Below are 71,126 nucleotides of genomic sequence, written 5' to 3'. Positions count from 1 at the left end.
TTGTTTGCTTTGTGTTACCATCAGAGAGAGGAGGAGAAATGGCCCTCCCCAGTCAATCCCCTCCTAAAGTATGTTTAGCTTTGATTGGGAGGGGTGGGAAGAGGTTCTCCTGTCTCTGTCTGACTCTGTTTTACTTTGAAGCCATCAAACATCATTCCCCTGGCTTTGTCTGCCTCTCAAATTTGGGAGCCAGCAGAGGGAATATGATGAAACAGGTATTTAAGGCAATTAAGGAGCAGGCTGGAGTTATCAATCATTGCAAGATGTATCTGGGGACATGAAAGGATTGTGTAGGTGCTCAGCACATTCAGTACTGCAGGGAGAGAGGAGGGGCTCTTTTGGGGTTCCTTTGTATTTCTCTTTTAGCTAAATCTGCAATGAAGTGGATGAAGTTGTTCCTTTACCTGCTCAATGTCTTATGGTGTCAGATAAAGCTCCAAATCAATACTCTGGAAGAGATAAAAACAGGAAAAAACTTTTCCAGAGTTCTGGTCTAATAAAAGTTTAGGACTAAAGCAGAAGATGGACTGGGAATCCCAAAGTGCCACAAAGCACTTAGCTCTGGTTTTTTTTAATAAAACCTTCTCATGCAGCTGCAGTAATCCAAATTAGAAGTGCTCAGCTTAGAGACATCCAGAGGACAGAGGTATTTTGGCCCACCAAAAAAAAAAACCAACAAAATCTGTCAAGGATCAGGCTACATCCTGCAGTGTCTTCATGTTTTACTCCTGTTTATTAAAATAGAATTTGTAAATTCTGTAAAACCCCTGCTAACTGCATCGATAAAGTGATTAAAAAATTATTGAGGTTAAACTAAAAAGATTCGTGAGTCACCAATAAGATTTTAGACAAGTATTTGTTTTTCTGTTGACAGGATAATGCTCTAGTCATTACAAGGGGATAAAAATGAAAAGTTCTGCCTGTCTCCAGTTTAATTTATTGGTTGCAGTCCTGTAGTTTGGAGCTGTGCTGGCCACGGAGCTGTTCTAGCCAGTAATGCTGATGGGGTTGTTAGTGCCAATGGATTCTGGGTTTAGGGCATGAAACTCTTTCAAAATGTGGCAGTGATCTCTTGACTTCAAACCATGAGAAACACCAGGCAAAGATGGGAAGGGAAAGAAACCACAGCAGTGTGTGGTAGCGTGACCAAGCTTAGAAAAATTTTGGGAAAATAGACTGGTTGTAGGGGCTTTTTTGTTTTGTTTTTTGTTAGTTTTTTTGTTGTTTGCTTTTTGTTTTGGGGGGGGTTGGGCGGGGATTTGGGTTTTTTGGTGGTTTTGGGTTTTGTGGGGTTTTTTTTGTGGGGCTTTTTGTGGTTTTCTTTTTGTGGGTTTTTTTGTGTGGGTTTTTTTTTTTTTTGGTGGGTTTTTTGTGGTCTTTTGGGGAGGGTTGGGTTTTTTGGGGGGGGTGGGGGGGGGTTTTTGGGGTTTTCTTGTGGGGTTTTTTTGTTTGGTTTTTGGTGGTTTGTTTGTTTGATTTTGTTTTTGGTTTTTTGGGTTTGGTTTGGGTTTTTTCCCCTGCGGCATCTGCAACTGAATTTAAAAAAAAAAAAAAAAAAAAAAAAAAAAAAAAAAAAAAAAAAAAAAAAAAAAAGTTGATAATATTTATTTTAACGAATCATTTTGTGTTAGAAGTTTTGTGGTGTTGGCACTCGAGCAAAGCCCCACTAGGTGTCCCCAGTCTGTCAGAGTTACTCAGAGCAGAGCTGGAGGTGCGGGAAGCAAAGCCGGAGCAGCCTGGAGAGGTTTAGAAGGGTTCGGGCTTCCTCCTCCTCCTCATGCCCGCAAAACAGCGCTGAAAGTCGGAAAATACCTGTGTCACCAGAGAGGCATTGCCCAGGGTTTCCATGCTGCAAAGAGACTTTTCAGTGCGTGCTCCTCTGGATGTGACTTGGCACACAAAAGCTGCAGGCGGGCTGTGGACTTAGAGGAGGATGGGGCACCCAAATTTAACAATTTAGAACTCAAATATTTATCAGCATCAGCGTGGAAATACCCAAGTGTGTGTGCAGGCAACCAGATTTTACCTGAAACTGCAGACCTCTTGAGCCAGTGAAGGTCACCTGGCCATCAGAAGAGTTTTTCCTGAGTTTTTTGGTGCTTTTTTTGCTGTAGGGTTAGGAATACTCCAAGCACTGCTGCCTCATCTCTCCTTTTGCTTTGCTGGAGGTGGTGGGAAGGATGTAGAAGACTCCAAGTGCATCTTTGCTTCACTTCAGTGAACCCCATTTAATCTTAATCTCATTCATTGCCTTTTGGGTTGCCTTTTTGCACAGCAGAAGTTCAAAATCTCTGCAGAAAGCAGAGGTGTTTAAAGCCCTCCAGGCAGAAAATTAGCATGACAAGGACTGTGGTTCAGAGTATCTGAAATCCAAATGTAGCTGTACTAAACAAACAAACAAAAAAACCCCCTAAAAATCCCACTTTTTTTTTTTTTTCCCTGTGTAGTTCTGGATTTTTTGTGCTCGTATTCCTAATGAGTTTTGTAAATAATCTGTAAAAATAATCAAAATCTGGACTGAAGCTCTGTGAGGGGCACAATGACCTCACGACCAAGCTTGTAATCACAAACCTGTGCTCTGTGTTGTTCATGGTCTGCTACACATCACTGCCAAAGGAGGCTGGATTTTAGATTTTAAAGGGGATGAGAGGGAAGGCAAAACCATTAGAAGGCACAAACCCAGGCACCCTTAGGCATCCTATCCCAGTGCTCTATTTGAATTCTGTTTCTGAAGCATAATAGAAAACAATCTTTGAATGTTCCAGTGATCTTTTTAATAAGTGTGAACACCAGCTCTCCATGGGTCCTCACATGCTGCTGTTCCAAAATATTGAAACTATCCTATATTTCTACAAGAAAATTGTTTTTAATGAGCAGAGACTGCGAGCTCAAAACGCACATTAGCAAAAACCAGATTATTAAGCGAGTGTAAGCGCTCTGGGACTTGCAAATTGATAACTGGAGAGAAGAAAGTTCCCCAGTTAGCCCTGGGGCAAGTAAAGCAAGGGCAGAGCAAACACAGGCCCTGACAAAGTGCTGCAACACTGGCCCCAGGTCACCCCGTTTCCAGCCTGGCTGAATGCTCAGCCTCTCTTCCCAAGGGCTGCTGCTCTTTCTCCTTGTTTCAAGTCCTTCAGGGCACATCTGAGGCCCTGTAACCTCCTCTGGGTAATTCTTCTTTCTCCCTTTGCCCTAATGCTGATGTTCCTAGTACACTCTGGAATAGCCAGTGGGTGGCTCTGGCGCCTTTGTGCTTATCTTGCTCTGAAATGGGAGGTTGGACCTCCCCTGAGCAGTCCCACAAATTCCCTGGAGGAAAGCAGCTCCTTCTTGGGGACATCCAAGAGGGGAACTTGACCCTTTCAGCCAGGCAGACCTGGCTCCTAAAAGGCAGGAGTCAGGGCAGGAGCTGCTGTGACTCACCGTGGGTTTGAGTGGTGTGTTTCCTGATCCAACACTTCTCCCAGAGTATTTCTCATCTCATTCTGATCTTAGTCATAAAGTTTTATGACTGCTTTTCTTCCTGGCCTTTTTACCCGAGCTCAACGCTGCCGAGCAGCCCTTTGTTCCTTTTAGTCATCCACCCACGGCTTTCCCAGTTTTATTACTGCTGAGATGAATGCTCCTGCTTCTCTAGGCCATTCAGCACATATTGATTCACCCAGCTTCTAATCAGCCTCTTCTTACTCTCCAGTGAGGCACCGGGAATCACCTGAAATTTAAATAGAATCCTTTGGATTAGGATGTCTGCAGAAGCAGATCCTCTTTTGTATGGGGCACAAGATAAGCTTTTAGGTTTCTGAATGCTCCAGCAATCTCTCTGACATGATTAGCACTCCAGGGAGCTCTCCTGTTATCCAGAAGGGCTTTAATTGAGCCCGTGGGGTACTGTGAGGTGGGAGGGCAGCCGACCTGTGCTAGGCAAAGATAAACCATTTATCACATATCTGGGCGTTTTGAAAGCCTCAGCAAACATCAGGTAGGAGCAGGAAGCTCAGCCACCGTTCCTGCTGGGGGGAATTTACTCACGGATAATTCCCCTGGCAGGAGAGGCTGGCACATCACCCGCCTCCAGGACATCTGCAGTGTCTAAGGCACACTTTGGGAAGATTTTAGGGCACACCAGGTGTGCTGTGGCTGCTCCCCATCACTTCCAGTGCTGGCAGTTCAGGGTGGGAGGGGATCTCAGCCCCGGGACTCCTCTCTGGCCTCACAGGCAGCAGATTTTGTTTTTTTTTTTAATTTTTATTTGTAGCTCCTTTATAGGAATAGCCACCCCTAAGTTCAGGGCTTCATCTGGTAGAAGAAACCTTGTTATCAAGAAGCATAGAGAGAGCAAGGATGTAATTTTATCCTGGTCTTTAATTAGTGGGATTTTTGAATGGTTCCTTCACATGCTAGCCCTTAAGGTTGCTGCTGTTTCCGATTTGTCTGACTCCGCTGCCTCCTTCTCTCCCTGCAAGCTCCAACCCTCTCTTTTCCACTCTGGGGTCTTTCCTTCCCCTTTTGTTGCATTTCCCTGCCAGCAGGATTTATGATCCCTCACACCCACAGAAAGATAAAGAGTTGGAGAGTCAGCGCCGACACTGCTGTGCTCGGGCTGCTGCCAGGGGGCCAGGAGAGCTCTGCCTGCCCAGTCACTGCTGGGAGCCCTCTGCAAGCCTGGGCCTGTGGGGCTGTCTCTGCTTGGTTCTTTTTGTTTTGGCAGGGCTCCCCTATGCAAACAAGGGCTGGAGCCTTGTCCACCAAAAACCGTGAAAAGCAAAACAACCCTCAGCTCGCACTTGACGTCTGGGTTTCCACCCGGGGCAAAGCAGGCTTACAAACCACGTGCTCTGCTATCTTTCTGCACAGGCATGTCCTGATCTTTGTGGAGCTTTGCTTGTGCTGTAGGAGTAGCACTGAGGCCGATATTTAGTTGCCCCCCTAGGCCTTAATGTCCGTGGAAATAGATACAGAAAAATATCCATCTATGTTTTCATAAAGCTTGGGATTGCTTGCACGCCAGGTGGATTCTAGAACAAAAAAAATAAATCCAGTTACAGATGTGGTTGCACCAAGTGGGCAGCATGAACAATAAGCTGAAGAACACTTGGCTTGAAGATATTTTAGTATAGAATTAAACTGACTTATTTAAGTGAATGGCACACCTGAGTCGACTCCCACCCGAGTTAGCAGCAAGATCAGGTCCACCAAAATGAAGGTGATGCTTGAACAGGAGAAGCTCGATGTGACCATCAGGCTTCTGATGCAGAGAATAGCCCAGGTGTGCATTAGGCAAGCAGAGAAGAGGTGACTGCTCCAACCCTGGTTGCCCTCTCCCTGCACACCCCGATGTCCTCAGCCTGGCCCCGTGGTGTGGGCGGAGGGAGGAGGAGGAAGGAAGGAGAGCAGGAGCTTCCACCCGTGGAGCTGAGCCTTGCCATGAACTCCAGCCTGGGAGCAGGGCACAGAGCACAAGGGGCAGAGCAGGGCAGCAGTCGCCCTGCCAGGGCTGCTGAGGATGGAGCTGGGGCTGCACAGGGAGATCTGGGAGGAGATGCCAGTCTATGCTCAGGAAAAAGGATCTGTGCTTTCTTCCTGAGGCTGGCTTTGTTTTCATGGTCTTATTCAAAATAGCTGCACTAAAGAAATAATTCTCCAAACACCAGGTTTCTTGGGAGAACAGGACAATTATTTCAAAAACAATTTGGGGTTTTTTTTTGGAGGGGGGGAAGTGCACACACACAAAGTCTGTCCGGGAGAACCTTTGGTAACTTTCATGAAATGTGATGCTAAAATCTTTCAACATCTTTCAACACAGGAATCTAATTAATGGGCACAGATTTTTCTTCACAAATGAAGCAATCCTCTCCAAGGCTGTCGTGCCAGCTGTGTGCTGGGGCTGAGAATTCAGGTATTTGCAGACAGGTCACTCATGGGATGCTGAAAGAAACGATCCCTTGTTTCTCGTAACCAGGGGTGACTTGGTGATGAGTGTCTGTCCCAAAGCCACAAGGCAGAGCCCGGCACAGACAGATTTGCATTGTCATTGATGATACATTATTGATACAAGAAGTATTTCACCCAGTTACCCCGCAGACCTCTCCCACAATATCGTCTTGTGTAAGTGCACTGAAATCTCTGTTGACATTCAGTGTGTCCGGCTGTGTCATTATGTTTCCAAACAAGCCACTCCTCCTCCCCATTGTTTCCTAAACCTCTCTCCGAAGAAATTATTTACTTCAGCGCTGAGCCACAATGAGAAAATAACTATATACACAAAGCAAGCCCTCCAAAAAATCTGTAGGAGGGCACTTTTCAACTAGTAAAGGAAGGAAATGCTTTTTTCGGGTTTAGGGGCACATTCTACTGCTGAATTTTTTTCTTCATGCTGAATTTTTTTCAGGAGAGGGAGAAGACTTGCACTAAGCAGACCCATTGACTGACAAGTGTCTCATCTGAATTTCAAGAATTAATTGCCCTCAAAAGAATTATTATTGCTTCATCTGTTTTTCTGCCCTAAACTTGAACGCTTTGGGATGGCAACTTGTCTGTTGACACGTTGTCTTCCTACTTCCCCAAGCACTCATCCACACCTAAAATTAAGTTAAAGTTAAGATTTTTTGAGCAGAGGAGAGACCCTTGGGCTTTTTTGAGTTGGTTTTGGGGATTTTTTTGGGGGGAGAGGGGGGTTGAGGGGTTTTTTTGGTTTTTTTTTTTTATCATTGTGTTTGATTATCAACAGTGCTGGGTTGTATAAAAGTGTGGAACAAAGGGACCCTTCCATATAAGCACAAGTTTACTGTCAGCACAGGAATATCTTGAAAAATGTACAGAGGTCAGTGCTTAGGAGACATGATATTCTGTATCTCTACAGATATGAGTAGATAAAGAGATATTTACAGGCAAATGAAACCTGGGATTCCTGTCAGTTGAAAAATTTATATGTTTTTGTGCCAGCTATAAAACTGTCTTTAAAAAAAGTCTATAAATTATTCAGCTTAGAGCATGTTATTTGCTACCACTGGATTTTCAGGTGTCCAGTTAGAACTGTAATCAGGGCATATCACATCCTTTCTTCTTTTAAGATCAAGCTGCTATGTGGAAAAACATCTCCACTGAGGAAATATTATATATCTTGGATGAGTAGAAAATATACCATAAAAGTCTAAATGTTCTGAGAAATCCAGATCATTGGGAAACAATAAGGACAATTCTGTCTGGTGTGAGTGATTTTAGAAAGGTGCTGCACCAAAAAAAAATTAAATCCTGAGATCAGAGTAATTTTTTCATTCAAAAACATTTTTGTCATGAAACTCAAGCTTGTGTAAGAAAATGTATGAAAATGGCAGAGATTATTTTTGTGTAACTCTGCACGTACACTTTTTGCCTCCTGTTTGCAGTCTGCAAAGCAGTCACACAATGACAAAGTTCCAGTGAGTAATGGGGTTTTTTCTTCAGGGTTTATGTGTGCAGGGATTTATATATCCTGTTGCAATGAGTTATTCTGTGTGGTAACTTCAGAAATAGATTTGGCGTGAACTTCCTTGCCAGTTAAGGAAAGTTATATACGTCAACATACTTATTCAGGAAAATGCCAGGTTACAGAGCAAGCTTTGTAAGATCAATGGTGATGGCCAAAAACAAAAGTAAAATCTGGTGAGTCCGTAATCATCCTGTGCTAGAGCTGTATAGCACATGTGGCCACTGCTCAAAATGAGCAGGAGCCTTTTGTCAGCTCATTTGGTCAGTTTTTAAATCTGGATTTCTTCATGTTTTGGAAAGGAACCTGTCAGGTGCTGCTTGCCAGTCTGCTTTTGGGTTCTTATCAAATTTCCTTATTTGAGCACACTTCTAATAGTGCCAGTTAAACGAGGTTAAAAAACTCATTTGCCCCAGAAATACCCACGGTGGCTGAAGGTCAGGGTGACTTTTGGCAGCAGCAGTTTTGCCTTCAGTGGCAGAGACTGTGCACCTGTGCTTTGGCTGTCTGTGTGCCAAGGGATTGCCCGTAACAGGGTCTGAACCAGCCTGGGCTCAGCCCTGATTTGTTTTACAGCCTTGCTAGTGGCTGCCCTGCAGTGCCATGCCTGGGTTGCAAACATCTCAGCAGGCAGCAGCATCCTGAATTGCAGCTGTCAGCCTTGGCATTGCCTGCTCGACCCCTGCCCTGCAAAGCTTTGCTGGAACTGATCTCCTTTGAGCCAGTAAAGAGACCTTTGCAATCCCTGTGCTTGTTTTAGCAAACTGATCTTATCTGCAGATCAAAATAGATTTTAAAGGTGCCAAATGCTGGCAGCATATCTCCTATAACAGCGCATTTGTTGCAACAGGTGAAGGTTTATGGCTGAGCAGAACGTTGGGCTTGGCTGCTCTTTGAGCTCCCTTCAGTTCAGGGAGGCTGTGGGAGGGATGTGAACCCCTCCATGGGACAGAGATGTGACTTTTGGGGCTCTTTGCAGTGTGCATTGCACCCTGGTCTCTGATTTGGGCTGTTATCACCATGTTTCATAAGGACAATATTTACTCCGACACGCGTGGTGTTTTTCTTTCCCGTGCCTTACTATTAAATCCACAACTGAAAGCACGTTGCTGTGTGATTACACACACATGTCCTGCTTTGGGTTTAGAAATAAAATTGCAGGCGTCTGCAAGGGGCATCTCTCTCTATCAATTCAAACAAATAACAGCCCTCTTGTAAAACTTGCCTTGTTTCTCCCTTCAGCCTCAGTTGGAATGAATTCTGCAATTACCTTTGGTGGCAGAGGTCTGTGAAGGTGCTGGGGTTTTATTTTGTATCTAAAGAGGTGGTGTTGTGATGATGATGGAACAGTCTGCAGCACTTAGAGGTGTTATATAACAAGTTAAGTGTGTGCTCAGAGGAGCTGGAGCACTTTGGCCAGGAAATTGGGCTGGGGAGAAGAGTCATCGTGGGTCAGGCCTGTGTCAGGGTGTGTGGTGGGGAGGAGGTCAGGCAGCCTTGGAATTTTGGAACAGAGCCAGACTGGAGACACTGCTGCTTCAGGATTTCTTCCCAAACACTCTGTGGAGCAGCATTAAACCACAACGGGATGGGTCAGCCAGTCCATGGGCAGTGCTGAGTGCTGACAGAGAGGTGCTTCATGACCTGTGCCCCAGGTGGTGAATGTCTGCCTGTGGGCAGAGCTGAAATCAGGGTGTTCAAGGGCTTTCCTTGCCCCAGGAACCCCAGCTGCCCCACTGCCTTCAGCAAAGACAGCACAAGGTCACAACTTTGCACTTTGCTGTCACAGTGACAGCACCTCATGGGACAGGAGGTGGTGGATGAAGCCCAGACATGAACAGCACTGCCTGTGCCTGGTGGAAAAGTCCCTGTCCCTCCTGTAGTCCTGAGGTTGTTAGTTTTTTGTCAGGTCTGGACAGAAGATGCTGGACACGGCGCTATCTCATTTAAACTTGGGTGTTTATTATTCCTTATCTAAGTTACAGTCTCACGAGATGAGCTCTGCCTAAGAAGGCAAGAAAATGTCCCCTTCTACCTCATTTCAAGGACTTTTAAACAATAAGCAAAAACAATTAAAACCTGACACCTAAGTTATTTTTATTTATAACCCAATTAAAGATCACTCAGTGTCTGCAGTGTGGGCTTTCACTGACCAATTAGAAAAGATCACCAAAACCCCAGAAGAAAGAGGAAGAAGAAGTCAGGCAATGCCCAAATCCCTCCATATTGTCCCTTATATATATTACTATATTCCATATCCCAAACCCCAAACTTTAAGTGTTTCACTCTGTGACATTACACACTTCTATATAAACTACGCACACACACTCTCAGTGCTATCACTCAGTTTTGGAAGCCATTCCCACAGCCTCAGGTCAAAGGCAGTGCCCTCCTGAGGGTCACTACCTCTGTCCAAGCAGAAAGCCTGATATTTTCAGCATTCAGGGTTCCAACAGAGCAGCAGAGCTGGACTTTCCCTCCACCATCCCTGGAGCACACCCAGAGCCTGCAGTGAGTTTGCACTTGTGCACCTCAAAGCTGTGCTCTGGCTGTAGCAGGGAGCTGGACCCCCCCAGATATTTCCCAGGTGCCTCACAGGTGCTATTAAACACAGGAGGGGGAAGAAGAAAATAGACCTGTCTAGTGCTGTTTTGTCAAAATACAACCAGGACAAGTGCAAACTAATTAGAAATCTGGACAACTCCCATATAAAACGCAACGGTGTGTCATGTGTGTGCCAACAGGCAAAGTGATTACTCAGTTGTTGTTCAGGCAAAAATTCCCACTGAGTAAGGTCAGAGTAATCACCTCAGGATCTGTCCCTCCTCTGCTTGCCCCCAGCTGCCACCGTGCTTTCCGTGTGAGCAGCTCCAGGCACTCTCTGATCTCAGGGCTCTGCTGACTCAAGGCAAGGCTTGGCACGACACCTGGACATCACCCATCCTCTGGGAGAGGACACACAGCCTCGTGGGCTCCTGCCATTGTCCTTCTGCCATTGTCCTCCTGCCATTGTCCTCCTGCCCATTGTCCTCCTGCCATTGTCCTTCTATCATTGTCCTCCTGCCAGCCTCTCCATCCCTGTGCCTACCGAAATGAAATTGCCACAGGCGTTGGGCAGTGCTGCCTGTGGCAGGGCTCACAGCCCATTGATCCCCTTCCCCAGGCCCTGCTCCTCCCAAAAATGTGCTGCTCTTTTCCCCACTGCAGGGTGGTGAGGGAGGATTGTGTGCCTGGGCCCCTCCTGTATTCGTGTGCCCCCTGAGCCTCACAGTGTCCTGAGGCAGGAGCATGTTTTACTCCATTTGTACTTTTTTGGGGTTTGTACGCACTGGGGACTCTTCCTATCTTCTCTTGAGATCTGTAATGGTAGAGCCATGGTATTTTTGGTCAAAATCCTGGGTCTGTCAGACCCTTCATGCTTCTCCCTGAATCAGTGTTGCTCCTCAAAGCCTATCTCCAGTGCCTGGTTCCCTCATTTTGGGTCAGCTTTCAGGATCTGGACCAAAGGTTTTGATCTCCATGGGGCAGGAGAAGGTGGGTGTGCTTTTTTTGAGGGGTAGGAGGCAGCTTTTTCTGATGTGGCTGCAGTCCTTTTAGTAGCTTGGCTTAATGTCAGTGTAACAAGCCCTGCTAGACATTTATCAGTGTCACTGTGCCCCCATCCTTGTATTTCAGGGATTTTCAGTTCCCTGCATCCATTTCCCCCTCCTCTGCCATCTCCCTGCAGGAGTGGATTGCATTCCTCCCTTGAAGGGGCTCTCATCATCCTCCCAGTGCTCCCCATTCACCGTCCCTGGCAAGGAGTTGCCCCAGCCCCTCTGGATTTCCCTCCTGGGTCTTTCACCCCAGGCCAGCTCCCCTCTGCTCTCCTCTCCTCCCTGGGCCCCACCCAGCTTTATCTCAGACAGGGACAGAGATATGACACCCAGCTCTGCTCACTTGCCTGATGATCTGTCCCCAATTAGCCCAAACGCAAGCTGGCACAGCAAGAAGGAAAGGAAGTTGTAGGGAGGGCTTCAGAGAAAATGTCTTGCTCTGTGGCAACAGCAAAGGAAAAAGAAAAAGGATTTGATTTGCAGAAAAAAGGAGGCTGCAGGGTGGACTTCTGGGCCAGTTGGCAGAACTCATCCACAGACAGGACAGTTCCCACCTTGACTTCATTTCCTTGGGCTCAGTAGTGGCTTTCTCTTTATATTTCTCTTTATGTGCCCCTGGCTTGATGAACCATAAAATCACAGAATGGTTTGGCTTGGAGGGGACCTTAAAAATCAACTCCTTCCAACCCCTGGTCATGGGCAGGGAACCTCCCACCAGAAAAGATGGGGATGCAGCTTCTGACGTGGTGTAGCTCAAGGAGGAAATGTCTCCCTTTGTGCTTGTGTGGGCATTAAGTGTGGCTGCTGGGAAGGAAAAGGCCTGTCCTTTGGGAGAGTCTTATTAAGGGAAACCAGCTATTAACAGGTATATATGGAAAGGGTGGGGTTCCTCATTACTGCACTCATTTCAGCATCTCCTATCTGCCTCAGGAGTGCATCACGGTGATATCAGCCTTTATTAATATAAAACTCAGTATTACACACCCCTGATTGCCCCACAGGTGCAATTCAGTGGGTCTCTGGCACTGCAGCCTATCTGATTAAAGTGGCAGTGGAGTGATCAGCGACACCAAATTAGGCTGTCAGTGCCAAGGATCTTTTGGTGTAAAGTTAAATTATATCTGAGGATTAAAACCTGGGAGACTGTGATCTAATTAGCTGAAGTTTACCCTGTGAGTGGTTGGGATGTAATAACTTGGTGATGCAGAGATGAAAATGCCCAATGGCCAATTTTCTCTGTGGGAAAGTGAGGAGTTACTTGGGCTTGGTATGTGCTGCATGACTCTTCTGTGTGGTTTTTTAAAATTTTTTTTTCCAGTCTAAGGAATATATCACTGTGGAAAGATGTAGTCACTTTAATTCTTTTCCAAGCATGTATGGATTACAGAATTTTCCCATTTCTCTTTGAGGAAAAGTATCTTTATCTCGTTCCTGTCTTTATTACAGAGTTACCACAAAACTGTAATTAGGGGAAGCATATTTTTAATGGTGGGGCTGCTAAGAAATTAATATTTCTGCTCTGAAGTCCAGTGTTGACATTTAAATGCTGTGTAGGAATAAAAAAAGCCTGCATTTCTGGCAAAACAAAACTCAATTATTCCTAATGAAAATTTACCAGAAACCTTTCATTTTTATAGTACAGGTGTCTTATACTCTACTTTCATACAGATTTTAATAGAAAGATCATAGTTTTAAAAGCCCACACCCTATCAAAAATTTTTTTTCATTGATTTTGTTAATATGATAAATTGATTGGTTTCTTGCTTTCTCGATAACACTTATCAAACCAATTCTGAAAAACATTTAATTCTATTTCAAATTATTTTTGTGGTGGTTTTAGTAGAAAACTCTCCCCTCAGATGTTTTGATCACCTTTATTCAGCGCAGGAGCACCCAGTGTTTCACCTGGGAGCTGCAGGCTTCAGATGGATTTTATGGGGCTCAGCACAGCCCCACAATATTTACCCAGCCATGAGACAAGCAGGTGTAATTATATTGGCCTTTATCATTTTCTCATGGCTGCCTTGCTGATAAGCTGCCCTTGGTGAGGGACCTGAGTGTTTCCATGGCTGTGAGAGCACACAGAGACACCAGGGCTCCCCACTGGACCATTCCAGCCCCAAAGGGAGGGGAAAAGAATCTCTTTGTCAGAATTAAAGCTTTTCTGGTTCTGCTGTTGGTAGTGGGGTCTCTGATGTGGTTCAGTCATGGCTCAGGATGCCCCTTCCCCTTTTACCCTTCTCTCTCCTCCATACTTTGCTCTGTGAATTCAGGTCCCTCAGACTGACCCCTCTTCAGAGAGCTTGGTGCCCAAACTGGCCTCATTCTGCATGACTTGGAAATAAATAACCTTCTCCAAGTGCCACCATGCCGTGTCCTCGTAATAGTTCTGTCTCTCTTTTCTTTTTCCTCCTCTGAACTGGGACTGTCAGTGTGCAGAGGAGCCTGGCTGCTCTGCCTTGTCAGTGAGCAGAGGTGGGAAGAAGGTTTTTATCATCTGCCAGCCAGTGGATGCATGTGAACAGGCAGGAGAAGCCCAGCTGGCCTTTAAGGCCAAAGATGAGCTAAAAAAACCCAAAAAAGGTGTATTTCAATGACAGTGAGAAAATGGTCTAAGGGATGAGAATAATTGTGTGCAACTTAAGGAATGAAAAATGTCCCAGATTCAGCTTTTTTTCACTTGCTTCTTCTATATATCAATATTTAACTGTACAATTTTAAGGAGGGGATATCTGGGGATCAATACTTGTGCTTCACGTCGTGCCTTTGACCCACTCACATGACAAGCTTGTTACCTGGTGTCTAAATAAAAGCTCTGGTGATAAGAAACCAAGTGAGCTGTACAGGAAATGTGCTGGTTTTTTACTCACTCAGTTTCCAGCAGGGGAGACAGACACTGGAGTGAAGGCTGAGCCTCAGCTCATGACTGTAAATGTCAGGCATTGGAAATGGTCACCACTGCTCACAGCTTAGCTTCCCATTCCCCAGCACCCCTTTGTTGTTACTTTGTCAGGTTTCTCTCTTGAGGGATGTATTTTCCAGACTTCTCTCTCATTCCTCTTTCCCTCAGTACTGCAATTCCTGTGGAGCTTCCTCATATCTTTAAAACACTTCCCTCACCTCTTGTGGCCAGAAAATTCCCCATTCACCTCCACATCATTGAGGGTGAGAAAGAGCAGAAGTATTGAGGATGATGTGAGGAGCTGGAGTTACACTTCTACACTGGGTTTGGGATGGTTATTTTAAGGGTAAAACCTGTAATTTGCTCAAAATTTATATTCATTTAATGAAAACGAAGTTCTTCTTCCTGTTCAATTTTTAATTGGCACTTTTAATATATTCTACTGTGTGCTAGAAGAAAGAAACACATTCTCTTTATGCTTCCTCCCACTTTTTAGTTATTTTTTAGTTATTTTCCTTTCACTCGGTTCACTTCCAACATCTGATCAGCCAATTTGTCTACCTAAGGTTTCTCAAGGTAAATATATGATTTGCCATGTGCACCAAAACATGTTAAATGAATAAAAATAAGGAATGTTAAGGTTTAACTCCTCAAATCTCTATATATGATATTAATTTTCATAAGAAAAGATTCGTTAATTATTTTGGAGATGTTTCATATGCTGAGGACCCTTTCAGGGTTCTTCTCCTGATGGCTTTTTTTCCCTTAACCAGAAATACATGTTCTTTTGCCTAATTCCATTTTTATGCTCCTACCATTATCTCCCATGCATACCTTTAAGTATTTAATTGATGCTACAGACTGTGCCCTGTTCAAAAACAATCAAATAAATTCCTGCATTTTTCAAATAATGTGATGTGTGTCTGCTGCAGCCTACAAAGGCTTAAATAACAAGGCTAAATGCACTCTGTGGGTGCAGTGAAGATTAAGCTGGCCTGAGTATGGGAAGTACAGAAAGCAAAGTGGAGGGGAAAGGCTTTTGCTCAGCTGAAGAAGGGTGTTGTCTCGGTTTGGAAAGACAGGTATCTGTCAGGGTAAACTGGAGTTTCCCTTGGAATGGAGAATGTAAAACCCCCTCTCTCCAAATTATTACAATTTTGCAATTAGGAGCTTTCAGGGAAAAATATGGGAATAAGAGTAACCGTTGTTTACTAGGAATATTAAAAATGCAAATGCAGTAGTACAAAAAAACACAAGCAAACAAACAAACAAAAGTCCTAGAAAACCCTGATTGAGTGAGGAATACAACCTGACACCCTGTTGGGCAGGGTGTTGGAAGCGGTTCAAATAAATCCTCCTGGAGTGACAGATGTGGTTCTGTGGAGCAGAGATGATCCTGAAGTGGTAATGAGATGAGTCCAGTCTTCCTCTGGGAATACAGAGGAAAAGAGGATGGAAAAGAGGATGCTCTGCTGTTCTGAATCTCAGGTTTTATCCAGGTAGGAATGCTTGGCTCCTCTCACTGCATGGAGCATCTCACCATGGAATGATTTAATTTTGTCAGTCATGTGGTGAACCTTAATGGCTCATTAACAGCAGATATCCCCCTGGAGGGAGGATGGGTCCTGGGAGAGACAAGGAACATTGCTCCCCTGGTTTAACAGCTGCCCATTAACAGAAGGCATCCATGCCCCTCCCCTCTGGAGTTACAAGAGATAAAGGAAAAAAAAATCTCCCCAATTGGTTTCAACAGATGAAATGGAATACACTTTTTTTTGGTTACATAACCCAAGACAGGTGTGAGAAACCTTTTCCTCACCTGGGGCCACACAGGGTTCCCAGGCACAGACCAGTCTGTATTTGCTCATCAGCCAGACTGGGGTGGGAGCAGGGCTGCAGCCAGTGGGGTCTGTGCCCCTTCCTGCCCCACAGCACCAGGACCCTGCTCAGCCTGAAGCCCCCAGGGATGACACAGCCCCCACAGGGCTCCAGTGGGGAGCTCTGCACCCAGAACAAGGTGCTGAACTGTGGGAACCAGCCCAGAGCAGGCCACAAAGGTGATCACAGGACTGGAGCTCTTTTCCTGTGAAGACAGGCTGAGAGAGTTGGGATTGTTTAGCCTGGAGAAGAGAAGGCTCCAGGGAGACCTTAGAGCACCTTCCAGTACCTAAAGGGGTTATAAGAGAGCTGAAGGAGGACTTGTCACAAGGGAATGTAGTGATAGGACAAAGGAGACTGGCCTTAAGCTGAAGGAGGGCAGATTTAGGTTAGAAATTAGAAAGAAATTCTTCCCTGTGAGGATGGTGAGGCACTGGAATAGGTTGCCCATAGAGGTTGTGGACTCCCCATCCCTGGAAGTGCCCAAGGCCAGGTTGGATGGGGCTCTGAGCAGTCTGGGACAGTGGAAGGTGTCCCTGCCCATGGCAGGGGGGTGGGACAAAATGATCTTTTTCCAAACTATTCTATGAGTGGGGAAAGGGGAGAGCAGGAGCATCCTGTGGGACAAAAGAGTGGAAAAGGAGACTGGACAAAGATCAGTAGAGAGGATGAGGACCAGGGGTGGGACTTTGCCATCAGGGTGGAGTTTTCACACCTCTATGCTCAAGAGTCAGCTTTCAAACTCAACCAAGCAAGGAAACAGCTCAGAGCTGTGTGTGCACAGGGATATTCCCTGGTGAAAAACAGCACCTGTGGCTGCAGTAGAGGGAGAAGCTCATGATTTTGGGGAGGGTATATGGTAGGAGAGGAGGGAAGCCCACGCTGGTGTGTGTACAGGCAAGGTGTTACAAAATTATGATTGTGTCAGCAGCTGGCCAAGCCACGTGGATGTAGTGAGGCAGAACTTGTTGCCTTTAGCCTCATTCTAGGGAGCCAGATTGGGTAAAGCAAATTTATTAACCCAGGATTTAATTTATAATTTCTCCCGGAGGAGAAAATTCAGAACTTGTCTTGTCCTTTCCTCCTCTCCCACCTCTACTCTTGCCATGCCTGAAAGGAAAAGTAACCAGCTGAGGTTTAAGGTGTCAGACACTGATGCAATGGCAGTACAGGGTGAAATAACCAGTTGCAAACCCTGCCTGGGAGCGTGGAAGATTTGCTGGTGCCGTGCTGAGGGACAAAGCTGCCGCTGGTGCCTGAGCCGTGGCTTCCCAGGCACAGTCCCACCCTTTTAGCCTCTGGTGTGGGCACTGCCCTCGGAGTCACTGCCTCAGCAGGCAGAAGTGCTGAGCCAGGCGCTGCCTGCTCAGGTCGGGTTCCCATCCCCTCTCCCAGAGAAATGGGAGTTGCGTAAGGGCGCGGGTTGGAATTCCTGCTGGGGCACGGGGGAAAGGGAAGTTGTAGTGGGATAAAGTATGCAAGGCAAGATCCTGTGGGAGAAGAGAGGGTGACAGCCAGGTTTCTCTCTGCTGGTTGGGGAGCAGATCATTCACCTGCTGATTGCTTTTCATTCTCAACCTGCTCATCATTCATGGTGTTTGAGCTGATGTAAATTCCTGTTACCTGTTCATATATCCATGCTGTTTTTTCCAGTGTGTCCCTGTGATGCCTTAAGCTTTAAGCTTTCATATTTTCAGATTCTGTGCTGCCTAGGGATGTAGTTCTGAGCCTCATATTAAGTGCTAGCGAGCTCTCTTCTCAGAGTAGGGAGACAAAACAAATCCTTTTCCTGCTGAAGACCAAGGACAACTTTCAGGCCTAAAAGCACAAACAACAGTGGCTGAAGAGAGAAAACAAGAAGGATGAGACCTCACAACCTGAAGCTGTAATTGGACAATTAAACTCCAATATGCAAATGGACCAAAATTTATAAAAGTGTGAGACCTTGTGACCAGTCGTCCATTTTGTGACCATTTTGGATCCACCTTTGGTGTAGCCCTGGTCAGCCTCTTGTCCTGCCCAAGGTGTATCCTAAAGGCCTTTCAATAAATCCCTCCTTTATTCTCCAGCTCTGTCCAGTCTCTGTTTCAGGTCAGCCTTCCCAAGACATCACCTGTGCCATCACTAACAGCTGCTGGAAGTGTCAGTCTTGCTTTTCAAAACTAGATTCCTCCCACTGGGTTCAGTTTCCCCTGGACATGTGTACAAATGTGTCCTCCACACACACCTGGACTGGATGGCTGTGAAGAAACTCTCATAAAGTTCCTTACAAGTCAAGCATACAAAACCTTTAATTATAAAAGGGAAAACTGAGGTAATGTGATGTAAGGGTCTGTAACAGACCCTTGTGGTATGGAAAGGGATGAATGGTGATTAAAAAAAATAAAAATCCCTATCCTAACTGTCTGAGGGTAGGACCATGTGGTAAACAGACATCTCACTCTCCCAAAGGTCAAGAGAAAAAGGTCAACAGGAGAAGGAGTTGTGTGGCCAGCTTCCTCCAACGTGGGAGAGACAACTCATCTCAGAAATGGGAGGCAGCTAATAATGGACTGGCTATTTCAGTATCCTTCCTGGTTAACAGAAAAGGATTGAACAACCCAAAGGTGGGAGTGAACTAAGTGATCATAAAAGCTGGGTCACCACAATAACTCCCGTGGATTTCAGGAACGGTACGGAGCTGTTTGGCTGTTATCTGGGACAAAAGTCTAAAGGGTAAAGGATGACTGGCACTGAGATACTATATACAAAACATGCTGGTAGGCTTTCCTGATGCAGCAGCCAGCTGGAAAGCTTTGCCTGAAATGCCCTGCAGCCCCTGGAGAGGAGTTTGGTGCAGACAGGCGCAACCCCAAGTGGCACAAACTCAAATGTGGGGAGCAGCTCCTTGGCAGCAGCAGACCACAAGGACCCAGCTGTGAACAGGGTACAGAGGATGTCCAGTGGCAAATTTGGCCTTCAGCAAGAATGGCCAAACCCTAAACAGACTTGTGCTACCTTATGGACTCTCTGGATTTGTTGGAATTCCTGGCTCTTGCCTGCTCCAAGGTCAGGGCGAATAAAACTCAGGAAACGTTGTTTTTGAAGTCTCACTCTGAAATTTATTACCCTTATCTATTATAAACTCAAGAGACCTGAGCTCTCCTTAACAAGTTGAGAAAGTGAGCAAAAATGGTGTCTACTCAAGGTTATTTATGCACTCGTTGTCCAATAATGAACCGACATCTATATTATTTATGTTTCTGGCCCAATAATGATCACCCAAAACCTTCAGTGCAGACTTCTTTCACCCAATTACAGAAAACCACTCAGATTCGTGACAAAGAAAGAAGAAGAAGGTGTAAAAAGACAACTAATCCACACCCAAACGTCTCCATCTTGGCTCTCATATATCACCATGCACTAAAATCCCAAATCTAAGCTTTTCACCCTGTGGGATCACACAATACTATCCAAACTACATCCCCATGATCCCAGTACTATCCCTCATTTTTGGAAGCCTGTTTTAAGGTCTCAGGTCAAATGCAGTGCTTCCCTGAAGTTCTGTGCCTGTCAGCAGAGTCCAAAATTCTCAGCATCTGGAGTTCCCACACGGATTTGTTTGTGTTTTGGGATTCCAGCACGTTGTACCTCGAGTGTTTCGCATCCGCAGGAATGTGAACAGCATTAAAATCAAGATTAGGGTGATTGATAAGGTGCTGTTTGTTTGCTAACCTGGTTCCAAGAGGTTACTCCACTTCATAGCGTGCTCTGAGTTATAAATGAAAGTATCCTGGTGTCTGGGTCTGCTCTGAAGCGTGCACAGTGAAGCCAGAGGTTCACAGTGCCCTGAGCAGTGCTGACGTGTTGGCCTTCGTGCAGTCTGGGGAGACAAGGGATACAGCTCTTGCTACAGTAATATTAATAATAACACTGATGGAGAACAAGACATTTGAAAGAAATCTCATGTAATTACCAAAGCCCTGTGATTCAGCCAGCTTTGTTGTCTTGCAGCCCTCTTGCACACTAAATATGTTCTGTTAGCTGCTGCTAGAGGTTCCTTTTACTGTTACAAAGCTGGAGCAAGGAGACAAATATGTGCCATGTCCAGCTTTTCCTGTTCAGGGAGTAATTTTTTCCATGACGTCTAATCTTTTTCTTTTGCTGAACTGTCAGCAAAGCCAGACCACTTTGGCTTGGCATTTGGCCCACATCCACCTACATATTTTTCTTAACAGCAAACAAACTAATTAAATGCCTTTATCTTATGAGGCATTCCTTTCTCTCAGGTAGTTACTGATTAAAAAAAATAAATAAAACTTCTCACTATTTTGAGAAAACAAGAGATGAGTCAGTGTGTTCACAGCCTGGTTTATTATTAAATAAGGAGCCAGGATCAAAAAAAAAAAAAAAAAAAAGAAAAAAAGAGTAGGGTGGAAAAAAATGTTAGTGCTGTCATATTGTGTTTGTGGCCAGTGAAAAAAGACTGTTCTCACTCCAGTGAGCACTTCCAATATCCATTAAAATTTATGAGCAGTACATTTGCACATGAAGGTGGACAGGGGTACATAAAAGAGGCAGAGGTACCTCTCATGTGAAAGATTATTGTAATAAAATGTAAATTTTATTAACAGAAGTTCATATTGCTTCGTGTTCAATAGCCCTTTCAGTAATGCCAGCTGGAAGTAGAAAGGCAATTATTCAGAGTCAACAGAGGTTCTCCAGCTCTAATAGATAGCAATGACCTTAAAAAGAAGACAAATCTTCAATTAGTAACTTTAAAAAAAGATGTATGTTTTTAAAGTGAATTAATTGGGAATGGAAAATTTCAGACAGGTCATCTAAGCCAGTATCTGTTACGGGGGGAGGTGGGGCATGGGGGGATAGCAGGATGTGTTCTCTAGAGTCTGTGGCTCCCAAGCAATTCCCCTGATGATCTGGATAAATTCCCTGGATATGTCTTACCCAGTGGGTGTCAGGACACATCTGTGCTGCAGAACAGGATAACAAGGGAGCAGGAGCAAGGGACACAGAGCCTGGCTGGGTGGTGCCATGAGGGCAGCGGGGCTGGTGCTGAGATGGTTTCTCATGGCAGGACTGAGGAGCAAAGGTGGTGCTGGTGAGGGCAGGTGGCTCTGGTGTTAACCTGAACTGATCCCTGTGAACCTCCTGAGCCTGAGCAAAAAGGTGCCACTGTCTGAGCACTGGCTGCAGCACCCCGACCAACCCAAGGCACGGGCAGCGAGTGCTGAGCATGTTGATAATCCCTTGCCAGGACAGCAGCCACTGCAATGCTCTAAGCTAAAGTGAAAACAACAATAAAGAGGTCTTCAGTTGTCTCCTTCCCTAACATTAAGCCTGGTTCTAGGCTTGCCTGTGTTTGTCTGGAGAACAATTTGTGCCCCAAGACAAACCAGGAGACGCTTGCTGCTATTACCAGCAGCCCTCATTCTACCTTGGGAGGTGTTGCAAAATGTGTAAATCAGCTTAGCTTTTCATCCCTGGGTTTTCTTAATCAGGACTTCAATTCGAGCCTTTGATGCAGGCTTTACTCACAACAGAGCTATTAAGTTATTTGCTCCTGCCATTGTGTATCCAGGAGATCCACACATGCCCCACAGTTACACAGAAGCCATCCAGACTGACACCAGTGTTTATGCAAATCTCCAGGATTTATCGTTTGGCGTAGACTTTTGGGATGAAGTGCCAACCCTGTGTTTAACAACTACCATGCCATGGAGTAGCATCCCAGCCCCAGAAAAAAAAAAAAAAGAAAAGAAAAAAAAAGTCAGTAGGAGCTGTTGGCTTCCAGTGGCACCATCTCTAATCCCAGCCTCCCAGCCCTGAATGATTCAGAAGCAGGCTGAGGTCTTCCATGCATTGTTTTGATCCCTAATCCTGCCCTGTCCTCCTCCTTTGATATGCAACAGAGGGCTGCTCCTTGCCAAGGGGTGATTAGGAGACACCAGATCCTGGAGGTTTGGTGGCACTGGGCAAAGTGGAGTCAGTGTGACCTGAAAAAGGGGCTGGGGAGGCCCCACGGGTGGAGCTGGTGGTGAGTTTGGCCAGACAGTGATGGTAAGGAGGGCTGAATAACCCTGACACCAGCTCCCACCCTGCCTTCCCACTGGGCCAATTACAGCAGGAAAACAGGCTCTGCCAACCCAAGCGTTGAGTGTGTGCCTGCAGACACAAATGTGGGAGTCCCTGCCTCGTCCCAAAATAGCCCAGAAGTCATTGGCTTGTTTTAGTGCCAACCCTGCTCCTGTTTATGAGCTCTGTGGATCACTTGGGCTCCACCAATGCTGCTGTTCCTAATCTTGGCCCTTATCTTAGCACAGGACCTCTGGGAGCTCATCCTTATGAAAAACACTAATCCCTTCAGGACGCTGCTGAGGCTCTCCTCCCAGGCTCCTGGATTTACCTCGTGGTAGAACAGGAAACTCCTCAGCTCCTGCTGAATGAAGCCCTGAGCTTTCTGGGGCGTTTCCACTGCCTTTGGGCTTAGATTAGCACTGGTGCCACATGGGTGGGAGGCTGAGGCTCCTGTGTCTGAGGGAGCATGTGGAAAACTAAGGGACTAAAGAGTTGCACGGATCAATTGTCTGTGTGCCTTCAAGGCCAAACAAGCAAAAGTGGGGGTGTCATGATAAGGGAAAATAGGGATCTGTGATTTGTTCAGGTGTGTTTTGAAAAAAAAAACCACAGCAGAAAGCAGGATGGTCACGGGCTGAAGATCTCTTGGGCTTTACATCCTCTTCCTCTGTGTCCTGATGGACATTTAAAAATAGGATGGCCCTGTGGGTGAAGAAGCCTCCTGCATTTTGTGCCAACTCAGTAAGCAAGGATATCACCCCATCATTAGTGCTCAGGCTGCTCACAAAGCTGTAATTTCTGTTCGGGTCCTGTAGTCCCGTAAAACTGAAGAGTCAGCATCACCTGGGGCAAAAGGGTCATAATTCACTTAGGTTCAGCTCAGCATCACTGGGTTAGTGTTGAGAACAGAAGCTGAAGAGTTTGATATAACATGAGCATCTGCAGGGCCTGTCTGGCTAAGATAAGGGCTGATTTATGTGGAGGCAAATGCTCCTTGATTGGCTCAGAAGGCAGATGAGATTTCACTGTAAGGCTAAAACAGGCCAGTGTCTCCTGGTGTAATCCAACATTGATTATTCTGGGCCAGATTCAATTCATTGTGTATATATATATATATGTATAGTCTATATATTGTACTATATTTTTTCATAGTTTTGAAATAGTTTTTGCATGTTTGCACCCATGAACAGAAAACCACAGCATAAAAGCAGACAGAGTTTTGGTCTAGGCCTAAGACAAGGGGCAAGATGGGTGTTAGATCTCAGAAAAGTAATTTTCCTCATTGTGAGGAGAAGTGTGTGGCAAACTTGGCTGATCACTGATTCCAGAAATGCTGGATCAGACACCCTTGTTTAGGACAAAGGGATGTTAAGTGTTACTGGAATAAGTTACTTGTTCCCATGATGACCATTGGCTTGCAATCATCTTCTGGGTAACATTGCTCACCTTATTTCTTTTGATCACAAAGGAAGCTTCCAGCAGCTTCTCATAGAAGCCATCCCTATAGCCCACCCCCAACCCCCAAAATGCTGCCATGCAAACCCAATACACCCCAAAGATCCCCTGACATACACCTCCAGCTCTGAGCCTTCCAGGAATCCTCAGCCAGTATCTCCAACCTTTCAGAAACTTCCTCCATGCCTCAGTTTCACAGGTTATCTTCTGTGAAGGCAGAACCTTAACACAGAAGACTAAAGAAGCTCAGGATGGATCACCCCTAGAGACAGCAGCACTTACTGGAGGTCTTTAGTCCCTGCTAAAAGCAGAATGTTAGACTCAGCTCTTTGGTTCCTTCTGGACTTGTGTCCATAGGCATAACCCAACCCCAGTGTTAGCCCAGGAGCCTGGGCAGCTCAGCCCAAACTGTGGGGCAGTCAGCTTTGCCAGCAACCTCTCACAAGCAGCACCTGCCCCAGGAGGATCCATCAGAGGAGATACCTGGCTCTGCTACTCCTGCACTCCTCTGCCTGCTCTAAACTCAGGCATGAGCCCAGTGCTCCATCTCCTGCACCAAAACCCTCTTGTAGCTCCCTGAGGTGTGTCCCAGGAGCTTCCCACTGCTGGGCTTTCCTGTGGCTGTTGAACAGCAAAGTGGAGGCAGCCTGGGTGGGATTTGGCTTTCCCTCCTTCAGGCAGCCCAGTTCTCCTGGGCTCCCCTGGGCTGCCTGCTCTCCCTCCCAGGTCAGTGCAGGGCACTCAGCCCACCCAGAGGTACAGCCCCGTGAGTGAGAAAGGTAGGATGAACAAATACACTGAGCTTTCCTCATTTTCTCTCCACTGGCTGCTGGGGGAGCTTTGGCACACTTGCAGGGACACCCGAAGCTGGGTGTGCTGCATTCCATCCAGCTATGGAAATTTGTATTTAATGAACAACCTAAACAACTGTGATTAAGTCTTGCTGAGTAGCCCTATTGGCCCTGGTTTAATAGTTTCTGACTTGATCACCTATTTCTAGCCCTTGCCAATGTGTTCTTTTGGTCCTCTGTCGGTGCTCTCAATAATTAATTGGTGAGAATGCTACCTGCTGTGGTCTGAGTACAGCCCCTGACCTGGGATGTGTGGGAGGAGACCCTGCACTGCTGCCTGGTGCTGCTGGGGGAGGGCTCTGAGTCCTTGGTGGTGCTCAGACTATGGGTGTGTCCTGGTTTGGAAAGACAGGTATGTGTCAGGGAAAACTGGAGTTTCCCTTGGAATGGAGAGTGTAAAAACCCCCTCCCTTCAAATTATTACAATTTTGCAATTAGGAGCTTTCAGACAAAAATATGGGAATAGGAATAACAGTTCTTTACTAGGAATATAAAAAAAATACATATAGTAGTACAAAAAACAAACAAGCAAACAAACCAAAGTCCTAGAAAATCCTGACAGAGTCAGAGATACGACCTGACACCCTGTTGTCAGGGCTGGAAGCAGTCCAAATAAATCCTCCTGGAGTGACAGATGTTGCTCTGTGAAGTAGAGATGATTCTGTAGAGAAAACGGTCCAGTGCTGGCGAGATGGGTCCAATCTTCCCTCCAAGGATTCAGTGGAAAAACCAGCTGCTTTAGTGTTTGGGATTGCTGTTTTATCCCGGTGGAAAGGCTTTGGCTCCTCCCACTGGGTGGAGCATCTCCCAATGGGATGAGGTGATGTTATCAGTCATGTGAGAGGCCTTCAATGGCCCATTCACAGGGGATGTCTCTCAGAGGAGATGTGTGCTGGAAAAGGATGGATGGAGCAGGAGAGAAGAACAGTATCTCCCAGTGGGTTTCAACAGATGAAAGTAGAATACACTTTTTTGGTTACATTTTTCAATCCAAGACAGGGTGCCACGGATTTCAGCTCTGAGGAGCTGGCAAGCTCTGCTGAGGCAGGGGCTGGGCCCTTCCCTGGGATCCCTGTCACTTCTGGGACAGCCTCTGAGACCACACATCCCTGTTCATCCAGCATGCTCCCAGCTGGAGTGGATGGTAAGAGAAGACCAGGGAGAGATGCAGCAGTCAGAGGATAACAAAACCAACCTACAGCCTCCTTTTTGTCAGGAGCTGCCAGAAAAACACCTGGTGGAGAGCTGATTTCAGCTGTTAGCTAACACCAGATGATATCATGGTGCTGTCTTGGGTGGGGTCTGCAGAGAACAACTTTGGTACAGGAACATTAAAGTTGTAATGGCTGGTTCAAACAATAGGAGTAGAGAGAAATAAAAGAGGAGGATAAGAAAGTAATTGTCATAATTAAGCAGGAGGGGAAAACTGAATAGGCTGTGTTGGAGGCAGAAAAGTGCTGCTGGGTTAGCTGCTGCAGGGGTTGAGCTGTAATGGCAAAGTCTCAAAAGGAAAAATTAAGAGCTGTGTAATTAATACCCTATGAATAATGCAAATAGGTGCCCTCACAAGTAGTTGTATAACTGATTTTGTTACAGGGATGCTGCATAATTCCACAATGTGCTTTTCGTTTCCAGCTCTCCTCTTGATGTTCTTCCTCCACATTTCTTTCACAGGAGCTGGCTTTCTTCTCAATGAATTCCTGAGTTTGCCATGTCTGTCCCCATTTTGCTGCTGCTAGAGAGATTCTTAATAACTCGGCTCAGCTAAAATAGGAGGAAGTGAGAGAAGAAACCCTGGGGAGCTCCAGTGTAGGTGGCAGAGAGAGAGAAAAAACCTGTAGTGACTGCAGGATAACACAGCTATAGAGGATGCTGGCAGCTGTACTCCCACAAAAGACTGAAACAGCTTCTCCAGGGAAGCAGACACCTTCAGCCTCTGGAGATCCCAGTGCAGCCCTGCAGGACACAGAGGAGAAGATCTCCAGTGGAGAGGGCTGAAATACATGGGCTGTCCTTTGTGCTCATTTCCCTCCCTGCCCCCCTGCCCTGTGAGTCACTGAGGATTCACCTTTCAGCTCTGGATGTATGAATTCCCCACGACTCAAAGGGCAGGGCCCACAAGAGGCTCAGGAGATGGGGAGAGGCTGAAGCTCCCTTCCCGTGGCAGCTGGCACCGTGAGGAAAGGAAGAACAGGCTGCACCTTTGGCTGGACCCAGGCTGGGAGGTACAGCTGGGTCACCCTGCAGTGACAGCATCCCTGCAAATGCTGCTTCAAGGGACACCAAATGTGGGCCAAGTGAAGTTTGTGGCTAAGACTGAGCTGAAAGAACAACAAGACAGATCCATTTGCAGCTTAATGACCTTTTTCAGACAAGAGATCAGCACTTAATGTAGCTTAGGCACAAAGCAGGCACTAGATTGGAGCAGCCATTCCTTGGAGAGCCTCATAACTTTTTATTTGCATGTGTGCTAGAAAATACCTCACCCAGATGTGAGTATTTCTGGTGAGGAAATCTTCCTGTCCCGGGTTCTCTTAATGGCTTGGTTGAAAGATGGGATGTCAAATAGCACTGAATTTAATCCATGGTTAAAGGATTATTTCTTGGCTCCTCAACAACAACATATTCCATGGAAACCTGGTGATCTTACATGTGTCACAATATAATATTTATATCCTCATTAGGTGTTAATCGTGTCACAACTGGGATCTGCAGCCAAACTCTGCTGGCATCAGATGTGTTTGCACTGACATCTTAACTTCCCTGCTGTCGGCCAAATTCCTTTGGGGCAAAACTGGAGGACTGGATTGGTTGTTCAGGAAGAGCTTTAAGGAGTTAAAAACACTGGAGGGGCAGCCAAAGCCAAAATCTGAGGCTGCCTCTGGCCTTCTGGTGGGTTTCTCCAGCAGCACCAACAAGTTCCCTCTTCGGTTTCACTCAACTCTCATGGTCTATTGGGCAGCAGCAGAGCTGCCCCCAAATCCCCAGCATCTCCCAAAGCAGACTTCTCAAGAAATTAAACTCTGTGTGGATCTGGGGTGCTGGGCTGGCTCTCCCTACAGGACACCCAGTGCCTTGCTCAGCAGAGAATCTGCTCTGTGGCCGGGTCTGCTCCTCGCTGGCTGCTGGCACAGGAGCTTTGATATCTGATCAAGGAAGATAATTGAAGCCTCTCAGGAGGCCTTCGAGGAAGCCATAATCCTCTGGCACGACAACGTGGCTGGTGAGGAGTGGCCAGGGCTTGGCACAGAGCCCCTGGCACTCACCAGGCATAGCAAGGGGGCAGGGGGCATTTTTAGCTGAGATATAGAAATCTAACTTTGCTGGGAGCCTTCATCCACTTGGCTGGAAGTTTTTGCCCCTTGCAGCTGGTGAATTTTGTAAATCTGAGATACATTCAGGGCCTTAGAATAAACCTGGGGAAACGAACAGAGCTTAGGAAAACAGCAGAAGGGCTGGAAGAGGCTTGATAAAAAGCAATGTAGCTCTGCAACTGCCCACTGTGTGTGTGCACATGTATGTCTGCAGTGGATGCAAGAAACACGTGGTAAATCCCTTCTTTATGGGCCAAAGAATGACCCTTAGAGGAGCAACAGTTACTGAAACACAGTGAAGAAAGCAGCTGGGGGGCAAGGGGAGGAGTCATAGAAATTATTTGTGTTGGAAAGAACCTTAAAGATCATCCAGTTCCAACCCCACTGCCATGGCAGGGACACCTTCCACTGGACCAGGTTGCTCAGAGCCCCACGCAGCCTGGCACAAATAAACCACAATGAACCACTCCAAAGAGATGAGGCCAAAAGTCAGTAAGCTGCTTGCAGCTCCTGCAACTTTTGGTGATGCAGGAGGAGCAGCCTCATGTACCATTTTGGACCCAAGGCCTTGCACCTGGGTTTGGATTTGGGTTGTTGGGATGGGATAGGGTTGGAGCTGCTGTCAACAGGTAGCGTTGTAGGGGAATCAGTAGGAGTTTGTATCCTGTCTCGTGTGACTGCTGAAAAGAAGGCAAAGATGACTTATTCTGCCACAAGAGGAGGTAGAAGCAGAATCCAAGGGCAGGATGCCTTTAGACTGATCAAATAAATGCTTTCAAGTTGTTTTTTTTAATGTGTGTGAATATATATATATGCACACACATATATATTTATGTGTCTGAATATGTATAACAATACATATGTATCTACTAATATTTTTTAAAATGGTAACTGAAGAACAGTGTAGGATTCTGGAAATATTTAAATACTTACTAAAGATAAAGTGGACACTGTGATAAGTGACTGGGATATGGAAGGTGTTTTCCCTATGAGCACTGTACTTCTTAACTGCTTAGAGGGGAATCTTTTGATTTTTCCTTGGGCTTTTAACACAGCAAACTCCTGAGGCAAAACTGAATTTGAGGAATGCTGGTTTCACCCAGATTGTGCTTTCTGAGTTGGGAGAAACCACACCAGTGTTCATGGCTGAGGAAGTGGATGTTTTTTCCTCTTTCTTTGCAGATGGGATTTGCTTTCTGACAGCAGCAATGTCCCACGGGAGTGGATTATGGGGTTGTGGCAGAGCTGTGATGTGTCCAACTCCAAGCTTTGGCAGCCTCAAGGGACACACCCTGAGGCAGATTTTAGCCACGTGGATGCTCTGGGAGCTGGGATGGAGTAGCTAAAAGGGAGGAGCTGCAAACTGCTGTGGGCCCAACTCTGTGGGATCAGATCAGCAAAGCATTGCACAAGCAGAGATGAGTTACTGCCATCTCCATCCTCGTGCTTTACTCTGCAAAGAGTGATGGCCCTGTCTGTGAGCAGCTTGTGCTGGGGGAAGTTTGTTTGGTGGATGTGGTGACCTGAGAGCTCCCTGCCCTGAGGAGGGGCTGATTTTCAGTGTGAAAATCAGAGATGAGTGTTGGGTGAGGAGCACGGGTGTGTGGGAGGAGCGCGGGCACGTGTGTGCCTGCACGGGGAGCGGCACGGGCACCCGGCTGTCCCTGGCAGGGCAGGGAGGAAAGAGCCATGCTAAGGAGCTGGGATGGCTCAAGATCCCATCCCTATTGCCTCCTACCTCAGCCAGCCTCACCCTGTCCCGTGTCCCTGTGGATTCCTCGCAAAGAGCTCGAGTGGGGTTGAGCACTGGGCTGGGTCCTTCCCTGGGATGTCCCACTGCCTTGTTGTGACCCTTGTGCCAGCTTGTGACACTGGGGGAGCCCTGCCTGCCGGCTCACAGAGGGCACAAAGTAGTTGCACGCACTGGGGGCCTTTGTGGCACACCTCAGAGCAGTTCTGGGGGTTTTACATGGAAACAACCTGAATTTACACATTTTTTCTGGATTCTGTGGAGCACTGGCTGGAGCAGAGTGCTGCAGTGTGGGGCAGGAGGGAACAGAGGAGCTGGCACATGAAGGAGCAGTTCCAGATGTCTGCAGACATCAAGCACAATGCTGGCCAAGACCCATAGGTCGGTTCCTCTGGTTTTAATAGGAGTCAGATGCATAAAATGCCCTGAAAACAGGCTGCTGTTGTTAAAGGAATGACAGCCTCCCCTGGAGCACCTTTTCTTGGCTTGCTTCAGGTAGAGAGTCTGTCAGTCTTGAAAATACCATGGAGCAGAACAAGGGTGAGCCTGGCTAGCTGTGCCACGGGGGACTGCACCCTCTGCCTGACCCCAAGCCAGCCCTGCTTCCCCCCTGCCCTTCAGCTGCCAGCACCCACCCCAGTGGGGAAAAAAAGGAACCCCTTCTAGGCACAGGCCTCTGCCAGCAGGGAGAGGCCGATGGATTCCTCCACGTTTGTTGGCCTTTTAGTTTATTTTTTCTTTCAACTCCTCCAGGAAGGAGGAGTTACCTCTCAATTAGTTGAGAGGTAAGGGAAGCTCAGAGGGAGGAGGATCAGGTATGCCTCAGCTTCCCCAGTGGCCCAGGCTGGTTCTGAGCCACGATGACTCCCCAGCCCTTTCTCTCTGCTGGGTGTGCTTGCCAGCACAGCTCATCAAAAACAGCCTCCACCATCGGGCTTCACCCTGGCTCGAGTGGCTGTTTGGGTTGCTAATGAGGAGAAATGAATGGATAAAGTCCAGTGGCATCTGCAAGGCCGCCTCCCTGCCAAAAACTGGCTGGCACAGCCCAGCCAGCCCCGTGAGCCAGAGTCACCTGCACCATGGTGCTTGTTGGCACACGCCGAGCTGGCTGCTACCCTGGGCAAAGGGCTGCTGCAGGGCTGCTGCAAGGCTGCTGAAAGGCTGCTGCAGGGCTGCTGCAAGGCTGCTGCAAGGCTGCTGCAGGGCTGCTGCAAGGCTGCTGCAAGGCTGCTGCAGAGCTGTCTCATCCTGGCAGGCCTTTGGGAAGAAAACACAGCATGCTGTGCTGAAAATATCTGAGGCTGTGGCCTTGGCACGGCTGTGGGGATGCCAGGAGCAGTTCTGCAGCTCTCTCTTTCTTTTTGTCTTTACCAAAGCTGGTAGAGACAAGGATGGGGAGTGAGCCCCTTGGTTTCCAACTCTGCAAAGATTTTGGAAATGACCTAGAGCTGGGACCTTTTTGGCAGAGAAAGCACTGTCCTGGTGAAAGGGAGGGAGGTGCAGGCTGTGGATTTACCTGTGGCCAGAGAACTTGCCTGCATCTGCATTGGCTGCCCTGGTTTGCTGCACTAAAGCAAACTTCTTCCCTGGGAATTGGTGCAGTGAGCAATGTGTCAGGAGCCCAAAGGATAAGGGGAGAACACAGATGATCCTGAGAGCAGTTTGGCTTGGTGAGCAATGGATGGAGCAGTATCACCTTTCTTTAATAAATCACCATCAGAATCTGGATTTGTGTCAAGACCTGGAGAATAAAGGCTTTTCTGCTTTGGGAAGCCAGTCATGAGGCTAAAATAATCTCAGGGCATCAGCATCTTCTTCAAGCTGGGATGGCCTGGTCTGCTGAATAGATTTTAAATCTTACCCTTTTTTTAAAGGAAGATGTAGTCTTTTGTGAGCTGCAGAGACTGGCAGAGGTTAGGCTAAAGTCAGCCTTTACATTCACCACAAACGTCTAGACTTTGATTTTGCAAATGCCTAAACCCCACTGCACGTGTGCTTTTGGATGTAGCTCCTGTGATAGAAGTTTTCAATGTCAGTTGTAATTGAGGCCTGCTAAACCTCCTACAACGCCCCTAGCTAAGCATCTTTGCAAAAGCAAGGCAGTGCTGGGGCAAAGCCAGCCTCACTGGGGGTTTTAAAACACAGCAGACATCAGAAATTCAGCACAGGACTTGGCATGTTTTGCATGTTAGTGGACTAAGAAAAGCAGTGCTATTTAAATAGATAAAAGGGAAACGTATTGGACCCGGTCCCTGTTGAGGCAGGGTCAGGGCATGAACTCCTGTGAAAACTGGCTCTGCCAGGATTTATTTCCTCTGATCCGATCAAGCAGTGGAGACTGGGGTGGGGGAGACTTGTCAGGCAGATTTCTCTCCCTGTTCATGTTCTGAGTTGGCCCATGGCCCTTCTTCCTGTCACGGTCAAGGGTTACTCTGTGCCTCTGGGGCAGAGCAAACAGGCCCCTGCCTGCTCTTCCAGGGGAGAGTGCAGAACATCTTTCCCTTTCTCATTGCCACAGCTGTAGTGTTTGTCTCACACTTCTGCATGTTTCTACTCGAGTCTCTTAGACAACGTGTTTCTGTGTAGATCACAAGTTGCTCTTTATTGGCTTTTAAATGGTCTTACCTCTACATCACTGCAGAGCAAAGCCTGAAAGCCTCTCCCACAGCGTTTCAAAAACACTAGGTAAATAAGGTAGTGGCAGCACTGATTTTAAATCCCATTCTTCCTCAAGTGCCTGCTGAGTGTTTCTCTACAAGCTCAGGACTTCTCTGGTGCGGCAGTGAGGGTTTTCCAGCCCAGCTGGGTGTCATGCCAACCTCTCCAGGGTGTCCATGCTCCCCATCAGAGCTCACTGCCCTCCCGGTGTCGCGCTGCCCACAGCCCCTGACGCTCAGCCCGACGTGTTGGGATCTGCCTGTGCCACCTCCCCTGGAAAGGGCTTTCTGTGCTCCTACCCTGCCCTGCTTCATCAGGGCCTGCCTTGGGCTGTGAGTCTCTCCCTGGCTTGGGTTGGCAGTGGCAGTGGATGTGGCAGTGCTGGGTAAATGGCTGCACTCCATGATCTTGGAGGTCTTTTCCAACCTAGACCATTCTGTGATTCCGTAGGAGTGCCTGGGTTTGGCGTTTTACCACGGCCCTGGGTGAAAGAACAGAGAGGGAAGGCAGTGGAGCAGTGCTGTGAATGATCCATCCCTCTCCAGTACCAAACTGGTGTGGCCAAAGTTGTCACAGGATTCATTCAGAGACCTGGGCACACTTTCAGGTGGTTTTGGCCAAAGAACAGGACAGGCAAAATACACCTGGGCATCTCCTCTCAACCCCCTGGCCCCAGGACTGTGTCTGAAGAACTCACTGCTCTGTCTTCATTGCTTGTGTGGGTCTCCTCCAAAGAAACACATCCAAAGTCTAGGAAGGGGAAAGGCTGGATACTACCTTCCCAAGGCAAGGGACAACAGAATGTGAGCCCAGGGACAGCCAGGGAGGTAACACAGGTTTGCACCCCATGAGCACTTTGGCACCTGCAGGCTTTGCCAGGGATTTTTGGAGACACCCATGAGCTGGTCTGCACCTCATGCCAGCCAGGTGGGGTTAAAGCAGCGTGGAGGAGAGGAGATATCCCCTCCTCCAGGCCTCTCTGCTGAGGGAGGCCTTGCAGAGCAGCTCCCACACGCCTTGTTTTTCTTGCAAGCCTGATGTTGAGTGGAGCCGAGGTGGTGCAAGAGAGGAGAGGAGGCAGGAATGAAAGGGCTGAGGTTTGCCTCGGGGCCTCTTTGCAATCACCCAGCAATCCTCTCCCCTTTCCGCCACCTCCGAGCAGCAGCAGCGCGTTTGAAGCGCGGGCTTGTCGAGTCCTCCCGAGGCCTGTACAAACACAGCCGGTAAATAAAGCTGCTGCAGAGACAGGTAATGCAGCAGGGGCTGTGTCTGCCCCGGGGGAGGAGGCTGGGATGGAGGAGTCAGGAATGGGGATGGTGCGAGGCGCCTTCCCCGCTGCTGGGGCTCCTGGCAGGAGCCCAGGCTGTGCCACCGGAGCTGTGCAGGCTGAAAAACCACATCTAGAGATGAAAAGGTGAAGGCTACGGGCACGAGCATCATTTCACTGTATCTTTGTGTTCTTGTGTTTCTCCCTGGGCTGAAATAGCCACCTGAGGCCATGGTCAGAATCCCAGAGGAAGCAGATGAGCAGAGTGTCTGCAGAAACCCTGCAAGCAGCCTCTGCCTGGTCCTGGAGGTGAGCAGAAGAGTTGATGTTCATCTCTCAGCTCTCTCACCTGCAAGGGAGCAGCTGGGGACCTGGAGCAGGCTCGGCTCCATGGAGCCCTTCGTGTCACACACCACCTCAAACCCACCTCCCAAGCCTACGGGTTTTTTTTTTTAAAGAACACACCTGAGATTGGAAAGAGACAAAGCAATGCCTGTAAGCTTTAGGTCAACAGCCAGAGACTTCAGCTAAGTCACAGGAGTGCACATACGACTAGAAAAGCCACCCGTAGGAGACCTTTACAAAACAGTAATTCTTAATTGCTGCATTAGTGCCAATTTAGCACCCTCACTCACCCCTCCTGCCCCCAAGGAAGGCTGGTTCACAGGGGAAAAATACCCACTCCAATACTGGCAGCATGGCATTGCAATCCTTTGTTTTTTGTCTAGTGCCAGCTGTGCTGCCTTCCCTGTAATGCATAGCTGGTGCCTGTTATTGTGAAAGACAGCATGGAAATAAGGACTCATGAGTGTGGCCTCATGTTTAATTAGAAGCTAATGTACTCTTATTATTAGGCACTGAAGGAATGCACTGGTGAAGCGGTGTTTGAGCTGTTTTAAAAGCATTTTATAAGTGTACTTTCCCCTTGCCCTGCTGGTGTGAACCACCTTTATTGGGGGGTCAAGACTGCTGTTACCTGGTCTTGCAGCTCTGTTGCACTTCAGGCAAGTACTGGAATTTAAGTATCTTTAATCTCACTGTTCAGGAGACTGTGAAATAAAAGGGAATGGTGTGTGCTAGGCTAAGCCAAGCGTTTAAGCTTGAGAGACCAAGTGGTCTGTTGTTGAATTTGCCATATTGAGACAGTGATTAAGCACAGCTTAATGAAACATGGCCACCTTATTGGTGTCCAAAGAAGTGGAAGGAAGCGGTAGGAAAATGACAGTTTTGTTTGTTGAATGAGAAGTTTCACTGTCAGCACCTTTAGGAGCTTGCTGGGACTGCCATGTTCTGCTAAGAGGGGCACTGCTTTGTGACCTCCATGTAATGGCCTAGTAGATGGTGAGCATGGCTTCACCATCTACTTTTTAATATCATTTCACTCTTCACAAACGGCTACAGCATAAGAGGAAGCCATCCCAGTTGCACATCAATGTGTTACACGCATAAAGGTTAGGTTATGTGAGGCTTTATTCTACAATTTTGTTCTGTAAATAACAAACACCTCCCATTCCTTCAAGCTCCAGACTTTCGGTAAAGCTGTAAGGAATGCAAAACTGAGGGCAGCCTAACGTGTCAACAGTCTGGGCTTCAACATCACTCAAGACAAGGCTGGATGGAGCTCTGAATAACCTGATCTAGTTGAAGGTGTCCCTGCCCAGGTCAAGGGGTCTTTAAAGGTCCCTTCTAACCCAGACCATTCTACGATCACTCACCACATGATAGTTCTGTTCTGCTGTTGTTGGTCAAAGGGTTTTATGTTGCTTTATTGACTTCAAAATACAGACAAGTTGCGGAACACAGTTTTTTATTAATAATAGGCCACATTTGTACTTTGAAAAGAGTGAAATTAAAAGGTGTATTAAAACATACCCACTCTAAGCAATCTATTTTCTTCAGTAGAAAAAAAGCGTACAACAGGTAGGAATTCTATATACACAGTATATCAGTTCTAGTCATCAGTCCCTCCAAAAAGTGTTTTGCAAATTGGTACAACGGTGTTAGAACAGACCAGCCAGTTCCAGTCCAGTACTAATTTCACCTCTTGACTTGCTCAATTAAGATAAACCACTAAGCACCTAGTCCAGCTTACTGATCTCGGGATACATACAAGGTAGTACTGTACATGAAGACAGCAGTGCTTTTACTTCTGCTTATTTTTTTTTGGAATCCCGCCTTGTTTTTAAGTCTGCTTCATAAACTTTGAGTACATGCAAATCTGTAATCAATGTCTCCATTAAAAAAACATAGCAGAAACCTGATTAACTGTATCTTAAAGAGCCCTTTCTTCAACTCCTGCATTAATTTCAAGCAGACTGCTGCTGTGCTTATTCTACACTGGAGGCTCTCAGCCCAAAATATTGATCGCTGCAATGAACCACGAACGTATGCCATCTTTTTTTTTTTCTTTTTGAGGAAAATAAAAAAAAGCGCACAATGCTAGTTCTTAAATTAGTTTGGCACATAAGAAAAAAAAAAAAAAAAAGCAGGGGGAATGCACAAGTCTCATCCTTCTGTCACATGTCCCTGGGAGGGGAATATCCGGATCCAGGCAGGGTGGGCAGGCACAGAATGAATGCACAGACCACGGCAGACTCCAGCTCTTGGCCTCAGCCACGCTCAAACACCTCAGTCCATCAGCTGCCACAGCTGGTGAGCGCATCCCTGCACAGCTGGAGAAGGCCCTGAGCTCCAGCAGCCTCCTCACCCAGGTAAAAAAGCACCACTCGGCACCTTTTGCTTAAGTGTCACTTAACAACACGGCCAGCGAGCTATTCCTGCCGTGCTGAGCAGGCAGGAGCGGGGTCTGACACTTGGGTCTGGGCAGGTCAGTGTGAGCCCCGTGCTTCAGGAGAACCTCCACTGCCTTCACGTGCCCCCCTCTCGCTGCCAGGTGCAGAGCCGTGAACCCCTCGCTGTCGGAAACATTGACGTTCTCCGCGCTGACGAGTCCTTCCACCACCTCGGAGTGCCCGTTCTCGGCGGCCAGGTGCAACGCTGTCCTGTCCAGAGGCCCCCTGGCTAGAACGCTGGCCCTCTCGTCCATCAGCAGCTTCGTCGTGGCCAGGTGGCCGCTGCGGGACGCCAGGTGCAGGGCCGTGTACCCTTCCGCCGTGGCGGCCTCGATGTCGGCGCCGTGCTTGAGGAGCAGCCGGGAGGTGCTGGTGTGGCCGGTCTCGGCAGCGATGTGCAGCGCGGTCTGCAGCAGCCCGTTCCGCACGTTGACATCCGACTCGAGGTCGATGAGCAGGCGGGCGACGCGGTAGTGGCCCCGCTGCGCCGCCAGGTGCAGCGAGGTCCTGCCGTCCGCCGTCTGCACGTTGACGTCGGCGCCGCGCTGCTTGGCCAGCAGCTTGACGATGGGCAGGTGGCCCTGCCAGGCGGCGTAGTGAAGGGGCACCCAGTCGTCCTTGCCCTTGGCGTTCACGTTGACGCCCCTCCTCAGCAGGATGCGCACGATGTTCTCCTGGCCGTACTGGCAGGCTATGTGGATGGGGGCTCTGCCCTCGAAATCCACCTCGTTTAAGGAGGCGTTCTTGTCAAGCAGCATTTTGGTGCTGAAGTCGTCCCCGTTTTGGGCGGCGAAGTGGAGAGCGGTCCACTGGTCCTCGTCTTTGGCGTTGATGTTGATTTTCCTGGCCATAATTAGCTCTGCGATGCTTTTAAATTTCTTCTCGATGGCTATGTGAAGAGGGGTGGACCCTTTCTTGTTGGTGAGGTTAGGGTTAGCATTGTACAGCAGGAGCCATTTGACACATTCCTCTTGCCCTGCTTCAACAGCCAAGTGCAGAAGACTGGAGTTTCCATCTAAAACAATATCAACATCTTGAGGCTGGAGGATCTTCATCAGCTTGCCGGTGTCTCCAGACAAAATTGCCTCCGTTAGCTTCCTCTTCTGTATGTCTGTAGTACCAATGTCTACATGGATACAAGGAGGAAAATTTTACCATGAGGATGGTGAAACACTGGAACAAGTTGCCCAGAGAGGTGGTGGATGCCCCATCCCTGAAAACATTCACCTTGATCTAGCTGAAGATGCTCCTGCTCATTAAAGGTCCATTCCAACCCAAACTGTTCTAAGTTCTATGGCAAAGACAGCATCACAGTTCTGATACCCATCAAACCTTACCCACCCATGGTTTCAGCAATGAGCTGCCTGCAGAGCAATCCACAGCTCTTGCCCCACAGGAGCCCCAGAACATTTTCAGGTCAGATTTGGGCCCCCACTAACTCTGTTTCTTGTGGCATGAAAACCAAAGCGTGTTGTGGTTTGATCTCCCTGCAGTAACCACTGTTTACCTGACTGGAAAACAACGTCTGGGGTTTGCAGCACTGGACTCAAAGGTGAGGGGGTCTTTATCACAATGGTCCCAGGGGCTGCTGAGAAGGTGGCTTGAGTCTTCTCAAAAATTAAGGTGCTCAGGTTTAGGCTTAGTATAACTGAAAAAGCCACAAACTCAGCTGACCTCACTGGGCAGTGGCTTTAATCCCACGTCAAGCAGGATGCTGGATTAGTAGTGACCTCCCTTCCAACCAACCTCTACATGACTGATTCTGCAATTGCTTTAATGGGAGTTTACTCCTTTACAAAAGTAAATGAGATTTATTATTTCTCATTAGATCATCTTCGGGAACCACATAATTATTTTTATTTTTTTTTTTTTTCCTTTTAAATAACTACCTCCAGTAAACAAATTTGTAGTGCTGACTGCAAGAGAAAGCAAGGCTAACAGTAATTTCCAGAATGTTATTTTGCTCTCCAACCCATTGACTCCCATGCCCCAGTCCAAACAACTACAAAGGAAAACTTGACCATTACCTGAACTCTCCCTTTCAAAGGAAAGGGAAAGGGATCCTCTGGATGAAAAAGCTGAATCTACAGATGAAACTCCTGAAAGTCTCTTGTCACTGGAGGCAAGTTTGGACTCAGAAGAGCTGCGGCTGAGATCCTCAGGGCCTTCCATAGTCTGTGAAATCCCTGAATCCAACTGAGACAACAACTCTGAGAGACTGTAATCCTTAACTGATGGTAGAGCAGGCTCCTGTTTCTTCTGGGAGAGTGCACAAATCCCCTTCAAGAGAAGCACACAAGCATTTTAGAAAGGTCAGCAAGCAAAACTGAGCACGAGGCCATACAGAAGAAACATAAATTTGTTAGTTTGCAGGTGGCCTTTAAACACTGTTTGCATTAATGAAACCTGTGCATAAGGTCACTGATTTTTTTCAGAAGCAGGAGAGCAGCTTCCATCAGAACTCTCCTGTCTACAATGGTTTTTAAAATCAGTCACACCCACACAGTTCCAGCCTTTATTTCCTAACTGTCCTGCTCTGCCACCACAGAATAAGATACACTTGCATTTGGTTCTGCTCTGAGGTTTTCCTGAGCTGGTCCATGCCCCTGCTGTCATTTGTGCGTTCCAGTCCTTCACCAAGACCCACTTCTATCAGGCAGGGAAGCCAGTGCTCACAAGCAGCAAAGAGAAGGTTGCTTGGAACCTTCCAGGTCATAAAGGAGCCTGTTCCTCCCAAAACCCTGCAAGTTCGAACAAGAAGTGAAAGGGAAAATACCTCAGGCTGCTGCTCTGGGGCATTCTTGGTGTCCAGGTCCTGAGTTATCATCTCCTTTGTTTCATCTTCTGGTTTTTCACAAAGGGCCTCTGTTTCTGAAGTGATTTCTTTAAAGAAAACAAGAGAAGGTTTTAGTGCTTGGGGTTTTTTTAGGAGACTTTCTAAGATACCCTGCTGCCTTTCTTCATCAATAGAAGTTAAAATCCCTGACATACCGAGGGAGAAGGACTCCAGTCATGACCATTCCACCCAGCACCTCCTCAGTGGGCACAAAGGGTGCAGCCAAGCCAGGGCTACACAGGGCTGCCCAAACAATTCATTTTCACACTTGGTGTTACACAGGGGCCACACTGCAGGACTGTGAAATGGGAACCACTGTACTGCTGGCAGATTTAGATATTTAGGTTTTTTTTTTTAAACTGTGGAACCCCTCATCCCTTCAGTCCTCACTCCTTGTTTGAGCAGGAGGAGAGGGAAGAGGTAAATCTCTCCCATTTATGCTAAATGAAGCTACCTGGTGACAGCATTTGCTACATCCCTCTGCACACTTGAGTTCGTAACAGGTGCTTTGGCCAAGTTCAAACCTTTTACAGGCAGAGAAGTGACTGTACAAATGGTTTCATTACAAGAAAATAACTCAGTTTCTCCACATACAACAGTACAAATTTCAAGAGCCAGTTCCTTCAGCGCTTTGGTACACTGCAAACCACACCAACTCCAGCTTGGCCTGTGTCCTGACACACACTATCAGAAATAAACATAATTTCTGGCTAAATGGACTGGTTCAGTACGAGGCTATTCCTGGCATGTTTACATAACACTGTCATGGTCAGACATGTCCTCAGATAATCCCTTCCTCCACAAATGAGTAAGTGGCCTGTATCATTGTCTCCACCACACAATGTGCTCTATTTATTCTGTCACAGAGCTTCTCAGCGTTTACCCCAAGGATTAGCAGAGTCCTGAGCAATAACGTGACTCACACAGGAATAAATGGGCAGCCAAGTTACGAGGAAATCTTACCTTGAAATGTTGGCCGCTCACCAGGATCATCCTGCCAACATTTCTGCATCAGTTTGATCAAGTTATTACATGAATGAGGCCTGGATTTGGAAACAGCAGGTAGCTCTGGGCGGTGGCCTTTAACTACTTTTACCATAATATGTAAAATGTTGTTTTCCTCTGTAAAAGCAAAAGCACACAAGTTTAGATGTCCCAGCAAAAGGAATCACTTCCTGTTTTTTCCAGGAGCATTATGAGTGCATTAGGCTGAAAATTTGTTTTTGCACATTTTTCTAGATTTCTTTTCAACAGGGGAAAAAAATGTTGGTTGTCTTCTCTAACATGATATTTTTTAATCAAGTAACAGCTGCTTCTCATGTATCACTTAAAAACAATTTTTAGCGAGTGACCATGTTCTTTTTCCACGCATTAAAGATAAAGAACAAAAGGGAAAAAAAGGCCCAAACTCAAACAGTTCTTTGCTACCTCTCTTTGGATTTCCATATGTGCTGTAAGAAAAGAGAACCTTAGGTTTTATTTAGATCAAGGTGCCTGAACCCTAAAGGTGAAGGAAGAACACAAATCAAGAGGAGCAGTAATGCAGCTCCTGACTGTAAATCAGCCACTGGGCTAAAAGGAATCCCTCACTGGGAGAAAAACTAAGAGCAGACTGGAACTTGTTGGGACATGTTTGCTATACATAGGCCAGTCACAGACACAGGAAAGTCATAAAGGATAAACAGCTGCCTGTTGAGCAGTGCATTTACTGCGGGGTGGAACAGGGCTTATTCTCACAGACAGCTTTTTTTTATTATTTTTACAGGAACAAATCTGTACCCACAATCTACAAATAAACTACAGAACCTCTCTGCAGAGGAGCTGATTCTGAACAACAGCACAGCTGCCTGCCAAGCTGGCTTTGCCACACAGCGATCTGAAGCTGTGCAGCAAACTCCAGCAGAAGCAAAAATGTGCAGACAAGGGCCCCTGCAGCAATGCAGGTCCTGTTTTCACAGCGTGGGACAAGGGAGGACTCAAGATTGTGATCAGAGTTTGAGAGCTTAGAAGTGTCTACCACACAAGACTGTCAGAATTTGGAGGTCATGCACAAAAATCTGGAGCTTGTGGGGCAAGAATTTTGCTTATCAGTGGGAAAAAGGAAAAAAAAATCAATATAACACAACTTACCTGCAAAAGGCTTCTTCTGTGTAAGAACTCCCCAAACCACAATGGAAAAGCTACAGAAAAAAAATTTAAATGGTAAAAAAAAAAAAATCCAGAATTTTTTTCAAACAAAAAACCTCACAGAAATATACTTTACTTTCCTTGTCCCTCCACTTTCTCATCTAATTTAGCTGATGAACACACACACACACAGAGATGCAGCTAAGAACCATGATTTCAAAGTCTAACTTTGGAAGGGAGGAGGAACCTGAGGCACCAAACACAGGGACTTGCTGGAGGCTGCCAAGTCCTTGGTAACATTTACCAACCACTCCACATCCACCCTGACAAAATCAGAGAAAGCATTACAGTGGATTTAATTTAATACTTCTGCCCTGCAAGATGACTTTAAAGAAGTACATTTAATTTAAAATAAGAGATATCTTTTTAATCTACAGCTGTGATTTCCTTTTCCTAACAATCTTGCCATGAAAGAGGAGCCGAAGACCTAGTGATGAAATCCACTGAAGATAACTCAGAATTTTATCACAGACTTGAAAAGTAAGTCAGGATGTGCCTTTAGAAGGGAATTTAAAGGTGGGCAGAGTGCCTCCCATTGCCAGTTGCTAACAAATAATTTCAAGACCCAAGATCTTGAAATTATGCAGTTTTTAAAAGGCCTCTACCCTAGAAAGACTTTGCAAAACCCAAAGAAAACGTGACACATTTCAAGATGAGGCTCAAATTGGATTTTGGGGTTTCATGCTTAAAAAAAGTAAAAAGCAGCTCATTTTACAGGGTTACTAAAATAGCATTTAGGTGTTTTCATAGCGTTCACTGACCTGTACACATCGTGTTTGGTGTCAAAACACCTGTTTTTCTCCTTGATGCGTTCTGGAGGGAGATAGGCAATCGTGCCACACAAACCATCCATGCTGATGTCATGGGAATGGGACAAGCCATTGCACTTTGCAAGCCCAAAGTCAGAAATCTGATTTAAAAAAAAAAAAAAGAGGAGGAAGAAGGTGAGAAAAGTGCATGGCACCACCAGATTTTCAAGGTGCTCACAACATATTTTCTGCAAAGAATAACAGATGTAACAGGATGACCCAACAAATACAGTGAAGTGCTGTTCAGAAATGTTAAGCCAATAAAACATCTCTGGAAGCAAAATGCTATGATAGGTTTTTCTTTATTGTTAAGCTAAAGAAGAAAAAAAAAAAAAAAAGGCAAGCAGCTTTTGCAAGCAGCAGCATGCCAGCCCATTACACAGCAAACACAACAAACAGTCAAGACAATCCATTGTAATTTAAACCAGTCGAATTTAGCTACTGCAAACTACTTTAATGTAATTATTGGCCCTGCCACCCCCTTTCCCTACATAACCTCACATTGCATGATGTGTTTAAATGTCCTGGCTCTCCAGTGAACTCTGCAGAATCACTCTTTCAGGTATCACTGCTACACTGACCATGCCAACGAGGACCAAGCCCCACAGCAGGGCCACCAAGTGTTCCAAAAACCCAAAAGAAAACACACACACACCAAAATCCCACCCCGGGAACTCTTTCTGGCAGCCACAAGATATGGCAGGTTGGTGCAGTGACGCAGTGAGCACAGCTGAAACGAGCACGACAAGTGACAGCAAGTTTATAAAAAGGACACACCTCCACTTTAATTTGAAGTGTCAAGCAAATATGCATTCATTCTCTCAAAGGCATACCAATCATCGAGCAAACAGATAGGGCAGGAATTTCCTTTGTCTTACTTATTTCCCACTGGACAAAAATGTCTATAAGTGGAAATTTCAAGAAAAGTCAAGTCTTTTAGGACCACTGAGCCCACTGATTTTTGTCTACATGTCAGATAAGATTCCCCCTCCCCTAATTTATACATTCTTTTTATCTAATAAATACTCAGGTTTTTCAGTGACTCATTCCCCTTTTGATCTTCACAGCTTCTCCTTTGAGAAAGTGTTCCCTCAAAACAACAAGCATAATTAAAAAAAGCTTTTTTTTTTTTTTTCCCCTTTTTTTTTTAATAGGCTCTGACTGCACACTTTGAGAAGCTTCCCTCTAAAGATACCACAAAACTAGTTGTAACATGTGTCCATTACTGGAAAGGGAGAAAACTGCTGCCAGCTTCTTCAGCCTCCTGGAGAACAGGCGGGTTACACAGCCATGCAAGGAATCTCCCTTTGCCATAAAACAAACAAAGCAACCCACACAGCTTCAGCAAGAACTTCTCCCATGGACAAAGAGCTCAGCATTCTGAGGAGCTGGAGAAGTCCTGCACCCTAGAACACAGGCATGTCCAACATGTTGTCCCTCTTTAATCTGTAGGGCAGTGTGGGAAAGACTTGAGAACAAAAAAGCCCACACACAGGAAAATAATTTTAAAAAAGGGAAAAAGCAAAGTCATCTGGAGGAATAGTTTCTCTTCCTTGTAGAGCTATACTCTCAAGAAAGGATTGCTGGGCTCCTCAGCAAGCCAAGCACTGGAGCCCAGGAAAGCAGCAAGTGGTCAAGAAAGCCTCGTCCACACGCCAGGTCACCTTGGGAAGAGTCAAATTGACCACTGCAGGAAATGCAGCATGAGTCTGGGGCACCTGGTGCTCCACAGGGGAACAGAAGCCCAACCCCAGCATCACAGCAAGCTGTGGTGTCAGGTTCATAAATGAACCCAACGCTGCAAGTCTGAACGGATCCGACGTGGAGGTGAAGCGCTGCTCTCCTTTGATTAATGTGAGGCAGAAGCTTGTGTACACCTCAAGAAATCCAGGCATAATTAAAGCCACACACCTCCCTCTTTGTCTAAACAATGCCGTGTTTCCTACTGCGTGAGTTAAGAAATAAAGATGAAATGCAGACAGCAGGGTGACGCTCCTGTGTTTGGAGCCATGGTGTGTGAATCTAAGGCTGGGGGCTAAGGCAGAGCTGAGCACTCCAGACAAAAAAAGTCACCCTAAAAACTCAGAAACAGCTAAGGTACATAGTATACACCCTCCCTGGGCAGCAAGAGCTTCACTTTGTGCCAACTGTCCCTACCTAGTGTGAAGGACTGGGTGTTGTGTCAATTAATAAAAAAAAACACCTGTAGAGAAGAGCTTGGATCATATCAAATTCTGCAGGAGAAAGCACTGGAAATTGAGGAATTGTTATCTTGCAGGTTGCAATAAAATAGCGAGATTCTGCAGACAGCTTTTCCTGGCCTTTATTAGCTCCTCTAGGGTGAATTTTCCATGCTTCATGGCACATTTAGTCATGCAGGTTTTTTTAAACACCAGTGGGAACCGTGCAGTGGGTGGAAGATCCAGCCATTTAACTTGCCTGTTTTGCCTTTATATTGCTTGCCAGGCACCTCGTTCTGCAACACCCTTGCTGGGGAAGGCAGGGAAAGTGGAGCACCCTTCCCCACTCCTTCCTCCATGTCCTTGCTGGTCCCCGGGCTCTGCCCTTCCCCTAAATTCCGTGGGACCCGCGCTCTCGCTCCTCACACCCGTGATTTCAGGTGGGTCCCTTCAAAAGCACATGGTGATTTCAGGCAGGTCCCTTCAAAAGCACATGGAACCAGCCAGGGAGACAGGGAGGCGACAGGCTGCTCCATGCAAAACCCACAGCAGGGAGGTGGGAAGGAGGGGAAGGAGCCGCGGGGCCGGAGCCCACGCAGGCAGCGGGATGGGTCATGTTCAGGCAGCTCTGCTCCTCAAAGCGCTGCGTGAGAACCAACACGTGAGCGCCGAGCAGGGGCCGCCAGCTGCACGTGTTCTCCTGCCTGCTTCCAGCCAACACTCACTTTTCTTGGAGGATTCTGAGATCTGAAGATTTCTATCTGTATATTTGTTTTTGGTTCAGTTTGTTTTTTAACCCGCGCACGCGCGCGAGACTTTCTCTGCTTCTGCCGTCCACGGGTCTTTCCGTGTTTAGTTGGTACAAAAATGCTCACTTGGCAAAGTTTTGGGTGCTTTGAGAAATTATTTTTGTGATTTTTTTTTTTTTTGTATTTTGTATTTTTTTTGTATTTTGTAATTTTGTTTTTTGAAAACTAGAAGATACTCTCGCGTTAACTACAACAGCTACTACAGACAGCTATTCCCAAGCACTGCAGGGATCTAATTCCCAGGAGCAAAATGAGTGCTTGGAAAGTGCTTCCTTTTTTATTGATGACTCCTGACAGACTGCCCTGAACTCTGCTCTCACCTCCTGATGTCCCTGTGCAATTAGCTCCTGGTGCTTTATGTCATTTTTCTGCAAGCAAAACTCAAGAACCCACTGCAGTGGATTCAGGGACAGAGTTCACCAAAAGGTTTTCTGCATCAAATCCACTGGATTAATCTTTAATCTCTGCTGGAACAGTATTTGTACAAAGTCTATGCACTTGGATATTGAGAATACCTCCACATTTGTCTGCGGGGTATTTGGGTGTCTGGTGGCAGGGGACGTTTCCTTTGTCTCTTCTGGGGGTAGGGGGAAAAGGCTGTTACATTTTCATTCTTAAGAAATTTGCACAAGGTCACAGATTTGGACTACTAAAAATTATGGCTAAAAATTAATACCAAATATCAACACAACCTGCACTTCAAACCTGTGTCTTTATGATTGCACTTCACTTAGCTTCTAAAAAGAATCCTTCTGAAATGGACTGTATTTCCCTCCTTTTCCAACCTGCCTTGAAACTTTTAACTCCTCCAAACCCATTTCAGGTGGGACATTTGTAATGCTCTTTTCAGAAGCAGCACAAACCAAAGCCAAACACCCATTTTAATCTATCATGAATCTGAATTACTATAACAGGGATGGTTTTGTTCCCTCCCCTGTGCCACCACAATTAGATCAATCAGAGACTTGATCAAGGTGCAAACCAGCTTTGTTGGCTGGGATTAAAGAGCCATGCAACAACAGCCCTGGATGGGAACCTTGATCAGGAAGGGTAGGAAACAAGCAGAAGGGACACACAAAACAAAGGCTCTCCCCATCTATAATAACAGGAGAGAAATTGCAGCTGATAAAAAAGTGGCTGTGCTACCTACATCAGGCAGTCTAATAAAGACACAACTGCTCTTCACCAGCCTGGCCTCTGGGTACTGCTTGGATGTACAGTTAACACCTACATGAATAAGCTTTCTGATTATGAGATTTGCCTTTTGACTAGGCTGCTTCTAACTCCATGCTCAGAAATTTTGCAGCTGAAGCAAATAAAAGCAAGGACCACGGAGCCAACCTTTCCATCAAGAGCATCAGCACGGTGCAACATAGCAGCAAACTTCACACTGGTTTAAACTGGAGAGCTGGGGAGGGGAAAAAAGCAACTACAGAGAGCTTAAAGCAATGCACAGCTGAGAGCAGCTCATTCTGCTTCAAGTTCTTTAAAACCAAATTCTAGGAGATGAAAAACAACTTCTCAGGCTTGTCTCTGTGTGTACATGAACCCACACATAAAATACATGTATGTCTGTGTGTGTATGTGTACAAATATATATATATCTGACAAGATGAGGAGCTGCAAAAAACCCAGGCTGGATAGTGAGAGAAACAAGAACTTAAAAATAATGTTTCTGCCCGAATATCTTAAGTTGCAGGTTGGCTTAACTTTAAACACCTGAACGAAAAGTATTTCTCTTGACCATGAGATTTTGGAAACCCGTGAAGCAGCACCAGAGATCACGAGGAAATGGCAGCTGGCAACGAGCTGGGCATGAGATTTCTGCACGTGGTGGGGTGTTTATTCTCCTTCCAAGGGCCCTGCAGAGAGATCTCATTGCAGCAGGGAAGGAGCAAACTCACGAGGGCAGAGCTGGAATGTGGCACTGCTTCCCCTGTGCCAGCAATTGCCACATCCAGAACGTGTGTGGAGGGCAGGAGAGCAGGAGAACGAGCTCAAAAGATGTGGTCCAGCTGAGCAAAGAAACAGATGCCAGGCAGCATGGAAATGTTGAAAGACTGAATATAAGGAACGCTGGGGAAAGGGGCAAGGAAGGATCTTGTTGGTAGAAATAAAAGGTTGACATGAAGGAAGGAAAAAAAAGGAGGCTGATCCCTGCTAGCAAAGCCTGTCTGGGTATGGAATAATCCTGCCAAAGAAAGCAGAGTGTTTAAGGCAAACAAGATGGAGCAGGACGTGGCAGAGAAGGGAGCTCCCACCACCAACTCACAAGGGAGGATGGATGCATCCACCTTCCAAAAAACAGCAAAGCTTTACCTTGTTCTGCCACATATGCCACACAAATATTTAAAATCACCAGGGAATCCCCCAATGGGCCTTAGGTAAAGTTAATATCTGTCTATCTCTGTCCCTGCTCGGGCTAATCCCATCCTCCTAATCATCCTCCCAATTCAGCACAGGCTTATGTAATGCCCAGGCTTTATGATATGGAGGCACCCACTTGATGATAAGTTCTGTAGAGCAGCAATGCCTTAGTCACCAGCCTCACTCAGGGCTTTACAGTGAGCACAGTGCTCGTAAAAGGAGCAGGGTGTGTTTGCATTTAACTGCAGGATGGCACAGCAGCATTTCTAATGCTCTCCACTGGAACACTGACTGTTTCCTGGCTCAAGGGCAAACAGTTTGTGCAAGTCCTCCCTACCTCCAAACTCTTCTTTTGCAGTCTGCACCATCTCTTCATTCACCTTAGGACTCTGTTAGGGACAGGTCACACACTAAATTAATGCTGACATTTAAAAACACTTCAATCAGCAGCTCCATTAGCCTTCCAGCAACAAAATGCACATTAAATCGAGCTGCAGGGTCGGAAATTTAATTATAAATTTCGTGTCACGCAAAAAGAAGGTTTGGGGCCACGTTTTTAAAGTGAAGGCACCTCACAGAACATGTTCATCTCTTATTTTGCATATAGGTTCCTGTGCCTGCTTTGCTTCTTGGAGGGCTTTCCAAGATGCCTGTGGATGTAAAAGACTGCTGGCTGGAAAAGGTCTGGATTAGACCATTCCTTTCTGAACTCCATGGAAAGGATCTGAAGACCTTGATGTGTTTCATGCAGAAGCAACACTTCAAGGATGTCAGCAGTGATCTCACCAGTGGCTTTTTCATTTCTGTACATTTTGCACTTTGCCCCCTGGTGTTACATCACCACCCAGATATAGGATGTGCAACAGGCAGAACATCAGGCACTTCAACCTCCTAAACAGTGAGAAAAACACAGCCTTGCTATCTGGGCTCATGGATGAGTCAAGAATCAGGAATTTAACAAGTTATGCAACCAAGCATGAACTTTTAAGTAAATAAATACTTAGCAAAGGCCTCTCAGCACCACTGTGTGAGAACAGGCTTTCAACAGCTCAGATCCTGATGTTCTGGTCCAAATAGCGTGACCACCTGTAGATGCCTCCTACCTCAGAAAGAAAATCCTTCTAAGAAAAAAATCACTAAGAGGCCTAGTAAAAAAGCTGAGACTGTCACAAGTGTGATTTCATTAGTGGCACACACCTCTTACGGCTCCAACCCTTTCATGACATCAGAAAATCTTTTTTTAATGATAACTTCATTTTTAGAATGATACAGGCAAGACCAAAGGCACTTGATCAATGAGGGGGCCAGGAAAACAGGAAGAAGATGGATTATAACACTGCTAAAAGCAATAACTGAACACTAAAAAAAAACAGGGAAAAACCCCCTGTATTTCAGTCTCTGTGCTCTCTGTAAGAAAGTTGAGAAAGCAAACACAACCTCCTTGGTCCCGCTGACCACAGAACCTCCAGCACACAAGACTAACAAGCTTGCCAGTTTACTCTGGAAATGGATAACTAAAATAATTTCATGCTGTTACAGCCACAAAAAAAAAAATCCTTTCAGTGACCTGTGGTATGCATGAACAGACAGGACAGAGATACTTCCTCACTGTACATGCTCTGAGCAAATGGAAATGAGCTGCCTCTGGGAAGGCTTCTCCAGACTGCAGCTGTAAATGAGATCTGTGCATTTAGTGGTGCAGACACAGACCTAGAACAAAGCAACCATGGCAGCTGGAAGTGGTAAAGATGATTTAGAGGTTCACACCACTTTTCTCTCCCTGTTCTCACAACCCTGCTGCAAGGAAATTTGTAGCAGGACCCATTAAGTCTCAGAACCAGAGTTCACTACATCCTTTTAAAATTTCAGGCAGGTTCTCACAAGTTCCCTGACCATATCTCTGTTTATGTACTAAAATGGTGCATAAACCAGGTGCATTTATTCAGGGGCTCCATTTGGGTGGGTTTAATTTGGGAATCAGAGGGGTTGGGTCAGTGGGCACTTCTCTAATTCTAAAACAATGCTGGTGGTTTCTCCCAGGCTTTTTGCACCTGGCAAAAGCCACACAGGGGGCACATCCAGGGTGTCCTGTGCATACCTTGACGTGGTAGTGGGCATCCAGCAGGATGTTTGCAGGCTTGAGGTCCAGGTGGAGCAGCGGGGGGGACATGCAGTGCAGGAAGTTCATCCCCACTGCTGTCTCGTGGATGATGCGGAAGCGCAGCTCCCAGGGCAGGGGCTCAGACGCCAGGAGCTTTTCCAGAGAGCCTGTCTCCATGTACTCCATGACCAAGCCCACAGGCTCCTTGCAGATGCCATAAACAGGGAGGATGTAGCGGAACTTTGCCATTTCCATCTTCCTGGCCTCTTCCAGTAGCTCCATGCGCTCCCTGGGTGGAAGAGAACGGGAGATGAAGGATGGAGCAGCCGTTTCTCCTCAGGCCAGACACGCACAAAACATTTCTTATAAAACCCAGCACCACATTTTCTGATTGCCCCCTGAGTGACCCACGCTGCATCTCAGCAGCCTGCCCTCCAGGTATTTCCATATTTACTGATTTGGGGGTTTATGCTTTCAAAGGCAGGCAGCTCCCAGCTGCAGGAGCGCAGGTGAGCCCCACACTGCCACAGTGCAAATATCCCGAGTGCAAAGCCCATCTCCCTGCTTTGCTGGTTGTGCTGTGCTGCTCAGAGGGAGGATGATGCACGTAGAGCCCAGCTTTAGCACTGCTGTAACTCCTTGTGCTGAAATCATTAACTTTTTGTGAGTCATAAGGCTCAGTGCTGATCAGAAGAGAGGCCGGACAGCATCGCTTCAGCCCTGCTGCTGCATCCTCAGTGTGCACAGACCCAAACCTTAGGAGAGGAATCCTTGGAGTCACCACTGAGAGGACCAAACTGCCTGCTGTAACCAGGGAGACACAACAAAAGCCTCCCCAAAACACAGATCTAACAATTCCAAAACTGCCCTCAGCTCCAGCAGGTGCCGAAAACTCACGGCACACCGTTCCCAGTGATGTAACAGGCCCAGGCCTGGCCGCTGTAATGAGCACCCCGGGTTGTTTACAGGACACCTCAGGCTGACCCTGCACAGGGTTCAGGGTTACTCAGTCCCAGCTGCAGCCTCCCAGGTCAAGACCCTTAATTGCTGTGCCTTTCCTCTGCACCTCACTCACAGCCTCCTGCTATAGCCCACAAGCCTCAGGTTGGAAAGAGGAGAGTCCTCTCCCCCAGCTGGCTGTGCCCACACTTGATGGTTTAAAGACCCTTCAGTCTGTAAAAAGTGCATTATTAGTGATTATGAACCCTGCCCAGAGCAGCTTTGGGCCATGGGCACTGACACATCACTGCTGCTGCCATAGATTTTCACAAAGGAGGGCACAGGGAGGTCACAGAGGTCGTATTTCCTGAGCAGACCCTCTCTTATTACACAACAGCTCCTGCAATGCACCCAAGGATGTGCACACACTGTCTAATGGACAACAGCTCCTGAAGTGACAGGACAAAGTCTGTGCTCTGTGCCACCAGCAAGTGATGCCAGTTACCCCTGTGGGAGCCTCCTGGCAGGACTCAGCTCAGTCAAACCATTTTGGTCTTAAAATTTCAAATGCAGGCCAGCTAGCAGCATCGTCCACTTCTAAAAAAGAAAACACCAAGTCCAGCCTGCACACAGCCAAGTCTTTTCTTCTCATGTGTCCCCCTGATGACCTGGAGAAGCTGAAATGCAGCCTGTGAGGGACCCTCAGATTTTGGGAGCTGTCATTTGGCCTTCACAGCTGGCAGCAGCAAACCTATTTCAGAGGCAGGATCAGGCTGAAAGATGGTCTAAAGAAGGATCTACACACTGAGAGAGAAACAAAAAAGATAAGGGAGATCTTTTCTATTAACCACCTCGGCTCCTGCTGCTCCCTACAGCAACTTTCTTGTGAAATGATTGCCTTTGCAGACAAGTACCCAGTTTGCTCTTTGGCACGCTGGAAGGGAGCGCCTATGAATAACACAGCCAACTCCTTGCCCCCAAGCCACACGCAGAGCCAGCATAATTCACCAGCGCTGGAGTCAGGGATGTAAAATACCTGTCTGAGCCTTCCCAGGCAAAGCCAGAACCCAGCAACAGCCAAAGTCTGACAAGAACCACTGAACTCCTCGGGATGGGCTTCTCAGGCTAGCAACAACCTCAGAGAGCATTGCCAAAAACACAGATTGGCTGCTGGAAATGGGGCGTTTTCTAAAAACAAATCAGAATTTTCTCACTGAAATAATTTTTTTTTAAAAAACCTCCCTTTCTGCTTGGACCAGATCCAGTTAATTGAGCGAATTAACAGAATAACAGGCGAGTGCCCTCTATCTAATTTGTTTAAATAAAGCCCCCATGCAACAATTACCACCCTTAGCACTTTCCCATACCCAGAGCATTCAAAACTGAATCAGCCAGAGGCCTGGGACAGCTCTCAAACAGCTTCCAAAAGCTGTCACCTTTTGAAAACAGAAAAGGAAAGACAAAAGAAGCGGAGAGAGCCAAAGCAGTTATTAGCCCAACACTCGCATTAATGGCATTAACACAAAGAGCTCGCTAAGCTGAGATCTCCTCCAGCAGGCAGAGATCAAAGTCTCTCCCTTCCCTTTCTCAAAGGTGCCACCGGCGCTGGGCACAGAGCGAGGTGTTCAAGGCTGCAACAAGGGCTGCAACAGAGGCTGCAACAGGGGCTGCAACAGAGGCTGCAACAGAGGCTGCAACAGAGGCTGCAACAGAGGCTGCAAACCAGGGATGCAGCCAGGGGCTGCAACCAGGGGCTGCAACCAGGGGCTGCAACAGGGGCTGCAACAGGGGCTGCAACCAGGGGCTGCAACCAGGGGCTGCAACCAGGGGCTGCAACCAGGGGCTGCAACCGGGGCTGCAGCAAGGGCTGCAACCGGGGCTGCTGCCTTCGGGGATGGAGCTCACATCCCGCACATTAAAGCACGGGCAGGGTCTCGGTTATTCTGAGCTACCCCGAGTGAAGGAAAAAGGAAGGAAAAGCCGAGCTCCTGGTGGGGTTTCTCACTCGAGAGCCATAGGTCTGAGCCGCTGTCAGGATGGTTTTTTATTTGATACCCACGCCACTGAAGAGTCAGAGTTATCCTCTCTGGGCGCCTGGGCTCCGCTCCCTGCTCCCTCCAGGAGTATATCCTGACTTTATGGAAATAAAGGGAAAAGAGAAACGGGAAAAGAGGGGGGAGAAGGGGGGAGAAAGCGGGGGAAAATGGAGAAAAAGGGGGGGAAATGGAGAAAAAGGGGAGAAAAGGGGGGAACAGAAAGAAGCGGGGGGAAAGAAAGAAGAGGAGGGAAAGAAAAGCGGGGGAAAAGGAAAAACGGGGGGAAAAGGAAAAACGAGGGAAAAGGAAAAACGAGGGAAAAGGAAAAACGAGGGAAAAGGAAAAACGAGGGAAAAAGGGGGAAAATGGGGGAAAATGGGGGAAAATGGGGGAAAATGGGGGAAAATGGGGGAAAATGGGGGAAAATGGGGGAAAATGGGGGAAAATGGGGGAAAATGGGGGAAAATGGGGGAAAAAGGGGGAAAAGGGGGGAAAAGGGGGAAAAGGGGGAAAAGGGGGAAAAGGGGGAAAAGGGGGAAAAGGGGGAAAAGGGGGAAAAGGGGGAAAAGGGGGAAAAGGGGGAAAAGGGGGAAAAGAAAAAGGAAAAAAGAACAAAGAAAAAAGAAAAAAAGAAAAAAAGAAAAAAGAAAAAAGAAAAAAAGAAAAAGAAAAAAAGAAAAAAAGAAAAAAGAAAAAAAGAAAAAAAGAAAAAAAGAAAAAAGAAAAAAGAAAAAAAGAAAAAAAGAAAAAAAGAAAAAAAGAAAAAAGAAAAAAGAAAAAAAGAAAAAAAAGAAAAAAAGAAAAAAAGAAAAAGAGAAAAAAAGAAAAAGAGAAAAAAAGAAAAAGAGAAAAAAAGAAAAAGCTTACACACAGGACAGCTGAGGTCATGTAAATGATGGGCTGCACACACTTTCTCCTGTAAGCAGTACCAGAAGACAGGGCCCACACATCAAGAGCTCCAGCACTGGGTCCAGTGCCAAAGAGCATCTCTGTCAGAGGAGTCAGTACAGATCAGTCCTTTTCAAAGCAACTGGAAACATTCCATGAACTGGAGACCTCCAAAGAGCTGTCTGCTTCCACTGCAAGTCAGACAGGACTGCATTCCTTGGATTCTCCTGGAGAGACAAGAACCTTGCTCTTGCCCACTGCCCCAGTCCCCGGGGCCCAGCCCTTGTCCCACAAACCCTGCCACAAGAACAGCAGGAATTACAGCCGTACCTGCATTTGCATGGATCCAATCTTTGTGCCCTAGAGATAACACTGCTGTAAAAATACACCCTTAGACTCACCAGGCAGTCCTTGCAGTTTTCTATTCCCCCACCACTACCACCACATTTCCCTAATGGAGTCTGAGACAGAGCAGTTAAAGTTGCTCCAGAGAAACTCAAAACTTGTAATGGGGCCATTTGTGTGAGCCACCTCCAGACACAGAGCAGCCAGGCTTCTCCCAGCCCAGGAGAGATCCAGCCCTGCTCTGCAGTCAGGAATTTCAGATATTACCTCTTCACAAAATGCTGGTGGTGCAGATGGGGGTGCCCCAAATTACAGCACCCCTGAATGTGCTCTGGAACTCTTCAGAGGTTTTAAGAGCACACAGCAGCCTCTGCTCTGCAGGGTACATATTCAACAACTTCCACACTGCTGACACTCAGAGAAGAACGTGAATATGAGAAGACAAGAAAAGCCACAGCATGGTCAGGGCAGAGTCTGTTGGGGTAAAGGGGTGGGAAGGAAGAAAAATCCCTTTTTTCAGGTTAACAGATGTCAGCCCTGCTAACAGATCTCGGCAGTGCAGTTCTGGTACCAGAGGATTACAGGACAGCCAGGCTCTGCCCTACGCTTTAAGGAGCACAAGGTGACTCTTAGGTTCTCCCTACACAGAAGAGACCTTCATTCACCTTCACCACCTCAATAAATGCAGCATCCACTAGCAAAGAGGCATTTCTAAAACCTCCTCAATTTCAAAGTCCCGCTTCATTCCCAAATCCAGGATGTGCAGAGGGAGATACATGCAGGGCTTTTTTTTTTTTTTTTTTTTTTTTTTTTTTTTTTTTTTTTTTTCCTTAATCAAGAATCTTTTTCCCACTCCACACCCTGTAGTCACCCCCACGGCCAACACCTCCAGTAAAGGTGCCTCTCCAGGAAATGTTACACCTTCCAGTCAGCACGCTTATGTTCAGCACAAGGAATCCACAAAGGATTCTCTCTCTCCGAGCTCGTCACTGTTTTTCTCCAGACCCCACTTCCATTCTGGCCCACAGGGGTAAAGAGAGGAAACTTCACCCTCTCCACTGCAAGTCCTGGTGGAGAGGCTCCTGCACCTTTCTGGTCACACTCTTTTGCTCAGATTTACACCGACCTCCCCATAGTTCATCCTGAGTCCCATCCGAGAACTCAGGAGAAGGGAAAGTCGGAGCAAATAGGGTGTTAGAAATGGAATTTGGCTGCATTGTCTAAGAGGGCTTGGGCTTAAAGGTAGAAAACACTTCTGGCTCTGCACTCAGTTTTTCTTCTGCTTGAGGCCACTTGGCTCTAAGATGTGATAATTGCCGAGGGAATTGCTCCAGATCTCTCACTGTCTGCAGAAACACAGTAAGAGAGACTACACAGAGTATTACCACCACCAAGCCATTACAAACAGGGTTTTCATGTGGTACCAAATAAATACATCAGAAAAAGCCTCTGTGCTTTTCAGTTAATGTTTCTGATACCACTGGCAATTCTTCTAACTCTTCACAGGGTTCCAAGAAACAGCTAGTCAATTTAATCTCCGGGATTAACAATCTTAATTACACAGGCTTGTTGCAACCTGCCAACTGAAGAGGCTGTGGTTGATTCTGTCTGTGCCCCCCACCCCACCATTTGAATAGCACAAGCTTATTAGAAAAGTTTTGGGTAAAAAGTCTCAGCATCACCATCTCCTGAAGGGGGTTTGATAGAGCAGCCCAAAAACCCACAGGGAAATTAAAAAAAAATAAAATAATCCGTTTATATTTGTTTTGCAGAGGCAGCTCTTTCAAAGGCCAGGGCCACTCCAATTCCTTATCAATGCTCTCCTCAAGCATCTGAAGCACAGATTCTGCAGTTAAATAAATTACTGTTTCAAGGAGTGGTTTATTAAAATCAATCAGAAGCTGCAGGAGCCCTATGGCCTCAAAGTTCCCAAATTCTCAAGGCATTTTTTGCTTATTGAGCTGTACAGTCTTTTGCTTATTGTATTTGTACAGTCTTCCAGTATTTGCACACCTCATAGCCACGGAGGGACAGGTGGCTCTCTACTGCACATATTGAGACCTGATGGCATATCTCAAAATGAATTGTTCATATTACAATAGGTGACAGCATCCTTTGTCTCAGAGTGAAAATTAACTTTCGGAGTAAATTTCTAGATGTACACTGCAAATGAAAAGTTCTAGCTTATTTTTAAAGCGTGTTTTAATCTCAACTTCAAAATTAATCAGCCACCATACTATTTTGATCAATAAGCATCAAACCTGAAATCTGCTTTTAGGTTTTAATAGTAGGGGGCTTGCAGATTAGCACCATAAAATACACTCTGCAACTGAAAGCTCTTTTCCATTTTATTCACAGCACTGTTAACATATGCATATAGTAAACTCTCCCTCTCCAGAGGACATTTAATTTCATTTATTCTATAAGCCATGCCTACTGCAAAGTCAGCAACTCAGATACTGGAAAAGATGCTCAACTACCCCAGAAATCCTGCAGAAGATGGGTTTAGAAACGTTTTCAATCTTGGGCTAGCTTATCTCCCTCCTTCTGCAGGAAAGGCACCAAGAGGAAACCTTTTGTGACTGTCACGTCTCAAAAACCGAACTGCAGAATGGCCTTGTGAGCTGGTAGAGATCCCAAAGATCAAGGGGAGCTGGGAAAGCTCCAGGAACACGACTTGAGCATATTGACCTCCCTCTGCACAGAGGATGAGCTGCTGGAAGCCGCTATTGTCCCTACAACACAGGGATGTTTCTGAGGGTGCATCCGACAGCCTTGCCCTCCCAGGGAAGGACCCGCACTCGATATCTCCCATCCCTGGAGGTGTTCAAGGCTGGATGGGGTTTAGAGCAACCTGCTCGAGTGGAAGGTGTCCCCGGTCAGGCAGGGGGCTGGAGGAAGATGAGCTGTAAGGTCTTTTCCAACCCAAACCCATCCGTGACGCTGCGGTCACACAGGGACAGCGTGGGAACAGCACCGTCCCCACCGGGGACCGCGACGGGTGACGGAGGGCAGGGGAGTCCCGCCGTGGGGCACCTTCACCTGCCCTACACTGCCCTCCAAGGGCTCATCCCGAGCACACACACACACACACGGAGCAGCCGGACACATTTCCCACTCACTCCTAAAGACACCGAACCCACGGCTGCAGCGCCCGCACCCCCGAGCCTGCTGCCACCACAGGGACCACAACTCCTCCAGCAGCCGCTCCTTCAGGCACGGCTCTTCCCAAGCCCCTGCTGTGATCCCGGCCACATTCCCGCTCCTCCTGCCCTTCCATTCCCATCCCATCCCGGAGCGCTCGGTGCCCGCCGTGTCCGTGCACAGCCCGGGCAGGGCACGAACGCTCCCGCACGGCTCCCGGGGAGCAGGCGAGGCTTTGGGGCTATTTCACGGAATCTGCTGCTTGTGAGACGGGCAGGGCTGCGCACAAGGCTCCCTGAGGGCTCGGAGTGCCTCTGTGGGAAGAGTCCCCTGTCCCCCCACGCTGTCCCCGTTCCCTTCGTCCCCCCCTTACTTCTCATCCACATGGAGGCTGGGCGAGCACTTGATGGCGAGCCACGTCTTCCAGTGGAGGTGCCGCACTTTGTACACCTGCCCGAAGCCCCCCGAGCCGATCTTCTCCCAGCTGCTGAACTCGCTCTCCTCGAAGGTCCTGAGCAGCCCCATGGCCCAGGGGGAGCCGCCGTCCCTCGCCATGGCCGCGGCTGTGCCCGGACACCGCCCGGCCCCGCGGAGCGCAGCGCCGCCGCCCGTGCGCCCGCCCAGGTGAGTCAGGTGTGCCGGGGGGGCCGGGCTGCCGTCACTTCCTGGGACGGGCCCGGGGCTGGGATGGGCTCAGGTGCCTGCTCTGGCCCGGGGCAGGGAGCGGGGCAGCCCCCGGAGCTGTGCGGAGCTCCCCGGCAGGGCCGTGGGGCGGGAGCGGAGCGCACGCTGCCGAGCTGAGACAAATGAGGTGTTAAATAAAGGAGAGGGAAACGCCAGCTTTTCTTTTCTTTCTTTTCTTTCTTTTCTTTCTTTTTTTCTTTCTTTTTTTCTTTCTTTTTTTCTTTTTTTCTTTTTTCTTTTTTTCTTCTTTTCTTCTTTTCTTCTTTTCTTCTTTTCTTCTTTTCTTCTTTTCTTCTTCTCCTCTTCTTCTCCTCTTCTTTTCTTCTTCCCCTGCCTTTTCTTCTCCCCCTGCCTTTCCTTCCTCCCCGGTCCCCGTCCCTCCGTGCCTTTCCCCGTGCATCCCGGCCCGGTGTGCGGGGCCAGCCCATCCCAGGCTGTCCGGGCACTCCCTGGAGCAACAAGTGTCAGCTCCGGGAAGCTGCTGCCGAGAACTCGGACGTCTCTGGGCTTTAGTTGCCCCTGGGATTAGAAGCTGTGATGATCCCAGCGCTAGAGTTCAGTGCCTGGGTCCTTTTGTGGATCTAATTGCAGGCACCTCAGGACCCCCAGAATTGTTTTGTTTGGAAAAACCTCCAAGATCATCATGTTCAACCTCTAGTCAATCTGCACCTTGTCAACTAAGCCGTAGCACTAAGTGCCATATCCAGTTTCTTGAACACCTCTTTTCAGGGTTGGGGAATCTGGGTAGACTTCCCAATGCCTAACCATCCCTTCAGAGAAGAAATTCTTCCTCAGGAAGAAGAAATTCTTCCTGATTCCAACCTAAACCTCACCTGCTGCAGCCTGAGGCTGTGGTCTCTCAATCCTGTCCCTGTTCCCTGGGAGCAGAGCCTGACCTTCCCTGGCTGCCCTCGCCTGTCAGGGAGTTGTAGAGAGTGAGAAGGTCCCCCCTGAGCCTCCTTTTCTCCAGACTAATCACCCTCAGCTCCCTCAGCCACCCCTCACTGGACTGACTCTCTAGATCCCTCACCATCTCCTTTGCTCTTCCCTGGACACACCTCAGTATCCTTCCTGAATTTAGGAGCCCAAACTGGACACAGGATCCGAGGTGTGGCCTCAGCAGTGTCCAGCACAGAGGGACAATCTCTGCCCTGGTCCTGATGGTCACACTATTCCTGACACAGGCCAGGTGCCATTGGCCTTCTTGGTCCCCTGGGCACCCCTGGGCTCGTCCAGCTGTGACTCAGACCATGGAATTCGGGGTCTCACCCTGGTACTGAGATGCTGCAGATGGAAGGAAGGAGCCTGCACCCTTTGCTGTGTCACAGGATTGGAGAAGAGGCTGTTCCCACCTGCATCACCCTTCCCTCCTATCACAGCTCTGAAGGTCAATAAAGCTCACCTTTGTTTGTTACACTGGGTATCAGACTCGGGGTGATTGTTCCAGGCAGCCAGTGTGTGTCATTTAATCTGGCAGGTTGGGCAACAGATAGAGGACAATGTGTTTTAAAGCCAGGATAATAGCAGTTCTTTGCAAAGCTCCATTTAAAAAAGAGTCTACAGAGACATTTAATTACTTTCAAAAGACACGGGACATGAAGCCTGTTCTCAAGGCTTTATTCCACATGGACTTCTTCCTGCTTAATTTACTCTGGATTAAACTAAACAATGGCCTTCCCTGAATGAGAACATCTTTGTATAAATAAATCAGGAATAAGAAAGAGCTGTGTGTAGAGACAAGCCCATGGGTCACCTCTATGACCCAACTCTGCTCTATCTGGTCTCCTGGATATCACCTTGACCTGTTCCTTGCTTTTATTTGGGATTCAGCCCTCAGTGGATCAGCCTGGGGAATGTGCCATGCTCTCAAGGAGCTCTGTTTAAACTGAAGGGATTTGGTGAACCGGGGCCCTGGACATTTCTGGAAGAGTGCACAACTTTGTTCACAGCAGATATTTTATTCCTCTAATGATACATTTCATTCAAAGCCCTGTTTCACTGGGAAGATGGTGAAAGTAAAGCAAGACAAAACCCAGCTTGCACTTAGCTGGCAGTTAAATTTAACCAAAAAAAATAAAATTCACATTTAAAGTGCTTATAGGACTGGATCCCCAGACTCTGAGCTTTTTCTTCAAGTGTAGGAAGGCTGGAAAAGGACACCAGAAGAGCTTGTCTTCAAGAGGCAGAAAAAGAAGCCAGCAAGGGAATTCCAGAGCAGTCAGGTCAAAAGAAAGGAAGAAAGGAAGAAAGGAAGGAAGGAAGGAAGGAAGGAAGGAAGGAAGGAAGGAAGGAAGGAAGGAAGGAAGGAAGGAAGGAAGGAAGGAAGGAAGGAAGGAAGGAAGGAAGGAAGGAAGGAAGGAAGGAAGGAAGGAAGGAAGGAAGGAAGGAAGGAAGGAAGGAAGGAAGGAAGGAAGGAAGGAAGGAAGGAAGGAAGGAAGGAAGGAAGGAAGGAAGGAAGGAAGGAAGGAAGGAAGGAAGGAAGGAAGGAAGGAAGGAAGGAAGGAAGGAAGGAAGAAAGAAAAGAATTATATAAATATTTAATTGATTTAATTATATCAATGAAAAAAATAAAAATATCCTTACAGTTGGCCAGGCTGACAAACAACAGTCAGTACTAGTTTTATTCAGAATAAATCTAGTGCAACCAACCTGATTTATCTTTTTGTGGCAAGGTAACCGGTCTCATGTAATTCCTTCTCTCCTGTGTGTGTATGTCAGCAGGGGCACCCCTTCTTGCTCATTGTCTTGTAGTATTTCCCAGTCCTTTCAGAGAACAGGATTCAATCCAGTGCTTCAGCTTGGTCTTTTTAGAATAAAATGCTCCTGAAGGGTTGCTTGGCATGAGTGAACCCAAGCAGCCTGGTGTTCAGCAGGTCACAAGGCACCTTTGTGTCCTGTATGTTAGAGCTAAAATATTTTGCTTTTACATTCTGTGAACAGACAGCAGCTGGCAGCTAGGCAATAGCTTTAAAATTGATATAAACCAGCACTAATTGCAAAACTATTAAACAAAAATCCATCTATTTGTCCACTCTGCAAATATTTAGCTATGTTGGGCTTTTTTCTACACAGATGGTGCAATAGTGCAGCTGGGTTGAGCCAACCCAAGGCTCTGAAGGAGGCTGCCATCCCTTTCTTGTGCTCCTGTTCACAGGGCTGCATTTGCACTCACTGTGGTTGGACAGTGACTGAATCAGCTCAGTGATCTCACTGAAAAAAAACCCCTCCCTTGGTTTTCAATCAGATCAGAAAGCTGGCCTGACTTACCGGGTGCTCCTTAATGCCAACAGCGAGCAGGAGAGTGGGCTGGGAGGAAACCGCCTCGGCCAGGAGGTGATGAAAGGGGCAGGGCTGCAGGCTGGGAAGAGGCTGGAATTCCCTGCTGATCCCTGGAAGGGGCTGCAGGCTGGGGAGGTGCTGGAATTCCCTGCTGATCCCTGGAAGCAGCTGCAGGCTGGGAAGAGGCTGGAATTCCCTGCTGATCCCTGGAAGGGGCTGCAGGCTGAGAAGAGGCTGGAATTCCCTGCTGATCCCTGGAAGCAGCTGCAGGCTGGGAAGAGGCTGGAATTCCCTGCTGATCCCTGGAAGGGGCTGCAGGCTGGGAAGAGGCTGGAATTCCCTGCTGATCCCTGGAAGGGGCTGCAGGCTGGAATTCCCTGCTGATCCCTGGAAGCAGCTGCAGGCTGGGAAGATGCAGGAATTCCCTGCTGGTCCCTGGAAGGGGCTGCAGGCTGGGAAGAGACTGGGATTCCCTGCTGATCCCTGGAAGCAGCTGCAGGCTGGGGAGGTGCTGGAATTCCCTGCTGATCCCTGGAAGGGGCTGCAGGCTGGGAAGGTGCTGGAATTCCCTGCTGATCTCTCTTAAAGCCCCCTCACAAACCGAGCACAAGTGTGGTGTGGAGATGGAAATGAACGCTGGGAAGGCAGGGGGAATTCTGAAACCAGCTTCTACTGAGGAATTTTTTTTTGGGAAGCAAGCTGCAGATAATCCTGCTGAAGTCAGTTAATGCCTGAAGTTTCAGCTCCCATGTTTTTCAGATTCTGTGCTGCCTACGTCTGTAGTTCTGAGCCTCATATTAAGTGCTGCTGAGCTCTCTTCACAGAGCAGGGAGACAAAACAAATCCTTTTCCTGCTGAAGACCAAGGACAACTTTTAGGCCCAAAAGCACAAACAAGGGTGGCTGAAGGGAGGAACAAGAAGGATGGGACCTCACAACCTGAAGCTGTAATTGGACAATTAAACCCCAATATGCAAATGGACCAAAACTTATGAAAATGTAAGACCTCATGACCAGTTACCCATTTTTTGTGACCATTTTGGGTCCACTTTGGTGCAGCCCTGGCCAGGCTCTTGTCCTGCCCAAGGTGGATCCTCAAAGGCCTTTCAATAAATCCCTGCTTTATTCTCCAGCTCTGTCCAGTCTCTGTTCCAGGTCAGCCTTCCCAAGGCATCACAATGACACGCTGCTCTGGACTGCTCTGGGCACGTGTCTGAGTTTTTGTGAGTTCAGAGCTGAAGGTGATGGCAGTTCTGCCTGCTCAGTACCTCAAGAGTCAATTCCTTTATCATTTGAATGCACAAAAGTTAAGCCAGGAATTAAAAGGCAGCTTGAGGACCACACTTGGGCCTTCAGCAGAGTGGTTTTAGTGCTCCTAATAGGTGAACAAATGAGAAGACAGGTTAATAAAAACCCTGTGGCTTCCTTGTAAAGATGAGAACTCTTCTTTTGAGGCACATCATCATTTGCTACAGATCCCATAAGCTCCTTGCTGTAGACAATAACAGAACAAACTCTGTATTTGATGTGATCTAGTGAGAAAATTACTGGTTTGGGCTTTAGGTAGGCTTTGCAGATTGCTTTTAACAGGTCTTATTTAATGGAATTATATGCTAAAAACCGTATCAGGGCAACCACTCCTCTCCCAGACACCAAACTTTAAAGCCTGTCCAAAATAATTTCACTGCTTAGTGAACCAGCTTTGAGATTCTTTTTTCCCAGAGACAAATCCTGTGGTTTTTCTCTAGTGCTTTCTTAGAAACTACTGAACTCTCTTTGCTAACCTTCTTCCTCTGTGAGGATAATAAAATATCTATTTCTGCATTCCTAATTGAGAAGTATTAAACAACCCAAATTTTACATGCACCCTGTTATCAGTTCTATTTATGATGGAGAAATATGAAATGTGAAAAAATAGTGATTAAAAAAAAACCCCAAAAAGATCAATCTTGTTTGCATTAGCAGCAAATGAATAACTTGGTTGTTTGTGTGGTATTTGGAGAGGAGTGCCCAGTTTGAAATTTTAATTCTTAAACCCCTGAGAACAGAAAATGCATTCTGCATGATTTCCCCCAGCTTGGTCTTGCTCTGCTTCTTGGCAGCCACGCTCATTTCTGGGTACATTTTTGGGGTACATTTTTCAGGTACATTTTTGGGGTACGTTTTGGGGGGTACATTTTTGAGGTACATTTTTCAGGATACATTTTTCAGGTACTTTTTGGGGTAAATTTTTTGGGGTGCATTTTTTGAGATACATTTTTTGTGGTATGCTTTTCTGGGTACATTTTTGGGGTACAATTTTAGGATACATCTTTTGGGGTACATTTTTTGGGGTGCTTTTTCTGGGTACGTTTTTCTGGGTACATTTTTTGGGTACATTTTTCAGGTACATTTTTGGGCTACATTTTTTGGGGTACATTTTTTGGGTAGATTTTCTGTCGTATGTTTTTTCTGGGTACATTTCTGGGTACGTTTTTCTGGGTACATTTTTTGGGTACATTTTTCAGGTATGTTTTTGGGCTGCATTTTTCGGGGTACATTTTTTGGGATACATTTTTGGGGTACATTTTCTGTGGTACATTTTTCTGGGTACATTTTTTGGGATACGTTTTTTGGATATGTTTTTGGGGTACGTTTTTTGGGGTGCTTTTTTGGGATACATTTTTTGGGTACATTTTTCAGGGAACGCTTTTCTGGGTACATTTCTGGGGTACATTTTCAAGGTACATTTTTCGGGGTACATTTTTGGGATACATTTTTCGGGGTATGTTTTTTGAGTACATTTTTCAGATACATTTTTGGGATACATCTTTGGGGTACATTTTTCAGGTGCATTTTTGGGGTACATTTTTCAGGGTACTTTTTCTGGGTACATTTTTCAGGTACATTTTTGGGCTACATTTTTCAGGTACATTTTTTGGGTACATTTTTCGGGTATGTTTTTTGGGTTATGTTTTTCAGTTACTTTCTCAGGGTACTTTTTTCTGGGTACATTTTTTGGGATACATTTTTGGGGTATTTTTTGGGATACATTTTTTGCGTACATTTTGGGGGGTAGGTTTTTTGGGGTACATTTTCCAGGGTACATTTTTCGAGGTACATTTTTCACGATACATTTTTGGGGTATTTTTTGGGGTACATTTTTCGGGGTGTATTTTTTGGGATACATTTTTTGGGTACATATTTTGTGGTATGCTTTTCTGGGTACATTTTTGGGCTACATTTTTTGGGTACATTTTTGGGGTACATTTTGGGGGGTACATTTTTGAGGTACATTTTTCAGGTACATTTTTGGGTACATGTTTCTGGGTACATTTTTCAGGTACAATTTTTTGTACATGTTTCTGGGTACATTTTCCTGGGTACATTTTTCAGGTACATTTTTGGGGTACATGTTTCTGGGTACATTTTCCTGGGTACATTTTTCAGGTACATTTTTGGGGTACATGTTTCTGGGTATGTTTTCCTGGGTACATTTTTCCCGTACATTTTTCCCCTGCTGCCGGCTGCGCCGCAGGGCTCCATCCTCCGCGGGCACGGTCGGGAGCGCTTTTGGGCAGCACTGCCAGCTCCTCCTGCCCTCGCAGAGCCCAGGGCCAGAACGCAGCACCAAATTGCAGCGGGATGGAGCTGCCAGAGCCTTTCCGTGCCGAGCCGAGCTGAGCCGGCTCCTTATCTGATGCTCTGGCTCCGCCAGGACCGGTCCCGCTGACTCACCCGGCTGTTTTTCAGGCTGCATCCCACGAATCCCGGCAGAGGATGCCTGTTGGAGTCTAGAACATCCCTCTGGCCACCCTGGAGGGTTTGGAGATCGGACAGGGGGGTCTGGGATCTGTACAAGGGGGTCGACCAGCTCACACAGAGCCCAGGAGGACAGTGCCTCTGATCCCTGTCCATGGGAATGAATGCCCACATTGTATGAAGAATCACAAGCTGGGAGAATTCAAAATAAGTAGTATTTAGTTTATCATAGAATGTAAATGTAGAATCTAGGATTCTCAGTATATGGGGTTGAAGAAGCAAGATGGAGGGATTAGGGAGTGGCCCCTGTGCTCCTTGTTCTTGCTCTCGTCCCCCATTTTCTGCTGAGTTGGATCTCAAGGATTGGTTTAGAGTAGAAATGACATGTTAGCATAGGTAGTAGGCATTGGTACAATTTTGTAAATAAAAAGTTCATTTTGGACGGTGGTTGGGTCAGGGGTACCGTACTTAAGGTACAGGGCTCTCTGATCCGCCCAGTCCCCCGCGTGTCCTGCTCTGCTGGGGATGCCTCACAGAGCTGAGAAAGAACTGAGATAATGAAGAATAAACAACCTTGGAAATGTGCACTGGCGGACTCAGCTTGTCATCTCTACCTCTGGTGTGAAACACTTAGGGCAAAGAGAAGACTGAAAACCTGATTACCTCTGGGAACAGCAACTCAGAGGAAACTCCCAGGGAACAGCAACCTTGGAGGAACCCTTAGTACCTTGGGGAATACCAACCCCAAGGAGAATCTCAGGGAATCAACAACCCTGAGAGATGCCTTTGTTATAAATGAAGAGGTCCCAAAAACATCCAAGTTAAAATTTAGCAGCAATTTTAATTGAGATGAATATAATTAAATAAAAGGATACATTCAAATAAAAATGTATTTCATTCTTTATAAAAATAATTTAACAGTAAATGGACCTGGTATCAATAAAGCATGAGCAAAAGGCTGGCTGGCCAGGCCAGGGTACATGTGCAGGGTTCAGGACCCTACCCCATGTACCAATCAAAGCCTATTTCATCTATACTTTTATACTGTAGCCAACACCCCATCTCTTCCCATCTTCGATTGTCTCCTCCCAGTTTCAATTCTTGAAGTTTGTGTCACCTTCTTCATCGCCCATGCTCCCGTTGTGTTTGAGGGGCTTCGACTCCTTGTGGTGGTCGCAGGTGATGAAGGCTACTCCTCTTCCTTGTATGTCCTTTGTATGACCTTGCTCGTTATATGTGTGTGCCTAAATACTTAAGTACCATTATAACAAAAAAAGAAATGAACATCTGGACATTTGGGCTTATCTCAGTGTTCCTCGACTCTTGTCAATCCCCTTTTTAGCATCTTCAAGGACACTTCTCTCTAACTGTCCTTGGTCTCATGTCCTGTTCTCATAGTATTTTGCCAAGGAAAAGAAAGTTTCTAACACTAGGGCTTTATCTATAGTTAGTTTCACTAATGTTTCTAATAATGATTAAGCATACAGTTACAATTTTGACTAACCTATTGATATTTAGTAATATTAAGTGTATATTATTACAATTTAGCACGAACCATGCTCATTCATTACACCCTGTTCGTGGTGGAGCCGCTTCCTCCTGGCAGGCAGGGGATGGAGAAGGAGAAGGACGAAGGGATTGGAGTGGAACAAACCCCGTGGGATTTGGGAGCGTTCAGTGCCCGCTATGGGACAGCGCCGAAAAAATCAACTTGCTTGCTGCGGAATATCAACTTCAGGCTCACTTAGGAAATCAGGAACAACCTAAATTCTGCTCTTCAAACCCGAATTGATACACAGGCAGTCGTTTCGGTACAAAAAAATTAAAATTTGCTGTCAAAATCGGGGGGGAAAGGCGCGTCTTTTCACAGGAATGCTCTCAAATGGGTGTTTTATTTTCTACACTCACACAAGTGTCTTGGGGTGCTAATAATCTTTACAAAAGCTTATTAAAATCTAAACAAAATATTATTAAAATTTTAACACAGGGTTATTAAAAATATTAACACAAAATCTGGGAAAATGCTGAAAAAAGCCTGAAACTCGTCATTGTTAACTACTGTTGTCTGCTAGAGACACAGGTGTTAGCAAAACCTCTATATGCAAAATAACACAAAACTGTAAATGCTCAAATAGATTACTGACCAAAAAAAAAAAAAAAAAAAAAAAAAAAAAAAAAAAAAAAAAAAAAAAGTGACTTATATCTCTGAAACCCCTTGAGTGAATGCAAAATGTAAATAATAATGAAATAAGCCAGGTACTTAAGCAATAGTAGAATGGAACTCGAGAGCATCATTAAGCAACATAACCAAGAGCAATTACTTTAAAAAACATTTTCAAAAACAGCTCTCCATTAATAAGTTATCATCCCACTCAGTCTGACCCCACAGTCAATTTTGTCTCACAAAACACATTTAATAGGCTCACACGACGAGGTGGAAATTTTGGACTTGCAGGTTGTAATCTTGCTCATCCTCAGCTCCACAGCACAAGTACAAATCAAATAACACCGTGTTATTTGCCATAATAATAATATTTAATCTGAAACCTTGAGTGGCCTTGGTGTAAATTAACCTTGTGCAGCCTGCACCAAAGGCAGCAGCCTCCCCATCAGGCGTGGGGAGTAAAATGTGAGATATTGCATTAGAGACTCCTGTAAAAACCTGGAAAAGGCTCCTGTGTGTTTTGGCTGACTGATGCTTTCCATCTCCATCCCAAAGGACTCTTTCTTTGGGAAGGGTTAACTCCTCTGCTCCTTGCAGGCTTTGATATTTAGCAGGGGAAATCCCAGGGGCTGTGGTGGTATCCATTGCCCAGGGACACCTGAGTCAGCCCTGCCTGCGCTGGGGAGTTTTGAAAATGCTGCCTCCCTAATCCAGATTAAAATCCTCCAGATTAAAATCCCCCAGATTAAAATCCCCCAGATTAAAATCAGGCTGACACCCACACGTGTCTGGCCTTCCCCCTCTGCACAGATGGCTCAAGCATCATTCAAGGCTAACTTTTATCTGTATTAGTTATTTGAGACTCAGCTGTAATTAATATAGGAAACCCTGCTGTCAGTTTTTGCTTCCTTTTTTATTGCACAGTTTGAGAATTCTCTGCAAATCCACTTCCCACACAGCCCGGTGTATTTAATGAGATTAAAACCTGAGCACGGGGACCTCATAAATTTAAATTATAACACGATGTGTGCTAAGATTGTGCTACTAGAGTTTTACAATACTAATGATTTTTGTACTTTTTATATTGATATAAAATTTAAGGTTTACAGGTTTTGTATGTGGTTTAAAAGAGGTTTGCTATTAGTTACAGTTTTGGTGTAGTTTATGTTTGTGTGTTTGTTTCTTTGGGGGTTTTTTTGAGTTGTTAACATGTTTTTGTGCTTGATATGGTTTTACTTTTTTGTTGGAATTTACTTGCATTTTGCATTTGTAGAAACACAAGTAAGTTTTAAAATTTAGGTCAATAGGGGATTTTTTTAGGTTAATAAATAAAATATATTTTAAATTTGTCTTGATTTTGGATTTTTTAAATTAAAACCTAATATTTAAATTTATTCAATTTAAAATCTAATATTTAAAAAAAGCAGCTGCTTTTGAGGCAGGAATAGCCAAGGGAGGAGATTTTTACACCTTCCCCTTTTATTGTGACTATATTTGTGACAGGGCTTAGAAATTCCTTTGCAATATTTCCATTGTAATGAGAAAGTCTCTCTAATAACTCCTGAAATACTTTTGAAGTCACTAAATAAAGCTAAGAAACCTGCCAAAATTTTTATATTCTTTTATACAGCTAAGAAATGTGTCAAAAGTTTTTATATTCTTTTATACATCTCACAAGCTGTTAGCTAATTTCTAATAAATAACTTTGTGAGCTACTAAAAAATGGGATGTTTTACTTAGCAACTCAAACTCTTTGTCTCATGCATTGGCTCAACATTTTCCCCACTATCTGTATGTTTTTAATAAATAAATAATCACATGTATATGCTATATGAATATCAGAAGTTAAAAGTTTCTTCTTAGAAAGGTTATAAATGAATTTATTGTATGTGCTTAGCGTTGTGTTGATCTTGCATATATTCTCTGATCACATCAGAATGATTTAACAAGAGAGCTGAGAAAACACAGTGTTATATATGAGATTTGACAAGGATAAAAATGAAAGCTTTAACACTTGCTTTAAGACAGCAAACCTCTTCCAAAGAGTAAAAAACCTCATCTTTTTTCATAGTAAAAATCCAATCAAATACTGTTTTTCTAGAAATCTATCTGAATTCCCAAGCCCAGTTCCATTCCATCTCTGCCAAAACTATTTTGACTTGGTCAAGATTTACTTATTTGTCACCATCTAGAGATCTTGACCCAAACCTTGCCTGCATCCAACCTCCAGTGACTTTCATTGCCATCTTTATGTCCAAGGGGAAAAAAAAATGGAAAATAATGAAAACACAAACTACAAACAGAGCGTTTGCAGCAGAAAATAAGAATAACATCTAATTAGATTGCCAAAACTGATAATGTCAGCAATTCAAAGATTAATTAGGTTGTTGTTTACTGTGTGGCACTCAAACAAAAGACACTCTCTGTGATGGAACACCTGCAAGAGGGCTTCCATAAATAGTTTTTATCAAATATGCAGCATGTAAGAGAAAATAAGAGATACATATTCATCATAATATTTTATTTGTTGGATTTTCTTGTCCCAAAATGGAGGGAACAGCTTGTTTATACTACAGAGGCTGTTCATATATTTCTGTACTCTCTTCTGTGGATACAATTTGCAGGGCTAAAAAATTTTTTCTAACAACACCAATGACAAGATTTTCACAGTTGTAAAAACCATAAAAGCAAGAAATCCTTTTTATTTCCTTGGTTTAACCATCCTAAGTTTTACTTGTTGGAAGACTTAAAGCAAAGTAGTAAATTGTTTCACACTCAGAATGCCTAAAATGGAACCAAACTTTAAAAATCTTTAATTATCAGGATCTCCAAATCAGAATGTTTTAGAAAAAAATACTTTACGATCTGAGCAAGAATCAGCTGGTAACATACCTGAAATGAGAATAACTGCTGAGTTTATGAGCTTTTGGAAGATGTTGAGCCAATGAATAACTCCAGGAGAAGTGCTTTGACAGATGTGGAATTTATATTTCAGAATTACTCTTGGAAAGGGAGACTGTTAGAGTCATGAAAGGCTTGCACATATATATGACAAAAATTAATCCCCTGTTGAAAAGGGGAAACCCACACTAAATAGCTGAAGAAGTTTTGAAGTAGCTGTCTGGAATATTTCCAGTTTGTGGTTGTTACAACCCCAGTGAACGTGGAAATTCTCTGCACTGCCCATTGCTTCTGCAGATCCCCACGAGCAGGGTGACAGCAGATCCCACTAATATATTCATTTTCCAGCAGAGGAGTGATCACAGCCCAGGAAGCTGAAGGAACAGGCTGCAAGCATGCATAAATTACAGCAGCCCAAACTGAATTTTAATGTGTGGCCACACTCACATGATTAAAAGTTTCCCTATTTTCAGGTAACATATTAGTTCTAAGTATGGAGTACCAGTCCAGAAAGGTGATGTTGGATTTTAATCCCTGAAATACTTTGCTGTTGAGATCAGAATTGGCATGTGGGTTTCCTTTTTTCCTTAAAAAAAAAAAAAAAAAGGGAGGTGGGAGGAGGTTGGCCAGAGTTCAAGACTCTGAGAATGCAACTGCATGTGGCTGCAGTAAGTACTCAAAAGGGAAAATCAGGTATTTGCATAACACTCCCAAGAGTCCCAGAAATGTGTGCAAATAAATGCTGGATTTGATGCAAAAAGAAAATATTTCATTAATTCACTCGAAACCAAAGGCACATCAATTTGAAACTCCAGTCTCATTTAGAGAAATTTGTTTTATCCTGCTGTTCATTACACTCACCACATGAACTCTCTTGCAGGGCTGTCTCAAGGCTGGTGAAGTCCATGAAATAAAACCACATCCTCCAACATCACAGCTGTGGGGACCTGAATCACTTTGTGTTTCAACATGTTTGTGTGGATCAGAGGCACTCTTAAAGCTGAAAACAAAGTAAAACAAATAACAGATACAACAGCACAGAGGAAGAGCCTTGTGGTTAATGTTTAGGACTGCGAGGTAGAAACTTTTGGCTCTGACAATGACAAGTGAAAGCAGAATATGTATAAATTGCTTCTCTGCCTCAGTGTTTCCACCTGTGGAAAGGGGATAGTACAGACATCTCTTTGATGTGCTCTTAATTTCTTTTTCCATTCCTTCTTTCTTCCCACACATCCACACCATGCCCAAATCCAGGTTATTTTTCCACAACTATTACCCTTTCTTTATGTTCATATAGAGAAAATTCTTGCCCATTACCAATCGTCCTCTTTGGTCTGGAAATTCCAGTTATTTCCTTCTATCCACACACAATGTGAACTCAAAAGTACTTAAATATTGATGCATTTTATGCCATTTCCAGCATCCAAAGCTCAGGCCTCTCATCTTCTCAGGAAAAGTTAAAATAATTTGCCAGTGCTTCTATGTGCAGCTTGGTTTGTCACATCCCCCATGGCACGAGCCTTGAATTTTCTTACCTGCTGTCACAGAGGTGACAATGGTGTCAAAATTGGATGTGTGAGGTGGCACCTGTGCTCACCACCCCACAAAGGCTGTAGGTAACAGAGTTAACTAGAAAAGATAATGGAGAGAAAAACATACTTTCTGTTCTTTATCACAGCTTCACCGGGATTTTGGTGAAAAAAATAAAAAAGAA

At 46.1% G+C, this 71,126-nt stretch overlaps 1 protein-coding gene across 1 annotated transcript; it reads right to left on the bottom strand.

The window, feature by feature from the left end:
* Nucleotides 1-35,001: 35,001 nt before the first annotated feature.
* Nucleotides 35,002-57,496, bottom strand: RIPK4 (receptor interacting serine/threonine kinase 4). The gene is made up of 8 exons (XM_063393157.1): nt 57,018-57,496; nt 49,290-49,581; nt 41,788-41,936; nt 40,970-41,019; nt 39,803-39,961; nt 38,780-38,886; nt 38,031-38,283; nt 35,002-37,129 (listed from the first exon to the last, which is right to left on the bottom strand). Exons 1-8 carry the CDS (start codon nt 57,197-57,199, stop codon nt 35,952-35,954), a joined length of 2,370 nt encoding a protein of 789 aa, XP_063249227.1. The 5' UTR covers nt 57,200-57,496; the 3' UTR covers nt 35,002-35,951.
* Between the last annotated feature and the right edge of the window lie 13,630 nt (nt 57,497-71,126).

This window comes from Prinia subflava, chromosome 3 (genome assembly GCF_021018805.1).
Source record: "Prinia subflava isolate CZ2003 ecotype Zambia chromosome 3, Cam_Psub_1.2, whole genome shotgun sequence".
NCBI classification, from domain to species: domain Eukaryota; kingdom Metazoa; phylum Chordata; class Aves; order Passeriformes; family Cisticolidae; genus Prinia; species Prinia subflava.
The sequence above is the reverse complement of the archived record's forward strand: the minus strand, read 5'-3'. Positions and strand labels throughout refer to the sequence as shown.

Coding starts and splice junctions, on each gene's coding strand:
- RIPK4 (XM_063393157.1), bottom strand. CDS start 57,199: ATGGCGAGGGACGGCGGCTCCCCCTGGGCCATGGGGCTGCTCAGGACC. Junction 49,582..57,017: donor AGCCTCCATGTGGATGAGAA/GTAAGGGGGGGA, acceptor TCTTCCACCCAG/GGAGCGCATGGAGCTACTGG. Junction 38,887..39,802: donor TGAGCGGCCAACATTTCAAG/GTAAGATTTCCT, acceptor TTTTCTTTAAAG/AAATCACTTCAGAAACAGAG.